General features: G+C 45.0%; 1 protein-coding gene across 2 annotated transcripts; it reads right to left on the reverse strand.

Annotated features, from left to right (window-relative positions):
• Positions 1-11,465: 11,465 nt before the first annotated feature.
• Positions 11,466-41,161, reverse strand: NICOL1 (NELL2 interacting cell ontogeny regulator 1). Of its 2 annotated transcripts, XM_008169689.4 has the most exons (5): positions 41,028-41,161; positions 40,181-40,289; positions 37,921-38,065; positions 34,512-34,600; positions 21,965-24,810 (listed from the first exon to the last, which is right to left on the reverse strand). In XM_008169689.4, the coding sequence occupies exons 2-5, from the start codon at positions 40,262-40,264 to the stop codon at positions 24,739-24,741; spliced, it is 390 nt and encodes a 129-aa protein (XP_008167911.2). In that variant the 5' UTR covers positions 40,265-40,289; positions 41,028-41,161; the 3' UTR covers positions 21,965-24,738. The 2 variants fall into 2 exon arrangements, 1 of the variants encoding a protein (XP_008167911.2); XR_006175713.2 differs by lacking the exons at positions 21,965-24,810; positions 34,512-34,600; positions 37,921-38,065; positions 40,181-40,289; positions 41,028-41,161 and adding exons at positions 11,466-11,623; positions 11,781-11,919.
• Between the last annotated feature and the right edge of the window lie 22,151 nt (positions 41,162-63,312).

The raw sequence follows: 63,312 nt of genomic DNA on the forward strand, positions 1-63,312 counted from the left end.
TCTCCCCCTCCCTCCCAGCGCTTGCGCTGCAAAACACCTGTTTTGCAGGGAGGAGGAGTAACGCAGCAAGGTTGGGGAAGAGACAGGGCCAGGGTGGGGATTTGGGGAGGGATCCAATGGGTGCAGGGCGGGGACGGGGGGTGTGCGAGCACCCACCAGCTCCAACAAAAGTTGATGCCTGTGCCTGACAGGTGTTTGTCCAACCTATCCTTAGAAACCTTCAGTGATAGGGATTCCACAACCTCCAATGGTTCCTGTACTTAACTTATTCCTGTACTTAACTATCCTTATAGTTAGAAAGATTTTCCTAATATCTAACCTAAATCTCCCTTGTGGCAGATTAAGCCCATTACTTCTTGTGTCCTACCGTCAGCAGACATGGAGAACACTGGTCACTTATGCTTTCAAGGGCACAGTCTAATCCAGACCCACTAGTAGGGACATCCTGTGGAGGATTTCAGCTAGATCTGCCTCGCTTAGAGGGACCGATCCTGTGTAAATCAAAGGCAAAAGTTCTCGTTAACTTCAATGGCGAAAGATCAGACACAAGAGGGTCAGTAAGACTCATTCATATCTTTGGCAGCCTTTCTTCTTTCCTGGTAATGGTGATATCCTCCTTTCTTGCCAGGCAGAGAGTAGTAAAACTGCACTGCTGAAAGTCTCGTTGTACATGCAAGAGCTCTATCAACGTCCTGTTGAGATTTATCTCGTCAAAACTCAATGGGAATCTGTCAGTTGTAACTTAGATAGCGCTTGGTTATCTCTTCCTATTCTTCCCCATAAGGCCCTGTCTGCATTAAGGCAATTTGCGCTAGTGTCACTACATCATTGCAGTGGAAACCCCTAATGCAGGCATACTGCATCGGTGCAAAGCAGGGCTTGCAGCAGTGCAGCCTCACCCCAAGTAAAATACATATTGGTCATACCTGCGTTACTCCTCCTCCCCCCTCCATCCCTCTGGCATAAGCTCCATAGGGGTTTGCACTGGAATAACCATATTCATTGTTACACCACTAGTAAGTGGTAAGGTATTATTATTTTAGTGCCTATGTCGGAGCTGAAATGTAGCCCGTAATGTACAAAGAATCCAGACATGATCAGTTTGCTGATCAATGGGAGCTGAGGGCACTCAGGACTTTCCAGGCTACAACCAGTACCTCACAGATTTGGGCCTTCTGTGACTGCCCAGGGTCACAGAAAGCAGTGGCAGAGCAAGGCAATAGTCTTGTTTGATATGTTTACAGTTCTTCAGATTGACCAGCTGTGAATGATGATTTCAGCAGACCATGACCTTAAAGAAACAGGTGGCTATAATCTCTAATTGGCCAAAGGCACCGCAATGATCAAAAGTACTGAATAGCTTTGGACAGTGGAAGCTGTGTAAAACTCATGCTTGGCCGTGGCTATTGAGCTCATAGGTAAACAGAAGAAATTTCAGATAATGCACACAGAGAGGTGCTTTAGTACATAATAATGACTTTTCCCTTCTGACAGCATGTGCAGAGTGTTGTGCATTTTAAATTCATAAATTCCATCTTGTTCAGATGTGTCCATTCATGCTTCTGGATTAATATCCATATTCATTGTTAACAATGGTAAATCGATCATGCATTGATTTTCTGTATTCTAGGGCTTTGTATTCTGGTTCTGCAGGAACCCAAACCAAGCCCAATTCCCTGGCATTGGGCTCTATGTTTATATTTTGAATAGCGCTGTTTTGTTTTTGTTGTTTACTTCATGGAGCCATTTATAATGACAAAATAATATGAGTTTGGGTCTCCTGGCCATCCGAGACATGAAACACTACGCGAAGGATATATCTCATGTTATTATTTTATCCCCATAAATGGCTCCCAAAAAGACTGAAATAAAACAAACACAAATTCTGGTCCACATTAGAAAACCTGCACCAGTTCAGCTAGATCAGTTTTAAATTGATCTAGTTAAACTGGCGCAAACCCCTAAGGTAGACAGACATACTTAAAATGGTTTAACCCTTGTTTAAATCAATTTAGCTTAATTTGACACAGGCTAAACCAGTTTAACAGTTAATACAATCTAAGGCTTTGTCTACACAGGAAAGTGGCACCAATTTAATTTAAAATCAGTTTTTACACCAATATAGTTATACCCAGTGCAAACTCCTGTATAGATGCTCTTAGTTCAGATTAATTTAAACCTGTTCCCAAACAATTTAAGCTAAACCGAGAAGACCACTCTGATGTGGAAATGAGAGCATCTGCACAGGGAGTTGCTATGGTTCTATGATATCTGTTTAAATTCATGCCTTAGGTTATATCAGTGCACATTTCCCTAAGTGCATCTATGTTTGGGTTTTGCACCAAATTTAACTAACCTGATTGCGTTAAACCAGTTCAAAGTTCTAATGTGAACCAACCCGAACACGAAAACCCACGCATGTCATAAATTGTACCTGACCATGCCATCAGCAAAGCAATCAGAATGCTTTTGCACCCATGTGAGCTGTTTAAGCTGGTTTATTATGAGCTGGCACCAATGATGGGTGCAAATGTGACAGCACGTAAGCTTTTCCTCCTCCTTTGTGCTCCCATTCCCTTTTGTCAGTGCTGCTATACTGTCTCTCTCCACTTTCCACTTTCTGCTGCTGTCCTGGTAACAGCCGTTGCTGAGTGGTGACTGACAATCAAAAAGGAATCCTACAAAAAATTGCTAAGGAGGAGGACAAAAGAATAACACAAGCATGTAGGGACAAAATCAGAAAGGCTAAGGCACAAAATGAGTTACACCTAGCAAGGGACATAAAAGGCAACAAGAAAAGGTTCTATAAATACATTAGGAAGAAGAGACAGATGAAGGGAAGTGTAGGTCCTCTGCTTAGAAGGGAAGGAGAGCTAATAATGGGTGACATCAAGAAGGCTAAGTTGTTCAGTGCCTGTTTTGTTTCAGTCTTCACTAAAAAGGTTAATTATAACGTGGGAAGGAATGCAAACCAAAATAGGGAAAGAACAGGTTAAATAATAGTTAGATGTTTTCAAGTCAGCAGGGCCTTTTGAAATTCATTCTAGGTACTTAAGGAACTAGCTGAAGCAATCTCAGAACTGTTAGAAATTATCTTTGAAAACTCGCGGAGGAATGGTGAGGTCCCAGAGGACTGGAAAATGGAAAACAAAGAACCTAGTTTTAAAAAGGGGAACGGAGCGGATGCAGGGAATTATAGATCAATCAGTCTAACTTCAATACCTGGACAGATACTGGACAAATGATTAAGCAATCAGTTTGTAAACATCTATAGGATAATAGGGCGATAAGTAATAGCCAACATGAATTTGACAACAAATCATATCAAATCAACCTAATTTCCTCTGGTTCTTGCTCTAGTAGATAAACTAGGGAAATGTGGTCTAGATGAAATTATTATAAGGGGATGTAAAACTAGTTGAAAAATCATACTCAGAGTAGTTATCAATGGTTCACTGTCAAACTGGGAGAACATATCTACTGGGATCCCGGAAGAGTCTGTCCTGGCTCCAGTACTACTCAATATTTTCATTAATGACTTGGATAATGGAGTGGAGACTATGCTTATAAAATCTGGAGATGACACCAAGCTGGGAGGGGTTGCTAGCACTTTGGAGGACAGGATTAGAATTCAAACAGCCTTGACAAATTAGTCCAAAATCAACAAGATGAAATTCAATAAAGACAAGTGCAAAATACTTCATCTAGGAAGGAAACATCAAACGCACAACTTCAAAATGGGGAATAACTGGCTAGGTGGTAGTACTGCTGAAAAGGATCTGGGGATTATAGTTGATCATAAATTGAATATGAGCCAATAATGTGAGGCAGATACATACAGACCCCAGAATGTGTAAGATATGGGAGGTAATTGTCCCCCTCTACTCGGCATTGGTGAGGCCTCAGCTGGAGCACTGTGTCCAGTTCCGGGCACCACCCTTTAAGGAAAATTTGGACAAATTGTGGTGAGTCAAGAGGAGAGCAACAGAAAAGGTCAGAAAACCAGCCCTATGAGGAAAACCTAGACAAACACCGCTCAGCAATGGTCTAGGTCAGGGGTGGCCAAACCATGGCTCGCGGCTCTTTTACAGTTGAAAGTGCAGCTCACGGAGCCCCCCACGCTTCCCCATTCTCCACCTACCAGACATGGGGGGGGAGGGGCAAGCTCAGGGGGTCAAGTTCTGCCAGAGACAACTGGTGCCTGCTGAGAGTTGGGGGGCACAATTTAAAGGTCTGGCCCCCCAATAGCTTGTCATGCCCCCCAGGCATGCCCCCCTTATCCTCGGCGGCCCCTCCCTGCAGCTCCCAGATGTTAACTCCAGGTGGAGAGGCAGTGGCAGAGAGCTGCAGGGAGGGGCTGCTGCTATAGTTCCAGGGAAGAGGCATCAGCAAAAGCAGCGGCTCTACCTGCAGCTCCCAGCTGTTTGCCGCTGCCTCTCCCCATGGCCGCAGCCCCCAGCTTGCTGGCTCCGGCAACTGCCGTGCATGGAGGGGGCACAGCGGCACCATGTGACCGAACGGGGCCAGCAAACCCAGGCAAAAAGCTGGGGGGGGCCACCTGACCCAACCTGCCTCCCCCATGCGTTACCAGTGGGGAGGGGAGTGTTGGGGCTTTAGCCGCATGGGGCGCACCTGCCGGGGCTCTGGGCTTCAGCAGAGCAGGGCTGAAGCCCCAAGCTCAGCAGGTGCACCCCAGCTCTCGAATGTCTGAAGAGTGTCATATGCGGCTTGGAGTACATTTGGCCACCCCTGGTTTAGGTATACTTGGTCCTGCCTCAGCACAGGGGGATAGCCTCTCAAGGTTCCTTGCAGCCCTACATTTCTATGATTGTGATGGGAAAGGAAAGTCACCCTTCTTACGCTTCTCCTCTCCTCTTCTCCTTCTCCCTATGTGGGCTAGATGCAGGAACCAGTTGCTGTCGTTTTCTAGCCTGTGTAATGCAGAAAATCAGACTAGATGGTCATAATGGTCCCTTCTGGCCTTAAAATCTACTAATCTCTGCTTAACCCCAGTACAGTCCTATTTGTTTGAAATGAAAATCAGTCAGCAAAAGATGTTATGTCAGCTTTGCTCAGTCAGGGCGAGTTGGTACATTAAGCCTAAGTATCATTTCTAAGGTAACACCTACCCGTGTGTCTAGATTGTACGCAGTCTTCTTTAAATCCTGCAGGGCCCTCTGCATGAATTCAAACGCATGGCAGTCGACGCAGGGACGACCTGGGAAAGGTTGCAGTAGAAAGACATCATTGAAATGGCACGGAATTGATATCATGGCAATTCCAAGAGAAAATATGATCTTGTATTTCCGAGAAAAGTGCATTTAATAAAGTGAATGTGCCTGGGTTGCACACACAAAATGCCTGTGTGCATGTACAGGATGGGGCTGTGCCTATACAAAAGTATATGCCTGTATGTGCAAATCCCCTGTTCGCATGTCATTGCAAAAGTACATGCACGTTTTTGCACACCTGCTTTTTAAAACCTGGACCGTGCTCTTGAAGAACCTGACCCTGGTGTCACGTGCTGTCAACTCCCATTCACTTCTCTGGAGTGAAAGCACTCAGACCCTCACATGAACGGGTCAGCGCCCTGCAGGACAAGACGCTATGGAGACATTTTCAGTGGTTCCAGAAATGATACGGACAAGTTATTTGTTCAGAAGCCCCCATGCATGTCTTGGCGAGGGAGAATGCCAAATCTGGGTTTTCCTCCTTTCTCCTGCAGTCATGTTGTGGGCGGAGCGGGCAAAAATATTCCTGCTTAGGGCCCCTGATGGACTACCACCGACACTGCCCACCCAACACTGATCTAGGTCTCAGTCTCCTGCATTTGATCAATGAATTAAGAAAGCCTGCCCTCTGAGGGAAATACACCATATAAAACTGCAACCCCTGGATAAACAGGAAATAAGGAGATTGTGATGTACAGTGATAACAGAGCATCCACTCCCAGAGAAAGGGGACCAGATCCTGGCCCATACAGCCCCTTTGTGCTGCTCTGACAATGCAAAGTGGTCAGAAAGCTGCCTTAGCCATACAGCTGACAAGAACCTCAGGTGGGGGAGTCCCTGGGTGGTGCAGGGCAGGTGTAGCTGTCACCCAGTTGTGGCCTCCTGGTGTAGGAGGGATGAAGAGAGGGATGTAGCCAAAGCACTTCTGTGCTCCGTCAATCCACAGCAGGCATAACAGCCCTTTGGAGAAGTTCCAGCAGCCCTGAGACTCCCCTAACTTGCAGCAGAAGCCAAACGAGTGCCTTGGTTGTGTGGATGAGGTGAGCAAGCACACCTCACGTTGTTACACACTGATCCTCCTGTCTGGCTTTGAATTGGGGAGACTCAGATAGCGGGAAACTGCCTTTACCCCATCCCCATTCTGGACCCAGCAAGACACTTCTATGACATTTTTTTTCTTCCCTCTTCCACCTAATCAGGAAGGATATCATTGTGTCTCAAGCATTTCTGATAGTTGAATATCTTCTGTAGTGTTAAAGAAAGGCTACCACTAAAGCTTTTCAATACCTTGGCAATTTATAACTCTATCTACTGCAATATGAATATTTTTCTAAATTAACACATTTTATTGTCTGTAATTTATAGTTGTATTCTTATTGATTAAGGTGGATAATTGTGATGAGAATGAATTGTTCTCTTTATAGCACATCTGTACATATGTGGACATCAGCCTAGAGCGAGACTAAGGCAAGACATCAACAGTGCATATTCTTTTAACCTTTCCTCAGAGATCCTATTTTTCTAAACCTCCGTTGTTGCTGTCCTATGATATGAACTCAAATTTCTAACTCTTCTCCATTTTTCTCGATCCTTTTTGCAGAGAACGACTACTTGCATTTGAAACATGCCAGGCATAGACATTACTGCATTAAGAGGCATTCCCCTATAAATGACAAGCAGCAAAGGCATTGTTCTCCAGGGCGGGGTTGAGTGGTGGAGAAGGGCTGGCTATGAGCCAGCCTTTAAATTAACTCAGATTTGGAATGGTTTAAACAAATGGGATTTTTAAAAAGATTTCTGGTCTAATCATTTTAACTGCTGAGCACCGAATGAGAACCAGCAGAAAGAAGACTGGCTTTTCTCATCTTTTATCAGTGAACATATCATTAGCTTGGCATTGCAGCCTACTTTCTTAAATTACTGCATGTCTTTTGTAAGAGAGTCTTGTGATGACTCGGTACGGTAAGGAGCTGCCCAAGCTGAAGTTATGGTCACTAAAACATTTACATCATCAGAACTTGGTGGTGCAAAAATGAAAGTAGGAAATGCTCATCTCAAGATGAGACACCTGTCTGTCTGCATAAGGAAGTGACACTGCAATCTGCACTCAAATGCTGACTACGCCCCTCACAAAAACCATCAGCGTGCAGGGCGGAAACTGATGGGCATTAGTTTGCAGAACCTCACTCTGAAGACTGGGAGACAGTGAAGATTCCCCAAAGATGTGTGCTAGAGTGAGGCTGAAATTCACCTCTGAAGAGGGTCAGCTCAAGGTCTATGTGCCACTTAACCCCCAGTTACACCCTGAACGTGGAGCATCAGCCTTGTGTTGTCTCTCAGCACAGAGGCAAATTTCACCCTAAGCAAACAAACAAGGGCAGGGCTGTTTTAATTGTGTGTAATGATTTGTAGGATGCACTTAGGCATACTGTAGTATATTTTGCCAGAGCGATGACCTCTAAGTCACACGAGAGCTCAGTACAACATTCTGAATCTGCTATTCAATCTTTTCTGAGGAGTGGGGACCAGCTGGCATTTTGGGGGGAAGATTTAATGGGTTTGTGGATTAGCAGAACAACAACACTCAAGATTCTAGTATAAATTTAAATTGATCCTGTCTGCATGGAAATTGTACAATGCCTTGCTTGTGTTCCTGCCGTCCTCCTAGTAAACGACCGAAACTGAAATAATTTCAGAAGTCTAATTTACTTTCCGTTACATGTGCAATTTATTTACTCTTTGCATTTTATGCAGCTTGGACTGTGAAACTAGACTGGCTGGTTCCCATTTTCAAGCTCTCCTGCACAAGCACAAGATTGCTGTGTTGGGGTTATAAACACAACAGGAGAGGTTTACATTTTAAAAAAAAATTGGTTTTCATTGACATTTAAAGAAAACTATTCTAAAAACATTGATATTGTTTAATGTTTGCATAGTCCTTTGCAGACGTTAAGCATTAAGTACAAGGTACTGATTATTCATTGCTAATTACTATTCATAACCAGCTAGGTCCTGCTCTCTGCTTCATTTGTGAGCAAAGTGGGAAACAGGATCGAGCATCTATAGCCTCCTTCCACCCCAAACAGCAGGGCAAGGTATAGCGAGAGAAGGTCAAGAGAACTCTAGGCAGGACCAGTAAATTCACTTGCCCAAGAGGGTGTAGTCTGCCAGCTAGGGAGTGCCTGGTATTCGCTAGAGCTACGTGGTGCTCCTGCTCATAGCAATAGCAAACTGCACTCCATCATGCATCTCCCAGGCCTGCCCTGAAGCATGAGGTCTTGGCTGGCAGGATTCCCACACTGCAGGAACTATCTGCCAGTGTCCTTGTTCTCACTTGCAGCAGCAAGGAGTGCAAATGCTCTCCTGCACTGAGTTTATTAAGTTTGGTAAGCCTCCCATCCCGGCCGCCCTCTTCTTTAACAAAACGTAAAGATAGGGCCCATACTAATTTAACACCTCCACCATCACACCCCTCACTTGTGGGGTTCCTCAAGGGTCAACACTCTCTTCAGGCCTATTCAACATCTACATGCAGCCACCAGGTGAAGTGGTCAGATGACATGCACTTAGGTGCTAACAATACGCAGGTGGCACATGCCTCTACCTATCCTTCATCCAGGGCCGGCTTTAGGCCAATTCCACCAATTCCCCCGAATCGGGCCCTGCGCCTAAGAGGGCCCCACGCCCAGTGGCAGGGCCGCCGGGGTGGGGGAAAGTGGCCGAAAATCCCTTTCCTGGCTAGAGGCTCCTTTTTAATTTTTACTCACCTGGCGGCGCTCCGGGTCTTCGGCGGCACTTCGGCGGCGGGTCCTTCACTCGCTCCGGGTCTTCGGCGGCAGGTCCTTCAGTGCCGTCGAAGACCCGGAGCAAGTGAAGGACCACTGCTGAAGACTAGGAGCGCCACCCTGTGAGTACAACCCCCACTTTTTTTTACGTGGTTTTTTTTTTTTTAGTTTAGACGGGGCCCCGTCAAAACTGTTCGAATCGGGCCCCGCACTTCCTAAAGCCAGCCCTGCCTTCATCCCATACAGCCATGCCACTACTGTCAAGATTGGGCAAGCTCAGCTCACGGATGTAGAACAGCTGGTTGAAGATGAACCCAGGCAAGACAGAACTTAAGGAAGTGGGCAAAAGAAAGCACTCTGAGTAGTTTGCAGCCACAGTGCAGTCTCCTTTGGTTAAAGATATTCACCAACAATTCGCTCAGGGATGCCCCTGGATTCCTCGCTGGCATTAAGTTCTGACATTACAGCATCACAAGCAAAGCATTCTACCTTTTATAGCTGTCCTGACAGACAATGACCTGCCCTCAGTTATACGCACCCTTCTCAATCCCCAGCTGGGCTGGGGCAAGCAATGCCGTCTACCTGGGAAAAATGTCGCGAGCCCTCAGGAAACGCCAGCTAGAACCTATATAGCAGTTCCTCTCCTCAGCAGCACCAGCTACAGGAGCACATCATACCTGTCTTCCACTCACTGCACTGGCTTCTTCCCATACCATATTATGTCAAAGGCAAAGGCCTCGTTCTGAATCTTCAAGATACTCAACAGCCTGGGCCTAGAGTATCTAAAAGCTCAGGGTTGAGGAGCGTGGTTGACAGTGCTGTTGAATAGAACTCTCTACCACACAGGGGGAGAGCACCTGTGAAGGAGTCAGGAGCCCTCAACTGGGGAATGAACTGCCACGAACAAAGAACCACTACAACACTTCACTACCTTCCATTCAATGTGCAAAGCACACTTGTTTGCCCCACCTTTGCTAATATAAACACATAGCACAGGGCACATTTAATTTAAAAACCCCTACAATTTTCCCTCTGGTCAGAGGGTGATAGAAAGAATGAACCATGTTTGTCAGATGTTAGTCAAGTCGATTAATGCGCTACTGGAAGGCACTCGGATACTACGATGATGAGGGCAGTAGAAGAGTCTGACTAGAACAAGAAAAATAGAATTTAACACTCTCTCTCTAATAAAGATGAGACTAGAACAGAAAAGAACAGAACTGGGACATTACCCTCTAGTCCTGTGTAGGTACCAAGGGTTCATCTGAAAAGCAGCTATGTTATCCTAGGAAAATAAAATGCAGTGACCAAATGGACTTCTGAATTAAAAGCTTTGGTGTCAGGAGAATGGACGGAGATGGCTGTGATAAAATCTAACATTGATTTATGTTCAGGGACCAGTTTTATTTATGCAGTCACCTTCCACTCTTTTTAAAACTCTGGGTGAGAGCTACTTCATATTTTTATCGCTCTAGGGAGTGGCCATTCTGTGCTTCCGGAGCACTTTTCATTGTCAGACCACTTTACAACACTATCTTCTCAAAACATCCTCACATCATCTCTGTTACAATTATCCTCCTCATTTCACTGGGGAAAACTGAACCAGTGACTGGCCCAAAGCAGTCAGTGCTAAAGCTGGGATTAGAATTTGGGAGTTCCTGGCTCCCAGACCTGTGCTCAGACCACTACCTCACATTTTAATATTTTGCGCTGATGTACAGCAGTGCAATTCCAGAATTCCACATGCATTTCAGGGTTAAACTCTGTGGGTCAAATTCCTTTGTGTAAATCCACTGGGGTTACACCAAAGATGAATCCAGCTGAATATACTGGTTTGAGCATTGGCCTGTTAAACCCAGGGTTGTGAGTTCAATCCTTGAGGGGGCTACTTAGGGATTTGGGACAAAATCAGTGCTTGGTCCTGCTAGTGAAGGCAGGGGGCTGGACTCGATGACCTTTCAAGGTCCCTTCCAGTTCTAGGAGATAGGATATCTCCATTAATTAATTAAAAATTAATTAAAATACCTTGTTCCAACCAAATAACAAAAGACATAAAAAACATGCCTGCAACACCCTAGCAGAACTAAGCAACAGTTTGCCTGTAACAGTAACCAGTAAGGATTTCATGTGTACAATTGCACACCTAGAGTATCTTCTTGCAGACCTGGAAGAAAACAAAAATGACCTAAGACTATACAGGTATAAGATAACGTCACATAAATATTTAGTAGTTAATTTGTTTTCAAATAAGTGCTAATGAAATAATAATAATGCAAACATTTCATTTACTTTCCTGGTGTGTTACAAACCAGTTTGCACTTCCTAGCAGAAGGGCAGCCTACAGATGGAGCTCATGAAATTTGAGCGTTCACTGGATGAAGTGATGTACATAAACAATGCAGATTCGGCTTCTGAAGCCGAGCCACCATAGCGTGGCAGGGGTACATACTTTCTGCTGGAATGACACTCCCAGATTCTTGACTGGCCCCGACCAGCTTCACACTCAATAGGCCAACCACTGAAATTAACTGGATTGCCATCCACATCGCTCTCCAGACAGAAGGAGACGCCATTATTATCATCAAGAATTAAAGCTTCCTTCCCAGCCTGAAACAAGAAGAAATAGGAAAGATCAATTGTTCGCTCCCAGCACATTCAGCCTCATGAAGCAGATGTGAAATGACAGCCTTAGGTACACATGCACACACACACACACACACACCCAATTGCAGCCACGGGCCATGCACTTGGAAATGAAACTCACCCAAACTACTATTTTGCTAAGTGCCTGATCTTCCTCTGTCTTTTGTGACAGAACCTTGGAAATGGCAGTAGCAAGCAGCTAAGGGAACCACTGCAGCCATACTGAGCATGCGTCCCCTGCATTCCCCCTCTCACTGATTAGGGTCATTGCCATGGAGATTCACTATAGCAACATATAAGAACTGAGCTGCCAAGGCGAGGAGAAGATTTAAAGGAGCAGCGACAGGACATATGGTAGCTGCTTTGTTTACTAATTGCCTCCATTCTTGGATGGTCACTTACTCCCATGGGCATACATTGGCACACTTCAGCAACTGCTGCAACCACGTACTATAACAAAGATATTTATGAATTTTTGGATTGTTGCCTTTATTCCAAAATGTGACTATGCTGAAATGGGCAGCTCCTAACCCATGCTTAGCTGCGAGACATTTACAGCAGGATTTCAGCTGGAGCAGAATCAGGCACCTGGTATCCAACTCTTGCTCTTTGTGGCAAAGACTCTGTTCTGTGTCTAGTAATAGGCAGGGCATGTCATCAGTGCTTAACAAGCAACACTAGTCATAAACCCACCCCTTATGGCCAGCAGAAGTGAATGTGAGTCAACCAGATGAATCACGCCTTCCAACCAGTTTCCATGGATCGGACATAGAATCACAGAAGGTCACATGGATGGCCCCAAGCCAATATCCCAGAGGTAAACACCCTGAGTTTTGGGGGAGTTCATAATCCAAAGCCAACTCTGGATCTGAGTTTCTGTTAATGGACCTGTGTAGAAGGTGCGCAACCATCAACAATGCTGCCTTATGGTCAGACAGTGGTTAGCAGGATGTCTCCCCCTTGAAGTATAGTCCAGTCTTGTCCTGTCCGTCAGCACCTCCACCCCAGGGGTTTCCAGTCCTCCCCTTTAGCACAGGGGCTTTGAGGACTGGGCCCGTGAACAATCAGTCTTTTCCAGCTGGTCTCTCACCAGAGGTGAAAGCTACTGTTGTAGTATTGTCCTCTTGGAGTGGGTAGGGGAGGCCAGGCCCACCCTCTCCTCTGGGCTCAAGTCCAGGGACCAAAGGTGGACAGCTACATTCAACATCTTGTGGTTCTAAGCTGCTGCACTGGACCACTTCCTACTCTTGTCTCCTTCAGCTTCCCAGAGTAAATCACTCCAATCAAGTCTCTGACCCACACACTCCGACCCCTGCTTCTCCTTTGTGCGTTTGCACAGGTCTTGCTGTCGGTACTCCTGGGCAGTCATTTCCCCTCAGAGCAGCCGTCTGCTCCCTTCCACTGCCCGTCTCTGAACTGCTCTATCCCCCTTTTTACAGCCCTGCCTCAAGCTTGTGCAGGCTTTGGGGCTGCCTTTGCCCAGAGCTGTTCCTTAATCCCTTACTCTCCAGTGTGGAGTTTGTACACCCAATCAGAGGGCCTATCCATAGAATAACCCAAACAAAGAACCCAGATCTGAACTCCCCTGAACTCAGGAGTGCTTGAGAGCCTGACCCAGAGCTGGCTGACGCTAAACCCTAGCAAGATAGAGGTAATGCTTGTTGGCAGCTGGAAACACTTTGAAAAGCAGGTAGCCAGGGTGCAGGTGCCACTGATTAAGGACGCAAACCCACAACTCATCACGTCAGTCTGAATTTTAAGAGTTCTTCTAGACTGACACCTAGCACGCACTGTGACTGAGGAAAGTATTCTGCCACCTCCAGCTGGCTAGGAGACTGCATCCACCTGGACTACAGCAATGTAATGTACTTGGGTTTGAAAGCACCAATCCTGAGAAAATGGCAGTTGGGAAAACAACACAGACTGCCACCTGCACCTGCACTCTGCTCACTCCACTGGTTTCCTCCAGAATTCCAAGATCAGCATCTGTCCTCACAGTCTGGGGCTAGGACACCTTAAAGACCACCTCACACTCTGTCTGGGACCTTGACGGCCAGTCACAGTCCTAATGCCCTAGCAAAATGGAAATGTTTATTGGAAGGATGAAGCTCACCTGTGCAGAAAGACAGGGCTTTTCGGGGCTGACCAAAGGCTGTGGAACTCATTCCTGTAGGAACCACAAGCCACATCACTTTTTGGTTCAAATGCAAAGTGCATTCCTTAGCCCTTGCCTTAAAAATACCCATTGCATGTGAGCACATCAACTGAAATACCACCCTCACCCCAACCCCAACCACAGAGCAACTCAGATCCAATTTTCTCCCTGAGGAGGGGATCAGAAAGGGATCCATATTTGACAGATTCTACTCACTTTGTGTCATTTATCTTTTGAAAGGTACTCAGATACCTGATACAGTTACCGGTGTGGTGTAGCAACCTGGAAAAAACAGTAACATTTTGCAGTTTGTGCTCATCTTCACTCTGGTTATCTAGCCTACCTCATGGTGCAGGAATATTCCCTGTGGGGGGCATTTGTGAGTGTTTTGTCCAGTCTAGTTTTAAATAACTCCAAATGGAAATTCTGGCAAAAAATCAGAACTTCACACACCCATTCTCCCTGGCATTCAGCTATGTTCTTGACACACAGAACATTGGTACTCTTATACCATCCTTGGGGCCATACTATTTATTCCATTAATATATTAGGTTATAGCAGAGTTCACCAGAAAGTTATGTAGAGATAGAGTCTGATAGTTTTTGGAAGGATGGAAGGCGATGTCCATTTAAATACTTTTTCCAGAGAGCAATGCAAATGGTTCTGAGCCAGTAAGACATTTGCGAGTTTCCCCTTTATAATTGCTTGACCTTAGCACTTTGCAGTAGGCAGGTAGGGACAGGAGCGCAACAATAATAATTTCTGGGTCTCTAGGGCTAGAAATTTAGTTCCTGTGGTACTCACTTAGGTGCTCCAACTTTTTTAAGGGAAAAGAAAGAAGAATCTGTCTCCTATCAGCATCTTGGGATGGCCTCAGAGTTGTCTGCAGTCCAGAGGTAAGTGATTTAGCTGCTGTCAGAGATGAAGAATAAGGCAAACATCTGGAGAGGCAAAAAAGAAATAGAAGATATGAAGCAAACCATTACATCTTGTGACAGAGCTGTACAGAGGCAAACCCATACCAGGCATATCACGGGGGAGTAATGGGGAGGAAAGGAGTGGAATAACACCTCCCCAAGACTGCAGACTGGCAGAGGCTGCTTAATGGCTAGAATAGCCACCTTGCCATCTCTGTCCACAGGAGAGAAAGACATGGGGATCCATTCAGTGGTGGATCCTCTGAGCCCACCCCCAAGCACCTTGTGTGCACTGCTACAGAAGGTACACCTGCAGAGTTGGAGCCTTGCCATGCAGGGAGTGTTTAATGTGTTGTGTAACTCCCACCACATCCTGCCGCCAAATTGTATAGCGGAATGGCTGTCAGGGGCCCTCCACACTTGCCAAGGTGGGACCAGGGCTTGACCCTTATTAATGAAAATCTAAACCAGGTTACAACAAAGCTGAATTCAGCCCAGTTTCCTGAGCATTCACGTGGCCGGAAGCGCTGCTTCTGGACACATACCAATGGCAAAGTTTTATCTGGAAACAAATTTTTTAAGCTTTTTAAATTTAAAAAAAATCAGCATTTTGCAGCCCTTCTGTGACTGTGTGGTGTTACTCACTGTACTGCCAAGATGTGACACTGGCAGGATGTGAGCTCACTGGACAAGACTGTAGAGTAATTTCTGTCCAGTTTTAATCATGCTGACGATCAGAAGCCTCATCCTGTATTCTTTGCCCTCCCAGAGCTCCCACTGAGGCAGCTTAGGTAGTACAAGTCATGCAGGATCAGGTCCAAGAAGCAGAAATATAGAGCCAAATTCAGAGCTGCTATAAGCAGCAGTTCTGCTCCACTCCACTGAGGTCAACGGAGTGGCTCTTGCTTACATCAGGTCAGAATTTGGCCAATAATGTTTAACCATTATCCATCTGCGATTTCAGTTGGATTCAATATTTCCTCTTCTTGCTTAAATGAATGTGTAATGTCACTGTGCAATATTAAACTGCTACCCCTTTTATACCATCAGTAGAGGATCAAGTCATTCCTGCAAGTAGCGAGGAAAGCACTTTGAACTACAACCTGGACCCCTTACTCAGACTGTGTAGCCCTTTAGTCCTCATGTAGTCCCAGTGACACCCGTGGAGTAAAGTATTATTCAGCATGGGTACAGGTATCAGATTTTGGCCCTTTCGGATCCTCGGGATGAAAGCCATTATATGTGTATATTAGATATTATGAATGAGTCTGTTTAAATTATACGAGAATATGCCTTTTCTAACTGCAGGTTGCTAAAATTAAGTAATACTAATACTTTGCACTTTTCATTTGAGGACCCCAAAGCACTTTGCAAAGGTGGCTAAGTATCATTATTCCCATTTTACAGATGGATAAAATGAAACACTGAGATTAAGCATCTTGCCCAATGTAGCAGAGTAAACCAAAGCTTTCTAATTCCCAGGGCCAAATTCTGTGCTGGTGTAAATTGGTGCAGCTCCACTTAAATCAGTGGAGATGTGCTGTGCTAATTTACAGCACCAATAGCTTGCTCTGAACTACAGGCTACACTGTTTACCCTCTGTCGACATTGGGATTTTTTTATTATTGTTTTATTTTCAAAACTAGTTAACAGTTTGTAGACAGCAAGATTCACTTTCCACTAGGAGAACTTTCAGAACAGAGCCTTGTACAATCACTTCAAATAAAGCTGAATAACAGGGAAGCATGAAAGGACACATATGCCTTGCTTTGGTATGATTTGTATTATAGATTCTGTGTCCATGGATAAAGGTGTCATCTGTCTAATTACCATCTATGCATCCGAAGAAGTGGGCTGTAGCCCACGAAAGCTTATGCTCTAATAAATTTGTTAGTCTCTAAGGTGCCACAAGTACTCCTGTTCTTTTTGCGGATACAGACTAACACGGCTGCTACTCTGAAACTTACCATCAAAGATGATCCAATTCCAAGCCATGCACTAGAGTCCATATGGTGTCTAAAGAAAAAAGTAGTGAAATCCCAAATGGCTGTCCAATCAGGTTTGCAGGGAGTTTAATCTTCCCTTTCTATAGAGATGGAAGAAGTTTCTATACTTAGTAGAAATCTGATCACGAAAGACCCGAGAACAGTCAGCCAGCCAAAAGAATTAAAGGCAGCTAACGACTTTCTGGGAAGACATTTAGTGAGGACTTTTAGTGTGGAGAGACCTCTGGGAGCACTGTAAAACATACTATTGATCTCGTAGTGCCCTTAATATCACAGGTGCTGACAGAATTATGGGAACTAAGGCAGATTTGTCTGTGCAGTAAATGAATAAAAAAAATTATACAGCTACTTCAAAAATCACTAACATTAAGGGCATAAGTTAAATACACAGACAGAATATTCAGAGGGAAGGCTGAGTGCTCCAGTTATAATGTATGCCCCTAAATATAAACGCTGATACCATGATCGTGGATATACATGGTTTTGGAGAGAATGGGTATTGGTTAAATAGATACATTAGCCAGCTATCTTGTCCCTCTATAACCTGATAAATCAGTGGCCCTGGATATGTTGCACCCTGCTCCCTGTCAGCCATGTTGTACCTCTCCTGCCTCTGGGCTCACTTGCTGCCAGGGCAGCTTCAAGGCTTCTCTGCTTCCCCAGTTTCTTTCTGAGTGGCAGAGGGTTTTGGAGGTTGTAGCTGGGGAGTGATTTGTTCACATTGTTCATGCCAGCTTATTAACTCTCATTTATATTATTGTTTTTTAATTTTGCAGCTGGGCTGAGATGACTGGTTAGTGCATTATAAACATCGAATCATAGAAATGTAGTGCTGGAAAGGATCTTGGGAGGTCATTTAGTCCAGCCCCCTGGGCGGAGACAGAGCCAAATATACCTAGACCATCCCTGACAGATATTTGTCTAACCTGTTCTTAAAAACTCTGATCATATAGATTCCATAACCTCCCTTGGAATCCTAGTCCTGAGCTTAACTACCCTTGTAGGTCAAAAAAATTTCCCTTACTAACTAACCTAAATCTCTCTTGTTGCATTTTGAGCACATTACTTCTTGTCCTACCTTCAGTGGACATAGAGAACAATTGATTGCCACCCTCTTTATAACAGCCCTTAACATATATGAAGACTGTTACCAGGTCCCGCCTCAGTCTTCTTTTCTCAAGACTAAACATGTCCATTTTTTTTTAACTTTCAGTCATAGGTCAGCTTTTCTAAACCTTTTATCACTTGTGTTGCTTTCCACTGGACTCCCTCCAATTTCTCCACATCTTTCTTAAAGTGTGGTGCCTAGACCTGGGCACAGCGCTCCAACCGAGTCCTCACAGTGCCCATAGAGCAGGACAATTACCACCTGTGTCCATAGGTGCTGGGGGTGCTGCTGCACCCCCTGGCTTAAAGTGGTTTCCATCATATAGTTTGGTTCAATGGCTCTCAGCACCCCCACTATACAAATTGTTCCAGCACCCCTGCCCATGTCTGACATACGACTATTCCTGTTAACACGCCCCAGAACAACATTCATCTTTTTCACAACTGCATCACGTTGTTGGCTCGTATTCAATTTGTGATCCACTCTAACCCCCAGATCCTTTTCAGCAGTACTATCACCTACTCAGTTATTCCCTATTTTGTACTTGTGCATTTGATTTTTCCTTCCTAAGTGAAGTACTTTGCACTTGTCTTTAATGAATTTCATCTTGTTGATTTCAGGTCAATTCTCTAGATTGTCAAGGCTGTTTTGAATTCTAATCCTGTCCTCCAAAGTGCTTGCAATCCCTCCCAGCCTGTTGTCATCTGCAAATTTAATAAGCATACCTCCAATCCACTATCCAAGTCATTAATGAAAATACTGAGTAGTACAGGACCAGGACAGACGCCTGTAGGACCCCACAAGATACGTTTTTTTACATATCAGAAAATAAATACTGCAGGCCACTTTGCTTCCTCTGAGAGCCAGGGAACCAGTGAATCCAGGAGAAGGGCCAAAAGTCAAGTAGCCCAGGGGTTGTCTGTTTCCTCTGTCCCACCAGATACTGGTTCAATCTTGCTCCGTGCCTAGGAAATGGTTCAGTGTCTTTTTCAAACATGAAGTCACAGGCTTGGTGAGGAAAAGAATCACCTGTCATGTCTGCACATGGAATGAACTCCTCCTCATTGGCAGTCTGACACTCAGAACTTTCCCCCCTTAAAGTTCCATGGAAGACACCACAAGAATCGAAACCACAGGGATACTACAAAACCTTTCTGACCCTCGGGGACTTGGGATGTTGATACTGTCCTTAGTACCTCAATGCAACACAGGAAAAATGAGGTGTTGATACAGAAGTGGGTACAATAGTAACAAAATGAAGAGAAAGTTTCCCCTTGTAGAGAAACTACAAATTATACTTTGCATCACTATGTATGATGGAGGAAAGGATCAAGTCAGAAAAACACTTTTGCAGTTCATGCAAGAAGTGGTTCTCAACCTATTTACCATTGTGGGCCACATATGCAGCTCTCTGTGTGTTATGTGGGCCGCATCCACACAATATATATTCTATCTGTATGGCTCTGAGGATGTCACAGGAGCCGCAGCTGTGTGCTGATGGCTGCAAGTGGCCAGTAGGCTGTGGGTTGAGAACCACTGATCTAGATACAACAGTGACAGGCATATTAGAAATGCAAATGTTCTTAATAGTTTATAGTTTTCTCTTTTCTATTGCCCAAGGAAGGTCACTGTAAGATTACTGTGAAATGAAGCTCTGTTTTAGGTTCTAGGTTTCAAGCAAGGATAAAATCCATCAGGGTAAATCATGGCTTTTCTAGTCTACACTTTGGGCTTGCACTGGACTTGTATAGCTCCAGCCACTGCTTGCTGGAAACTGGACAAGTTCCCAATGGAGACAAAGCTTTTGTGTTCTGTGTGCATGCTGATTCTTCTGGAAAGCCAGGGCTAACAGCAGCTGGAAGCAATATCAAAGCTTGGACCTGCTGCTGCCGGGCTTAAATTATATTCACTGCTGACAATTTTTCAAAGTGAATTTTTAGTCATTGGCACCATTGGGGTCTTCGTCTGAGAAGACTCAAGCAAGCAATATTTGCTTGCTCTTTTTTTTTTTTTCTTCCCAGTGGGAATCAGCCTGTAAAATCTCTTCTGACTTGTTTGTTTGGCCCAAGAAAAGTTAGAAATTCTTGTGTTCTGAGAACATTTTTTCCCATGGGGCTTCTTTTGTTAGTTTGGATTTTTAAGAAGGGAAAGCTTTGCCAGATTAGCTATTCTGCAGCTGCCAGCAACAAACTATCAGGAGCTCAAGATGAGGAAGATGCAGCAGTTTTCCTTCACAGGGGCTCATTCGAACATTTTTTTCAGCTTCAATTCACCTGAGTTCATATCTTCTGAGCTTTGCTTGGAAAAGTTACCATGATGCAGAATATGGTTGCAAATCAAAATGGTTAAAATACTGTTTGGTCTTACATTACAGATAAGACTACCGTGTTTTAACAGAATCATGCTACAGTCACTGAGAACACGGAACTGAACAATGTTTTGACTATCTACAGTGCAAGACTGAATTGTTCATTAGCTGCGTGTTGTGCTACCATGTTGGATGCTCCAGCATGGAAACTTTTCACAATGTATGCAGGCCCTTATAGCCAAGGATGAGCATACCACGGTTACTTTTATCTTAGGGAGGCAAGAAATCATGCCTTTCAGATTTACTACATGGATAACTTGGGGGCTTGTCATTTAATTGAGGGGGGGAAATATCAAACCTCAAAACTTAAAGATGTGAAAATTAACTTTTACCAGTCAAGACTGGTCCCAACTAAAGTCTTGTGTCTGAACACTCATGCTTTGGGAAATTTTGAATCTGGTTCCATATTTTGTGGATGTTTCCAGATCTCTATAATGGACCAAAGTCTTAGATTTAAACAACCCTAAACTTTGGAGAAGTTTGCCTTAGGATCTGGATCCAAAGTATATAGTTTAGGCCTGTCTCTATCTGCTAGCATTTTACTGCTGTTGTCGATCAATAGACAACATTTTCTCGATAAACTTGTCTGATTTCATTAAAAACTTTAAACTCAGCAAAGGTTTACTCAAAGCAAAATGACAAGTTTCCCCCGGCTTTGTGCAGAAACCTCATGGAATTATAAACTTCATCTGATTTTGTTACACAGCCATAAATCAACACTGGTTCACTTAAAACTTGGCACAGATTTGATCAAAAATGTCAAGAACCTTAGCAAATTTTTCAGTGAACATGGACAAGATACAGTCTTGATACATAAATGCACTCCAACATTTTCTGCTAAATTTTTGTATCAGCTCCTTATATGTATAATAGGGTTACCATATTTTGAGTGTCCAGAAAGAGGACACTCCACGGGGCCCCGCCCCCAGCCCAATTCCACCCCTTCCCCAAAGTCCCCGCCCCAACTCCACCCCCTCCCCTGCTTCCCGCGAACATTTGATTCGCGGGAAGCCTGAAGCAGGTAAGGGGGGGTGGGGGGAGGAGGCGCGGCCCAGTCTGGCCCCCCCAGCGTCTCCAGCTTGGGTCGGCTCGGGCCCTGGGGTGCTGGCCCTGGGCCAGCCCCCGGCCGAGCACCCCCGGGCCCGGCCCCCGGCCCAGCCCCCAGCTCAGCACCGCCGGCCCTGCATGTCCCGATTTTCCCGGACACGTCCGGCTTTTTGGGATTTCCCCCCGGACGGGGATTTGAAGTCCAAAAAGCCGGACATGTCCGGGAAAATCCGGACGTATGGTAACCCTAATGTATAACTTTCAGTACCTCAGATTAAAATATACTAGAGATGCTTTAGTCTTGTAGCTAAAATGGAAGCTGTGTTTTCTGTGATCCTTCAGCTAACAATCAAAATAAGAGCCAATTCCTGTGATGCAACAACTGGCACTTTATGAATATGGGAGAGAAAAAACAGCAGGTTACCGCTTCACAGTCACTGTATGATTCCAGTGGGCCAGAAGGCATAACACATGGCCAAACAATTCGTGGAGTTGAGGAATAAAACACAGGATGAAGTATAAAAATAATGTTCAGCTACTGTATTCAATTTTACAGGTTGAAGTTATTATATTAAAAATAACATGAACTATAATGCTTAGACATCAAATGATCATTAATAGAGTACAGCCCTAGCTGCAATAGTCTTTGTCAGTGCAGAGACAATCAGTGTAATGTACAGGCAAGAACACACACACACACAACATTCAGGTCCTTCAAAGAAAAGAACTTTAATGCAGGCCTCTCTTGAAATGCATGTCCTGCTAACCCTACGCAACAGCAAAAGTCAGCACTCCTGCAAGCTGATTTTGTAACTCGAAAAACAGCAGCTATATTAACTGTGAGTTTTCAGCACAGTTCCATTTTCAGACTTTATTGACAAAGCAGTAAGAATGTAACATGGTTTTAACCACCGACTGGCTACTTAAGTGAGACTCAGAGGGTGGTATCATGTGCCTTGATTCAAAGAGCAGCTTGCACGCAAGGCTCATAAAGACATACTGACGTGGTGGAAGATCTTCATTGTTCACAGCAGAAATCAGAGAGTGACATCAGGAAATATTGGACCAGTTGCTGGAAACAATCCTTTGCCTGGGTGGGGGTCCTGTTTATTACATTTACTGCAGTCCCTGCTCCACAGTTCAGAATGCATAATAGTTTTAAAATAACATTTTTATGGTGGGATGTTTCCTTACCCCACTATGGCTGCATGTCATTGACCACTAGTAAATACTTGCAAAGAGGGACGGATTACATAAAGAAGTGACGTGCCTGCAGATCTTTGTGTCTTTTTCTTCTTCATGGCCCCCGACATTTGAAATTCCTCTGACCTGGTCTGATATGCCTCCACCCTCACCTCCTTCAAGTCACGTCTTAAAATTCAATTCTTTCATAAGACCTCTGAGCCCCTATCTCCGCTGTTCCCCACTCCCATGGAGTGACTGTGAGAAAGACAGAGTCGTAAAGATACTGAGCATCTCCATGGATGAGGGGGAAAGAGTATGACTTTAGGTGGGTTATGTTATATTAAATTGCAGACATGGGCCCATTTATTTGTGTATGTATGTTATCAAATAAATGTTGTACATGAAACTAGAGCAACGGATAAACACATTTTAAATGGCGATGCTTAGTTTATATGTTTACAGCACCAGAAAGTGTACTGGGTACTTTCAGTGGGGGAGGGATCGCTCAGTGGTTTGAGCATTGACCTGCTAAACCCAGGGTTGTGAGTTCAATCCTTGAGGGGGCCATGTAGGGAACTGGGGCAAAAAACAGTACTTGGTCTTGCTAGTGAAGGCAGGGGGCTGGACTCAGTGACCTTTGGTCCCTTCCAGTTCTAGGAGATAGGATATCTCCATTAATTAATTTATTTTTTATTTTAAATAAGACAAAAGCTCTGCCTCACAGATCTTCTAATTTAATTTTATAGTGACACAGCGAGGGGTTAACACACAATGCAGGGAAGGGGTGAGGAAGGACAAAGCTTATAGTAATAAGATTATATGCATGCCCTGATGGTGCTGTTAAATGTACTAAAAAGGGGGGCTGGGGGTTTAGTTGTTTGGGGCGTTTTAGATTAATTAACTTACTTCTTGTAGGAGGCCTGGCAGCAGGAGTGACTTTTAAGAAGGGACTGAAAGAAAAGAAGCTAAATAAATAAAGCTTGCTTCTAGTGATGGGCTTGGAGAGGTTGGGGGGTTATTTGGGGGCCAGAAAAGGGGATTCGGGTAAGATTTCTTTCAGGAGGGGTTTAAACAGGCCTTGAATGGTCCCTTAGACCATGTGCTAACTACTTATGCTCAACTAGCTGTTGGATCTTGTATTTAGATGTGACACTCTTGACTACCTTTCCCAGATCTGAAGAAGAGCTCTGTGTAGCTCAAAAGCATGTCTCTTTCACCAACAAAAGTTGGTCCAATAAAAGATATTACCTCACCCTCCTGGTCTCTCTACATCTTGTCTCTCTTAATCTGCATAACTCAGTAATTTCTAATGCTTTCACTTCTTCCCCTTTTCATACTTACAATATACACACAAGGTTTGCAGAGGGCAAAGAAAACAGAGCTCCCATAGTGCATGAGCACTCACCCCGGGGAGAACATAGAAGACATTTTTGATGTGTACAAAAGTTGACTTGTTCAATAGTGTGTTGCTTTGTGACACCACTAACTAGCTCAGTGACAACATCTGAGTGCCATGTACATTCATATGGTGAACGTACTTGCTCAGAGAAAAGCTACACTGCACTGTGACAGTGAATGAAAATTTGATTCCTCCTTCCCCCATTCACACTGAGCTTTTAGCTTAGCCTATTGTCAAGATCTCATTCAAAAGGAAACAAGGTACATTTGGGTGTGGGGTTACCTGTTTTTCTAGTAGTTTTATTCTCCTTTTCCCTTTGTATAGAACATGCATTTAGATTGTTAAAATAATAGCTATTTCTACATGTGCTGGCATACAGTGGGAGCACTAAGTGGGTAGTGACAGTGTATGATTTAATTCAGGGATACCTATATTTTCTCCAATCAAGTAGACTCCCAGGAGACCCAGGAGTCCTGTTTAGGGCCAAATTCAGTCCAGATATAAGCAGGTGTAGCACCATTGAAATCCACAGAGTTACAAACTGGCTGAATCTGGTCCAAATTTACATTATAAATAAACAGAATGGGTTGCAGCTACCATTACCTTTAATATGGAGATAGAGCCTGCAGAGACTACAGATTCCAGCATGCAATGCTCTGTCTTGATATGATCAATCAGTCAAGCCACAATAGTAGCACCTTCATACTGGAGAAAACAAGCATAAGACAGACCATCCCACCCCACCATCTCATACAGAAACTCCCCACCTGCTTTCCTCACTACACTGGGGCTTACGTGCTTGCAATATGTACTCCACACAGCTGTCCGTATTACATACAGCAGCACTTTAAAAAACAGCTGAACCGGTGACACTTTTTGGCTGTTCTCCAGCATTCAGTTCAGCGTGTCTGCAGTTACACAGTCACACAGAGTTCTCTTTTCCACTTGAAGAAGCAGTGTTTCTGTCTGCAAGGAAGGGAGAAAGAAAAAAAACATCATCAAAAAATGAGCGTCAGAATTCTAAAACTAATTAGCTCCTAAAGAAAAGTCTGTTTTATTTTTGTCACAAGAGATATCAGTTTGGTTCTACATGATGAGGCTTGAGAATAACCACCAGACATATTGTTTAGTTATAGATGGTAATTAAGCCTTTGGCTATTAAATTAGCATAATTGTATGGCAACACTTCCTGTGATGATCTGAAAAATATAGGAACCTGGTACACTCTAGGTTTTATTTATTTAGTTTCACATTAAAAACACTAACGTACATGAGAGATTTTAAATAATTATTGTGCATTTTAAAAATAATTTGTATTTATAATGACCCCATTTAATGTAGTGTCCTGAGTGTCATAGCAGGTTCAGGGGAGGTGTGTGGGGACACGACAGTGTTTTTGTATAAATATTATTTAACAGAAGTGATGGATTTGGGGATGGTGAAATATTTTATGTATCCAAGATGCAGCATATGGGAGGACTTTAAAATCAGAATTTTGTGTTTATTTCAGAGGGGAAACAGACAATGAAAAGAATCAGGAGTAGAGCTGGGCAAATAACTGAATTTTCAGTGACCATTTCTGGTGACCATTCCAGGCCCTGGAGTGGAGTATGCGCTACAGAGTTTCTCAAACTGGGATCCACAGACCCCTGGGGGTCTGCGAGAGTACTCCAGGGGCTCCGCGAGCCCTGCTGATCAACTCCTCCCCTCCCACCCTCAACTCCTGCACGCCGGGGACCAAATGATCCCCGGCATGCAGGAGGTGCTCTGGGGGAGAAGGAGGAGGGGGCCGAAATAGGCGGGGAAGAGGAGGGGCAGGGGTGGAGTGGGGATGGGGCCTGGGGCTGAGCAGGGAGGCTTGGTAAAATTTTAAATCAAAATGGGGGTCCTTGGGTTACTAAAGTTTGAGAACCACTACTCTAGTGGGCACAGATTTTTCTGCCCATTCCTCCCAAGTGTCCTTCTGCCCTATCCCTATCTAGTCTCTTTCCCCACCCCTGGCTCCTTCTTCCAGTCACAGTTTCCACTCCTCAGGCTTCTCATCCCAGTCCTGTCTCCTTGACCAGCAAGTCCTAAACTCCCAATCCCAGACTCCCCAACTCCCAGTCTCTCCTCCTCCCCACATCCAGTCCTGCTCTCCTTGCCCAGCCAGTCCCAGTTTCCCTCTCCCCACACCCCAACTCCTTGGCTCCAGTCTCTTTGTACAACCATTCTAAGTTCTCCCCTCCAGGCTCCTCCTCCTATCTGTCTCTCCCCTCCCCTTTCACCCTGGCTCCCAATTCCAGTCTCCTTGCCTAGCCAGTGACAAAGTCACTCCAAAGCCCCAGCTCTCAGTCCCAGTCTCCTTACCCTCTCCTTACCCTCTCCCTATTCCAGTCCTCCTCTCCCCTACCTCTGGTTCCCAGTCCCAGCTTTTTTTTAAAAAAAAATTAATAGAGATAGTCCGCTCTCATAGAACTGGAAGGGACCTTGAAAGGTCATCAAGTCCAGTCCCCTGCCTTTACTAGCAGGACCAAGTATTGATTTTGCCCCAGATCCCTAAGTGGCCCCCTCAAGGATTGAACTCAGAACCCTGGGTTTAGGAGGCCAATGCTCAAACCACTGAGCTATCCCTTCCCCCCATTCACCTAGTCCCAGCATCACAGGCACTGCCAGAAAGGGATGGAGCATGCTCCGCAAGCACAGATTCTTTGGAGATTTTAGCTGTTAAAATAAAAGGAGTGAGCATGTGTGAATTGTGATTTTCTAAGGCTTCTAAGGTGGCTAAATTTGGGAGGATTTTCATTGACTTCGGTGAATTTCCCATGTTACGAGGGGCAGCAGGTTTGTATAATTTTTGGTGGTGCCCAGAATGGGTCCAATTCCCCCCACACACACACACACCTGCCTAAGGCTCTGGGAGGGAGTTTGGGTGCGGGAGGGATGTGGGCTCTGGGTCAGAGTTTGGGTGCTGGGTGCAGGCTCTGGGCTGGGTCAGGAGGTTGGGGTGCAGGAGGGGGTTTGGGCACTGGGTGCAGGCTCTGAGCTGGGGCAGGGGGTTGGGGTGCAGGAAGGGGTGCGGGCTCTGGGAGGGAGTTTGAGTGCTGGGTGTGGGCTCTGGGCTGGGACAGGGGGTTGGGGTGCAGAAGACGGTGTGGGAGGGGATTTGGGATGCTGGCTGCGGGCTCTGGGAGGGGGTTTGGGTGCTGGGTGCAGGGTCTGGGCTGGGACAGAGTAGGGGTGCGGGAGGGGGTGCAGGGTCTGGGCCGGGGATGAGGCGTTTGGGGTGCAGTAGGCAGGCTGGGCTGGGGTGGGGGGAACCAGAGAGGAGGACTCCCCCCAGCCCTCTCCCTGCAGGCAGCAGCGAGCTCAGGGGGAGGGAGCGGCCCCTGGCACAACACTCAGGGAGATCCAGCCAGGATAAGGCCCCCGGAGTCAACTCGGAGTCACCTGCAGGGGGGGGGCTGTTTGTTTTTGTTTCAGCAGCGCGGCACTGGGGGGAGCTGGGGCTGGCGCGGCGCTCGGGGGGACGGGGGCTTCGGTGGCGTGGCACTGTGGGGGGGCGGGGGTTGGCGTGGCGCGGTGCTCGGGGTTTGGGCGGCGTGGTGCTTGGGGTGGGGCGGGGGTTTCGGTGGCGCAGTGCTTGGGGTGGGGCGGGGGTTTCAGTGGCACGGTGCTCAGAGGGGGTGTTACGGCGGGGCAGCACTTTTTTTTTTGCCTGGGGTGGCAAAAAAGTTAGAGCCGGCCCTGAGCACAGCGTGGAGCTGCAGGGGGAAGCCGCCCACTGACCAGGGCAGGCAGGGATGCTTGGGGGAAGCGCCCAGGGGGCGGCAGGAGAGCTAGGATTAGAACCAAAGTGTCCAGAGCGCCTACCCTCTTCTCTAAGCAATAAAGATCTTCTATATTAATCTTTTGCCTGTTGTTAAACCATTAAAATACAATTGTATCGTATCTAATTCAGGGAATCACTAATATTGAGCCCTTCAGTTATTCTGAGTGGGAAAGTCTAAGCAGACTTTTGCTAATCACTTAAAAGCACTCAATCATCTGCCTTTTAAATATCACCTTCACATTACTCATAAAGGCTTGAATATGATAACCCAACAGCTTGCCAGTGGTTTCTGAGCTAAGTCTCAAGGCTACTTACCAACTTTTATATTTCTAGTGAAAATTTACAAACTCAGTCATGACTAATGTTTTATTTTTATTTGCATGAGCATATCTAATTTGCTATGCTTTGCATACACTAATTTACCATGAACAGTGTAGAAATTAATAAAGAACAAATAGAGGTTTTGGTAGCTGTTACTTGGGCATGATCATAAAACTGTTTACACACAAAATTAAAATATCCCTAAAATTACACCTAAAAATTAGAGATGGGTCCCAGCTGCTAAATTAAGACCTGGATTTTGAGTCCATCAAAATTTAGGGCTATTCAGAGCTGAGGTTTTGGTTAGGCCCATTGTAGAGAGAAGAACACACTACAAACTTTGGATCTGGATCCAGGTTCAGATTCTGAACCCAGCCAAATGTTCATGGTTGTCTGGAACCTGGTTTTTGGTTCATTTATCCTAAATATGCACGGTCTCAGACCTCTTAACTTTTTAGAATAATGATAACACGTCCAACATCTCATGGCTAGCTTTAAAAAACACCCATTAGAATTCTGAACAAGTGAATATCTGTTTTGCCAGTATTTACACAGATAAACATAGCCATCAATGCCAAGTTCATTGCAAAGCATCCATCAAGTTCAGTTAGTAATAAAAGAGTATGGTCCATTCTCACAATATTTTCTCCTGTGGAGAACTTTAGATTAAGGGTTTTAAAAAGCAGCTAAAGGAGATGGGAGCTCAACTCCTTTCAATGGAAATTGGGCATTTAGCTCCCTGAGGAGCTTTTGAAAATCCCACCCTACAACAGAAGGTTATGAGAAGAGCTAATCAGGAATTCTTAAATGAAATGGGATTTCATCAGAAAATGTCATAAGAACATGAAAATGGCCATACTAGGTCAAACCAATGGTCCATTTAGCCCAGTATCCGGTCTTCTGACTGTGGCAAGTGCCAGATGCTTCAGAGGCAATGAACAGAACATGGAGTGATCCATCCCTTATCATCCAGTCCCAACTTCTGGCAGTCAGAGGGTTAAGGACACCCAGAGCATGGGTTGCATCCCTGACCATCTTGGTTAGTAGGAATTGATGGACCTATCCTCTATGAACTTATCTAATTTGTTTTTGAACCCAGGTATACTTCTGGCCTTCACAACATCCCCTGGCAACAAATTCCACAGGTTGACTACGTGGTGTGTGAAGAAGTTCTTCCTTTTGTTTATTTTAAACCCACTGCCTATTAATTTCATTTGGTGACCCCTAGTTCTTGTGTTATGTGAAGGGGTAAATAACCCTTGCCTATTCACTTTCTTCATACTACTCATGATTTTATAGACCTCTATCATATCCCCCCTTAATCATCTTTTTTCTAAGATGAACAGGCCCAATCTTTTTAACCTTTCCTCACATGGAAGCAAGCTGTTCCATATTTGGACACAGACTGACTAACCTAGTGAGGAGGGCTTTAAACTAGGTTCGACGGGGACAGGTGAGCAAAGCCCACAGGTAAGTGGGGAACATGGAGACCTGGGAGATGGGTCGGAAATAGGAGGGAGCGTGGGCCATAATGGCAGAGAGAAAGGAGGGTCAGGGCAAAACTGGGAGGCAAGATCAAATCAGTATCTTAGATGCCCATATATGAATGCGAGAAGTATGGGTAATAAGCCGGAAGAACTGGAAGTGCTAATAAATAAAGGGGTAAAAAACAAGGGTGATGTCATGCTAGGAGTCTATTACAGGCCACCTAACCAGGTGGAAGAGGTGGATGAGTCTTTTTTTAAACAACTAACAAAATCATCCCAAGCCCAAGATTTGGTGGCGATGGGGGACTTCAACTATCCAGATATAAGTTTGGGAAATAACACAGCGGGGCACAGACCATCCAATAAATTCTTGGACTGCATTGCAGACAGGACCCAATACTGTCTAGACCATCCCTGATAGACATTTATCTAACCTACTCTTAAATATCTCCAGAGATGGAGATTCCACAACCTCCCTAGGCAGTTTATTCCCGTGTTTAACCACCCTGACAGTTAGGAACTTTTTCCTAATGTCCAACCTAAACCTCCCTTGCTGCAGTTTAAGCCCATTGCTTCTTGTTCTATCCTTAGAAGCTAAGATGAACAAGTTTTCTCCCTCCTCCTTATGACACCCTTTTAGATACCTGAAAACTGCTATCATGTCCCCTCTCAGTCTTCTCTTTTCCAAACTAAACAAACCCAATTCTTTCAGCCTTCCTTCATAGGTCATGTTATCTAGACCTTTAATCATTCTTATTGCTCTTCTCTGGACCCTCTCCAATTTCTCCACATCTTTCTTGAAATGCCATGCCCAGAACTGGACACAATACTCCAGTTGAGGCCTAACCAGCGCAGAGTAGAGTGGAAGAATGACTTCTCGTGTCTTGCTCACAACACACCTGTTAATGCATCCCAGAATCATGTTTGCTTTTTTTGCAACAGCATCACACTGTTGACTCACATTTAGCTTATGGTCCACTATAACCCCTAGATCCCTTTCTGCCGTACTCCTTTCTAGACAGTCTCTTCCCATTCTGTATGTGTGAAACTGATTGTTCCTTCCTAAGTGGAGCACTTTGCATTTGTCTTTGTTAAACTTCATCCTATTTACCTCAGACCATTTCTCCAATTTGTCCAGATCATTTTGAATCATGACCCTGTCCTCCAAAGCAGTTGCAATCCCTCCCAGTTTGGTATCATCTGCAAACTTAATAAGCGTACTTTCTATGCCAGTGTCTAAGTCGTTGATGAAGATATTGAACAGAGCCAGTCCCAAAACAGACCCTTGCGGAACCCCATTTGTTATACCTTTCCAGCAGGATTGGGAACCATTAATAACTACTTGTGAATATGAAAACTGCTTAGGCAAAGATTATAATTTGCTAATCTTAAATTTTAGTCTCTAGAAAGACGGTTTTATTTTGGTTTATTTGTAACCACTGCTGTCTCTTTTTCTCTTGCTTAGTATCACCTAAATCTCTGTTCTTTGTTAACAAATTTATTCTTGTTTTATTACAAAACCATCTCAGTGTTGCATATTAAACTGACGTGTGAATCTTCAGCTCACCTAACAGGCTGATGTGTCTGTTTTTTTGGAGGCAGGGAATCGAATAATTTCTGCGACCATCCAGCAAGAGGGACTAGACACTGCAGGAAGACTGGGGTTCCCTGATCATTACCTGCAAAGCAAGGTATAGATAGGCAGAGTTTTGAAGAGTTTGCTGGCAAGGCAAACAGGCTGGTGTGTCAGGGAGCTGACACACAGCATAGCAGCAGCAAAGCTCTCACTCTTGCTAAGGCAGAGGCGTAGCACACTGGCTCACAGTTCTGGGTGTCCTCAGTAGGACATCACAATACCAGTAAGGGTATCAATGGTTTATGGGATGGCATGGCAGCAATAGGAACTAGATTAAGACAACCAAGCACATTATACATAGTCTGCCAAATATACATAATATATTAAGACAACCGGACATATTGATGCATAAACTATCACATTGAAACTTTTGGTAAGCACTAACTCAAGCTAGAGTGAACTAGTGAGCAGAGAGTTGAAAAGCTCCATAACCCATTAGCAATCTCCTGAGCCATCCAGTTAAACGCTTTAATGTTTTTTGAGAACATATAGAGAGAATTCCTAGTGGACATTCCTAGTCCAGACACATTCAAGGATTCAGTCATTTAGATTTAAACAGACTCCTAAATTAAGATGGAGAAAGACAGAGGGTCTGGTTTTGTAAGAATATTTCACAAAGTAATGTTCTCAAACTCAGCTGTCATACCTACAATCGGGAAATACTGTACATAATCATAAGCCAGTTAGTTTATAAGCTGACCTCCCCAAGGTAAAATGGAAATTTTTTATGACCCATTCATAAGCCAACCCTATACTTCAGGGATCGGCAAACTTTGGCTCCCGGGCCATTAGGATAAGCCGCTGGTGGGCCAAGATGATTTGTTTACCTCGAGCATCTGCAGGCACAGAGGTAAACCTAAGAAAACAAAGTGTCCCAGTGCATCAGCTGCTTACCCTGATGGGCCAGGACAGCAACCAGTGGGGAAATTTTTGGGGGGGAGAAGCTGGGGGGTCAGTGGAGTAACCCCTGTGACTACCCCCCACATGATCCCACCCCTAGCCCAGGATCCCCACACTCTCCCCATCCCATCCCTTTCCTACCTTAGCTGGGACGGGCCAGGGGAGATGTCTCCGGCCTGGCTGGAGCTGCTCCGGCAGGCTGGGCGGCATGGCTGCAGCCTGCTTTGGAGGGCCAGACCGGGCGGCGTGGCCGCAGCGTGCTCCAGCAGGCCAGATCAGGTGGCGCGGCCGCAGCGTGCTCTGGCAGGCAGGGCCGAGCAGCATGGCTGCAACATGCTCCGGCAGGCAGGGCCGAGTGATGTGGCCGCAGCCTGCTCTGGGAGCTGGGGCCGGGCAGCGCGCCTGCAGCCTGCCAGCCCCGGAGCTGCAGCTGCTTCAGGGGCTGTGAGGAGAGCAGCATGGCCAGAAGCGGAGAGACTCTGGCCCCACCTCTTCCCTTCTGGCTCTGCTGGTTGTGCTGCCTCTCCTTGCTCCCTCTGTTGAGGGGAGGGGCTGGGTCCTACCTCTCCCTCTCTATACCCGTTCATAAGCCGACCCCCTTCTCTGGTGTGTCCCTTTTTTTACTAAAAAAATTCAGCTTATGAACGAGTATATACGGTACATGTCCTTGGCATTCATCTCAGCTGATCCCCTTCCCCTCCCTCCTAATTTTTTCTCTGCCATTCAGGTAAATATAGCTTCAAGTAACTTTAATTTTTTTTAAATAGGAAAAGAATACATCCCCCCAACATCAAGTGAATTTAGAGACCCGAGGGGCTCAAGAATTCAGTCTTCTCTGCAGTCTCTCTCTCTCTCCTTTATTCAGCCTCACTTTTCTTTGCTGTAGTACCTGTCGCCATGACAGTGTAGAACCCATCAGGGAAACTGCTGAGAATCTTTATTCACTATGGAGGTTTTTGAAGCAGTCCTGAGAAATCGCTGCAAAAAAACGGAGTTTGAAACCAGTTGGCCAGGTCAGATCTACTTTTTATTCCTCTTTCAGAAATCTGAGTATCAGGGAATAATCAACTGATGCTGAGCGCTCTGCTTGCTGAAGAGGTTCAACTATACTTGTAACAGAAGAAAAGATGTACTGGTACATTTCAGCATGGCATGAATATGTAGTTTTAGGTTTAGTGATACTCAGCAGATGTATTCATTAAGCAAATTTATTCATGGAGGAGTCTGACATACATTTGACTTGTATTCTTATAAACAAACCTGCTTAATAAATACATCTGCTGTGCACCAGTTTGGCCCCGCTGAAACACATTTTTCCATAGTAAAATCTTCAGGGTATCTTCAGCCCTGCAGCTGCCTTTTTCTGTAAACATTATGGCTCAACTTTCAAAGGATCCTCAGACCAATCTCTAAAAATGCCAATGTGCTTTTGTGTTTCCAAACCTGTAAAATACATTTGCTTATATAAATCAGATGGCAGACAATATAATGATCAAATTTTTAGAAGCTTCTTTTGAAAAATTTGCATGAATGAAAAACACAGAAAATTAAGATCTTACTATGGTCTATGTACATTTTGATGTTGCATATGCAACAGTGGGGTATTTTATGTCTGCTAGACAATAAACCATGCATATTCACTGGGTTTAGGTAATTTAAATATCTTATATTTACATAGTGTCTTTCATCCCCCAGTATTTAAATTGCACAACACAGGAATCATTTCACCTACCACTGAAAAGCAGCCACCTCTAGGGAGGAACATGGCAGATATTTACCAGCAGATACCAACACTGCACTACAGTTTAAGATAGGACTTGAAGAAGCTTCCGAGTTGCTTAAGGTGCAGCCCTAAGTGGAGTGAATTTCAATAGTGCAATATCAAGGTGAAAAACGTATAACTCACAGTAGTAAGGTTTGCATCTGAAAGAAACACTTTCAACATCCTAGCTAGGCAAAGACTAAAAAATCCCTTCCTAGACACTGCTACTGTTTAACAGTAGTTGGAGACAACAGTATCCACAGATTGCAAGCTCTAGTGACAACAGGTAGACACACACTCTCAATAAGAGGGGAAAGTACAATCCTTGGAATATTTTTTGATAATTTTTCCCCAGCCTACCAGCATCACTTCAGTCTTAACCAGAATGAGCTTCAGCCAACTAGCTCTCATCCCTGCCCCAACCCCAACCAGCTACTGGACCAAGGGCTGGTAGCACTGACGGAGTTGGGTGAGATAGAGATAGGGATGGAGCGGGATGTCATCAAAATACTGAAAGCTGCGCAGACCACAGCTCCTAATCCTCTCAATGGTCTTATACATTGAATAAGAGGGAGCTAGGTAACCCATGCTATTATCCTGAGCAATGAACAGATATTGCCCAACACCCTCCCTCGAGAACAGCTGTGTACAGCAGATTGATATTGCCCAAACAAAAAAAAACTATCAGTTTTACCCACTTCTAAGCAAAACAACTTTGTCATATCACAAAAAAGTCCAATGCCTCCTTACCCGTGTGTCTAGATTATACGCAGTCTTCTTTAAATCCTGCAAGGCCCTCTGCATGAATTCAAATGCATGGCAGTCAACGCAGGGGCGACCTAGGGAAGAGTTTTAGTAGAGAGACATTCCTAAATGGCATGAAATAGTAATCAAAGGGAATGATTATGACTTTTTACTGAATCAGGCCCTTCCAAGAGAGACAAACAAGGCAGCAACAGGAACATCCACTACCAGTATTGGGTAGCTAGCTTAGAAAAGCAGAGAACGAATGCTGTGATTTAAGAGTAGTGAAAAGCTGCAAGTGAAAGTCCAGGAAGCAAATCAATCTATCCATTCATGTTTTTATACCATGCCTATGATCCTAGTATCTGAGTTCCTCAAAAAGAATTCATAATAAAAAATAAAGTTAGGACGTCTAATTTTCTTCTCACTTCTGCCTGAGGCAGTTTGGACTATGTTTTAGTAAGTCATTTATTTATTTAAGATTATTTTTCCTCTTTCCCCCTGTTCTTTCCTTTTCTTCCTCTTATTAATTAGTTACTATTTGTATGGAGGTAATTCCTGGCAGAGCCAGTCATAGATCAGGACCCCGTTGTGCTAGGTGCTGTACAAACTATTGCCATGTCTCCCTTTCCTTCCTCTCTTCTTTGTTACTATTTTAGTTGCTGTGGGATTGCTAAATTGAAGTAGTGAGTTTTCTGCTTCCCCTTTACTCTGAAAGGTTTCAGAGTGGTAGCCATGTTAGTCTGTATTTCCTATCTTTTAACCAGTTACTGATCCATGAGAGGACCTTCCCTCTTATCCCATGACTGCTTACTTTGCTTAAGAGCCTTTGGTGGGGGACCTTGCTAAAGTCTTTCTGAAAATCTAAGTACACTATATCCACTGGATCCCCCTTGTCCACATGCTTGTTGACCCCTTCAAATAATTCTAGAAGATGGTGAGGCATGATTTCCCTTTACAAAAACCATGTTGACTTTTCCCCCAACAAATGATGTTCATCTATGTGTCTGACAATTCTGTTTTTTACTATAGTTTCAAGCAGTTTGCCCAGTACTGAAGTCAGGCTTACCGGCCTGTAATTGCTGGGATCACCTCTGGAGCCCTTTTTAAAAATTGGCATCATATTAGCTGTCCTCCAGTCATTTGGTACAGATTCTGATTTAAATGATGGTTACAAACCTCAGACCTCCAAAGCCTTGGACCTGTTCCCAAGAAAGTCCTGTTTCCAGCTGTCATAAGCTTGAAATGGACAGTTTAATGGAATGCATCTGAGATCATCATCACACAGAGTTTGGGTCAATGTGAAGACCTGAGACTTTGAATTTGACGCATTATTGCACGGGGATCCATTGTAGTGAGCAGTGTACCGAGGTGCTCCTAGTGGCTGGGGTCGCTGAGAATGTGGACTGCTGCCTGCTGGACTCATTGCAGCATTTTTAAGGTTTGTGTTCTCTGGTCTAAGTAATCCAAGCTGCAGGTCACAAGAATGTGGCTGACCATGTCCAGATCTTCATCCAACTAGAAACTATATCCTATAAACATTAGCAATTCAGAGACAGGACAGATAAAGCAATGATACTAATATGCTCTAAAATCAACTATTATTGGCATTCCATATGCCCTCACTTGCCTCTTAACTTCTATGCATCTTTGATTACTTCACTGGGAGATTTGCTCAAATTAGAAGTTCAGGACTTGGGGCCAGTCAGCACTCTGAAGTTGAGTAGAGACAAGGAAAGAACTACAGTGAGGCTGCAATGACCTTCAGCCTGTTGTGCAAACACTGACTGATTTCCACACACTTTTGGTGAACTGGAGCGGGATCGTACAACATGAAGTCTGCCTAATAATAAGGAAAGATGAATTTTCAGAGTCCTTTAAAAGTCTGCCTGCCTGAGAAAAGAAACACTCCAAACTATTCAGCTGTAGCTGAATAAAAGGAGAAATGTATAAAAATATATTTAAAAAGCTAATCTCTGAATGTTCTAGTACAGGGGTGGGCAAACGTTTTGGGCCAAGGGCCACATCTGGTTGAGGACATAGTATGCAGGGCCGGGGTTGGGGTGCGGGAGGGAGCGCCGGGTGTGGGAGGGGGTGCGGTGTGCAGGAAGGGGCTCAGGGCAAGGGATTGGGGCAAAGAAGGGGTGCAGAGTGCAGGAGGGGCTCAGGGCAGGGGTGCAGGAGGGGTGCGGATTGCGGGAGAGGGCTCAGGGCAGGGGGTTGGGGTGCAGCAGGGCTGCGAGGTGCAGGCAGGGAGTTGTGGGGTGGGGTACAGGAGGGGTTCGGGCTCCAGCCCCACTAACCTCAAGCGGCTTCAGGGTGGCAGCGGGGTAGGCTCCCTGCACACCTGCTCTGTCCCCGACCCCGCGTGGCTTTAGGAAGCGCTGCAGCCCCGGCGGGGGGGAGGGGGGAACGAAAGGCTCTGCGTGTGCTGCCTTTGCCGCGCCTCCAGGTACCTCCCCCAAAGCTCCCATTGGCCACGGTTCCCCGTTCCCAGCCAATGGGGGCTGTGGGGGGCGGTGCCTGAAGGCAAAGGCAACGCATGGAGCTTGTGCCCCCCCATCCGGGGGCCGCAGGGACATGGTGCCGGCAGCACCATGGGTCGGATCCAAAGCCCTGAGGGGCCGGATCCAGCCCGCAGGCCGTAGTTTGCCCACCCCTGTTCTAGTATATTTCTTAGTCTAATTTTGTTATTATTATTTATTATATACATAGAACCATAGGTGAGGATGGCACTTTCCAGACAAATAAAATGATAGGTCCTTGTTCCAAGTAATTTATAATGTAAACTAGATTCATTACAGCTCAACGGATGTCTATACACAAAGAGAGGGGAATGGGAGGATGGAGATTGTGATCATGAAAGATTATGAGATGTGCTTATTATTATTTCGGTATCCTGTTCATTCGTTTTTTTAATTTAAGAAAATTTTTACTATATTAGGTTGGGAGATAATGCCCGGCATGAAGGCAGCAGTGAGGGCATTGTTGGCGGAAAGTAGTGATCCTTGAGGATCCATATAAAGGTGGAGACTATAACTGCATGGAACATAGGACCGGAGAGGATGCTCCAAATGTAGGGGGTGGGGAATGGAGCGTCAAGGTGTGCCACTCTGGCAGAGTACAGCAGGTAAGCAGGGTAGGGATAGGGCTGAAGAAGTACAGGAAGGTGCAGAGCAGTGAGGTGCCCTGGATGAGCGAATGGGGAGGACGAATGTGATCCAGAAGCCACTGTGGGACTGAGGAAGGGGGTACACAGTATGTTATGAAGATTTTCTCTAGTGCAATGAAAACATGAAGTTTCCAGGACTGGTTGAATTAAGATGATCTTTAAACACCTGTAAATGCTGCAGCATTAAATCTGTGTTACACTCATGTATAGTTATGAGATAACCATATACAGGGCAGTACATACTTTCAGCTGGGATTGTTGTTCCTGCTTCTTGGTCGGCTTTAATGAGCTCCATGGTGAGCAGCACAACTACAAAAATTAAAGGAACCAGGAAGACCACTCTTCTTAGGAGGCAAGGTGTCAGCATCCTGCTAATTGGCGCTTCCTTCTTTATTAGGGGCAATAAACAAATTAGTGAGAAACATTAAGTTCTGTAAAATAAACCCTTTGTCTGTAATGTTCATGATTATTACAAGACTGACCGTCCTGAAGATTAAATTCCTCTCTTTAGCTACAGAATAGGTACAGCATGGACAGTGGCAGAGCAATATTCTTCACCCCACTCCACCCATGTGCCTCAAACCTGGCCTAGAGGGACTTCTTGTAGGAATGAGATGGAAATTCAGTTGCCATGGCTCAGTCAGTCTCTGGCCTCTCTGCTGAGATTGGTAACGATGGTGCCAGCTTTGTGATGCTGATACTTGTCCTATTTTAACACCAACCCAAACCAGCAATGGTTGGGTCATTGCTAACCCCTGGGAATTTGTGCAGCTCTGCTACCAAGCTGCATTTGAACCTAGAGATGAAAAGTGCTCTCTCCCTCGCATTTTTAAGGTACCATCTTTTCACATATACCTGCAAAACTAAAACTAATTTTATAATTATTTTGCAACTAAACAAATCACAAAAGCTGGTGTCACACAGCTTTCTTTATGCAGAAGAAGAGGCTTTTCTTAAACCCCAACCCATAGAACCATAGGCATAGTCACTGGTCACAACTAAAACAAAGCCAGCAGTTTGTTTCTTGAAATGAATTATTCCCCCTTGTCTCTCCTCTGATTCCTGCTTGGTTTTCAGACCTTTACTTATTGTCATCCATTTGTTCCTGTACACCAGAGATGGCGAAAGCATGGTCGGAAGTGTTGGACAGCCTGACCCAAGGCTACCTCATCTGAATACAAAGATGAAGCCTGTGAACACTATCAGCTCTTGTATGCAGTGTTTCATCTTGACCCAAGCAGGTAAGTTGCTTAGCTCAAGATGGAGCACTGTATACTGGGACCAGTTGCTGTACATTCAAACACAGGCAAAGAGAAAAACTTACTCAGTTCTAAGCAGTAACAAGACTAAAATAAATTCCATATGCAGAGAGTGCAGATTCTCATTAGCAGAGCACAGGAAGGCAAGAGGATGAGTTGTCTGTTCTTTTTCTAATTTTTAAATATTAACACTGAGCAAGAATGTTGCATAAGAATGTTTAATCCTTGTGCTCGGAATGTGATGCTGGAATACAGCATTATGCAGTACAGTCTACATTTCCCAGTCAGAAGAGGTGGTTTTCCTCATATTGCAAGAGAAACATAAGGGAATAAACCTGCTGTTTAGACAACTGAGATGTTGCAAACCCTGGCAACTGGGTTTGCAAACCCTGGCAACTGAGATGAATCTGCAAATTTTGCATGAACACCTGCTGCATATGCAAATTGGCAGCTGGGCCAGCAAAGGAGTACTGTTATGTGCAATCATCTGTGCTCCATGCACAAATCCCTGGTTGTAGTGTAAGTTTACAGTGGACAGACTTGCACATTTTGCAGCCACAAACTCAGGAGGCCAGTTTTAGGGAAAAAATGGGTCCCTTCTGTAATTCTTTCAACAAAAGAACTGAGACACTGCGTGCATTTATTGATTCCCTTTGCCTGTCTTCATTATCTTTACTAACAAAGTAAACTTTAGTAAGAGCATTAACAGCACACACAAAAGTGGTGGGTTTTTTTTATCAGTAGTGATCCAAGTGAAAACAAGTCCAGTCAAATCCTAGTCCTTGCAATGAGATACAGCAAAAGCAGAGTGTCCTCCTGAAACCGCAAATTAGGATAGTGCCATTTACATCCAAAGTGCCTTTAGCTGCACTGGAGCTTCATGAACAAGAAGCTAATTCCTATAATCTCATGCTGAAGCTTCAGCACCAGTGAGGCAAATGAAGCAGATGCTCGGCTAAACTTTTTCAGGGCACCTGAGACATCTTCAGTCCCAGCCCCAGCTCAGCTTTTTAATGAGCCCCTCTGTAAAAGAAACATTCCCTTGGGGCATCAGTTGTCTCACACCACATCTAAGTGACTGTTAGGTTTTTGAACAGAAATAGCATAATCACAACATGCTTTCAAGTGTTGTCTGCCTCTGCCTCTGCAACCGACAGCCGATAAAAATGTGAGCATGGCCTGTTTGGAGTTTTATGAAACAAAAAAGTCACCCCATCCCACAAATGAAATATATATATTAGTACCTGATTTCTCTTGTCTTTGTGATGGTCTCTTTGACATGGCCGCTGCAAACAGCCAACAGAACAAGAAAAAGCATCTCCGAGCATGTGCACTGCTTCTTTTTAATCTTCCCTGAAAGAGGTTATTACTATGGTGAAGCATCTTCCATAGCAACAGTGCAGAGCAATGCAGTACAGAGGCACGATTTAAAGAGGAACAGGCTATGGCTCAGTCTTATGTGGGAAGTTTCTGTTTAAAGTTGTTAAGATTAGCTACACCTCCCCACTCAAGAGGGTTTGTCTAGCACGGCCAGTTAAAGGGTCTGTAATCACCCAAGAATTAGCAAGACTGGAGGCACTGGAGCCATACATGGTGGTGCGTTGCTTGATTTAGAACATATACTTACGGAATGTATCATGGTGATAGAAAGTTGTGGATTAAACTCTTTTTTCAGAAGTAAAATTAAGTTTCCTGGATTTCATCTTTGCCCTTTGTGCACATTTGCCCCATCATGAGACATCCACACGATGCGGCATGTTTGACAGTCCCTGTTTCAAAAGGATGGTGTGAGGGTTCACGCCCCTTGTTGCAAGGTAGCACGGCCTAAGGGCCAGACTCCATAGAATCGCCCCTGGTTACAGGGCAGTACGGCCTAAGGGCCAGAGTCCATAGAATCGCCCCTGGTTACAGGGCGGCACGGCCTAAGGGCCAGAGTCCATAGAATCACCCCTGGTTACAGGGCGGCACGGCCTAAGGGCCAGAGTCCATAGAATCGCCCCTGGTTACAGCGCCATAGGGCCTTGACACTGGCTCAGCGGGGAGATCCTACCGAAACACGCTGAGGTTTACCGGGGGCAAGTAGCTTCCTACCGTCTGGAGAGTTGGAACCTCCCACGAATCTCCTTGTTCTCCGCGGGTCTCCGGGTCCGTCGCCTCCTCGGGCTCCTCCCGCAGCAGGGCTTCATGCCGGCCAGGGGAAGCTTCAGATCCCAGCGAGTTCAAGGGTGGTGGCTGGTCCTCCGCAGGAGCTTCCCCGGTAGGTCTTTCCCCTGCGGCCACCAACCCAGACTGAGCTGAATTCCCTCCTTTTATACTCCCCAAGCACTTGGAGCATGCCCAGTACAAACGGGGCGGGACTTCCTCCGTCAGATCTACTGGTCTGACACTGCTGGGGCTAGTGCGGGGCGGGGCTGCCCCATCACACACCCTCCCCCTTAAGAGAGATCCCCTGGGTTGGTCCGCCCCCTCCTCCCCTGTCTGGAAAAGCCAGTGAGTGGACTCGGGGCGGGGGCCACCAGGTGGGGTGGGGAGGGCTCGCGGGGGCGCTGTGCACCCTCAAGGGGAGTTCAGGGGGTGGAGGGGGAACCTGGTTTGGGGAGCAGCCCCTGGGCACGGCTGGCCCCTGGGGTCTATAAAGGCTCGTTGGGATTTGCCCCTCAATGAACCCATGTGCAGGGGGGGGGTGGAAGTTTCGCCTAGGGAGTAAAATATCCTTGCACTGGCCCTGCCCCAGGGGGTGCGTGCACTCCAGGTTAAGAACCACTGCACTAAACTGGTAAGATCTGAATTTTAATTTAATTTTAAATGAAGCTTCTTAAACATTTTACAAAACTTGTTTACTTTACATACAACAATAGTTTATAGACTTATAGAGAGAGACCTTCTAAAAACGGTCAAATGTATTACTGGCACGCAAAACCTTAAATTAGAGTGAATAAATGAAGACTCGGCACACCACTTCTGAAAGGTTGCCAACCCCTGCTCTAACGTTTTCCTCTGCCAGGACGACTCCAAAATACTGTTCTCTGGAAGTGGCTGGGGAAATGGCTGGGTGGAACTACTGATTTTTATGCAAATAGGCTCGGCACACAGGTATCTCACCCTTCCACACCCTTCTCTGCATTCCGACCCCATGTTGTAATCCCAGAGTGTGAACGCTCTAGGGCAGAGACTAAATTTTCACTTGGGACCGGATCGCACACAGCACAATGAGGCCCTGAGCACTGACTGGGGACTTCAGGTGCTACGGATTCACAAATACTGAATAATAATATCAAACGGCTTAATGGTCATTACATTGTCCTAGAGATTGATATTTGAACTCCTCATGAAGCAAACTTCTAATCTCCCCCTCCCCAGTTTAATGCTCAGGAGAAGCATCAGAGTAACCAGACCGAGAAACGAAGCCCTCTGTTTATTCCCAGAACAGGCCCAACTTGGCTGGACAGCACTTAAATAACCAAAACCTTTCCTCAAGGTGTTTCTCATTAATAATTTTAGAAATGATTCTCCTGTTAGTGACACAGGCGCTCTGGTTTCCGCATTCAGTGTCACGGAGAGTACAGCTCATCTGGAACCATTCGAGGCCTGAAATGTCCTGGGTTCAAGTACCATATTAAGAATGGGCTCACATCCAATGCAGATCTCATTGACTTCAAAGGGAACTGCAGGTACTCTACACCTCTGGCAGCAAATCACTTTCCTTTTGGGGACCTAAGTATGGATTTAAGTACCTAGATTTATACACTCAAGTTGGAATACATTGTCCTTGACCTCTATGTGATTCCCTATCCCTTCCACAGCGGAGAGAGGGATAATGATATTTACTTAGCTCACAGAGGGATTATGGCAATTAAGCAGTTAATGCTTGTGAAGTGCTATTGTGATGGCCACCATCTTGGCCAACACACCAGGGCCTGAACCACAGCTAAAAGCATGAGCTGCTACTACTGGAGCTGAAGACTCAAAGCTGTCGAACCAGGACTGTAAGAGACTCGTTTCCTCTGCAGATTGGGAGCGGAGGAAGACCTGTGACACATACTCACCTGCCTGATACATGATACAAGTCCTAAAACTCAGCTGACAACAGCAGCCTCCACAGCTTCAGCTTATTTGGACAACTGTCCCTTGTAAAACTTATCTTACTTTTGGAAAATATGCATAGACCCCATCACCAGGCTCCACTTCTCCCCCAGCAAGATCCCATGGTGGGCTGTGACTTAAGAACTCCCTCACCTCCAAATCACACATGGACATGTAGTAGTAGTAGTAATTCTTATTGGCATTATGAAATCATCCAGACTGTGCTAGGCACTGTCCAAACAAACAGTGACATGCAATCTCTGCTCTAAAAGTTGACTCCTCACCAGGATGACCAGATAGCATGAGTTTTCAAAAATGCTTTATTTCATCTTCAGCTTCATGGGAAACTTTGTCCCTTCCTCCTGGGTGAGGACCTGGCCACAGTGATCCAGGCATTTGTCCTCTCCAGGCTGGATTACTGTAACTCATTGCACTTTACTGTAACTCACCTAAAATGTGGAGACGATACACAGGCTACAACTGGTACTGAATGCGACTGCCTATCTACTCCATGGCTTGGGCTGCCATGAGCCCATCAGATCTGTGCTTAAGTTCCTCCACAGGCTCTCAGTCCTAATTTTCAAAGCAAGTAACAGGTCAAGCCCCAGCTGCATAAGACCGAATTTTGATCGATGACACATTGTGATAGCTACACTCCTCTGGAGCAATGGAGACGACAAAGCCCAGGGCAAAGTGCATGAGAACTGAGGATAGAGCATTCACGGTTGAGGGGATCCAACTAGGGAACAAACTTCCAGAGGAGATCGGGCAAATGCAGAATTTGACAGTCTTTAGGAAGTGTCACAAAGTCTTCTCTTTTAGAGAGCCTCTCACCATAAGTAACGCTCACTATACTAACACCCCCTTTTATTCCCAAGCCCCCGGGTTTTGATTTATGTCGGAAAGACTGGTGCAGATTGAATCGCATCAGGACATCTCATGGAAGATGTGGACAAACACTTTTTAAATGGAAAATGAGGCAAACACCTGTATGTGACTGTGGTCACTAGGCACAAATGATAGAGCACATCATATCTGCAGGGCCGGCTCCAGGCACCAGCATAGCAAGCTGGTGCTTGGGGAGGCACATGGAAGAGGGCGGCACGTCCGGCTCTTTGGTGGCGGGACCCTCACTCCCTCTCGGAGGGAAGGACCTGCCGCCGAATTGCCGCCGAAGAATGAAGTGGCGGCGGTAGAGCTGCTGCCGATCCTGATTGCGGCTTTTTTTTTTTTTTTTTTTTTTTTTTTTTTTGGCTGCTGGGGCGGCAAAATGCTGGAGCCGGCCCTGCATATCTGAATGTCCCCTTTGTTCCTTTGTCGGGGGCCTGAAGGACATTGCTGCAGCAGTGAGCTGGTGAATTGCTGGCTATCAAACTTAGATATAAATTTGTAATTGTTGCTACCTAAAAAAGCCATACGAAAGAAGAAGAAGATTCCCAAGCCCCTAGCACAGGGATGGGCAAACTTTTTGGGCTGAGGGCCACATCTGGGTGGGGAAATTGTATGCAGGGCCAGGGCAGGGGGTTGGGGTGCGTGAGGGAGTGCGGTGTGCAGGAGGGGGTGTGGTGTGCAGGAAGGGGCTCAGAGCAAGGGATTGGGGCGGAGGAGGGGTGCGGGGTGTATGAGGGGGCTCAGGGCAGGGGTGCAGGAGGGGTGCGGACTGCGGGAGGAGGCTCAGGGCAGGAAGTTGGGGTGCAAAGGGGTGCAGGGTGCAGCGAGGAGCTCAGGGCAGGGGGTTGGGGTGCAGGGTATACAGGGGGGCTCAAGACAGGGATTTGGGGTGCAGGAGGGGTGCGAGGTGCAGGCAGGGAGTTGCGGGGTGGGGTACAGGAGGGGTTCGGGATCCAGCCCGGCGCCACTTACCTTAAGTGCCTCTGGGGTGGCAGCGGTGTGCACCGGGACCAGGGCAGGCTCCCTGCACGCCTGCCCTGTCCCTGTCCCCACGCTGCAACCCCTGGGGGAGGGCAGAAGGCTCCTTGCATTGCCCTTGCCTCCAGGCACCACCCCCCGCAGCTCCCATTGGCCAGGAACGGGGAACCGCAGCCAATGGGAGCTTCGGGGGAGGTACCTGGAGGCACGGCAAGGGCAGTGCATGCAGAGCCCTCCGTCCCTCCCTGGGCCGCAGGGACGTGGTGCCGGCAGCGCCGCGGGCTGGATCCAAAGCCCTGAGGGTCTGGATCCGGTCTGTGGGCTGTAGTTTGCCCACCCCTGCCCTCCACAAAAAACTTATCCTACAGAGTTTTGACCCTGCAAAAGGGAGAAGAGCTAGAGATCCCATGAAGCCTACTAGGAACTAAACTATTAATTTTATGTGGAAGGCGCTCAGATACTATGGGCAGCAGTATAAAACCCTAAAATAGATAAAGAGTTTACAGTCTTAGACAAGCAACAAGCCAAACATAGAGGGTGAGGAACAAAACATACAATAAACTTTTTTCTTTAATCATCATCTATCCCAATTGGCCGATAAGCCACTGTTAGTACAGTAAATTCATTTTATGTGAGCATCATGGTAAAGCTGGGTCTTGCAGAGGGATTTGAAGGAGGGGGGAGTTGCTTTACAGCTTGCAGAGGGCGTTCTACCAGTCAGGAGTGGTTGTGAGAGAAATAGACAAAAGGGGAGGCTGGAGCTGGCATAACTGCAGGGCAGAGATGGCAGGAGACAAGACCAGATAAGCAAGGAGGGGTAGAGAAGTGAAGGGCATGTTGAGTTTGGGGTACAGGCCAAAGAATCATCCCATTAACCTTTATCCCAAAGCCTTCAGGCCAGCCCTGTGCATAGTAATATATTTGTAGTGGATGGGGTCTTTAGAGGTTAGACAGCAAAATATTGTTTTCCAGGCCCACTCAAAAACTATGGAGGCTGGCATGCAATTCTCAGAGAAACAATAATCATTCTGACTTTGATGATTAAAACCTGACAAATAAGCTACAAAGTGTTGCTGAAATGATACAGGCTACACCTTCATCATTCTAGAAAACATTTTGTTATCAAGAGCAGACTGCAGGAGATGCACTCCACCCCATTGTCGTGCTGTGCATTGCCCTATTATTGTGATTTCTGCAGAATACTGTTTTTAGATACTTAAACTTCAGTGAACCAAGAAAAATTCTCAGGATTTGCACTGTTATCACTGGAACCCAGAACTGTCCAAAAGCCTTAAGCCCGGCAGTCTGATGGGTGAATCTGCATACCAAAACATCAGAACGATCCCTCAGAAACTCAAAGTTGCCTGAGCCGGTGTTGCACAGATACTTACAACAGTTTAATAGCTTGAGACAGGATTTATGTTTCAAAATAAAAGCAGGTAATTTAGAGGACAGACAGATTTTCAAGGTGAAAAGCCAGGACACTTGTTCCACTGAAAGAATTTACAGACACTTTTTAGGGAGGCTGAGATGTGCACAGGAGGGTTTTGTGACGGGTTGGATCACAGAAACCCCCTTGGGAGCTGCCACCCGATGTGCAAAGACTACCCCTGCTTCTGTTTTCCCTGCCAGCTCAGGACTCCAGCACCCTGTCTTGCTGAGCCAGACACTCCTGTTTGGCTCCACACACAGATCCAGGGTCTGAATCTCCTGTCCCAAAGCTGCAAGTTTACCCGAAAACAGCTCACAGTAGTGCGCTTGTCTTTAGCACTCAGATGCCCAACTCCCAATGGGGTCTAAACCCAAATAAATCCGTTTTGCCCTGTATAAAGCTTATGCAGGGCAAACTCATAAATTGTTCGCCCTCTATAACACTGATAGAGAGATATGCACAGTTGTTTGCTCCCCCAGGTATTAATACATACTCTGAGTAAATTACTAAATAAAAAGTGATTTTATTAAATACAGACAGTAGGATTTAAGTGGTTCAAAGTAGTAACAGACAGAACAAAGTAAGTCACCAAGCAAAATAAAATAAAATGCGCAAATCTATGCCTAATCAAACTGAATACAGATAATTTCCTCACCAGTTCCAGAGTGCTCCCTTTTACAGGCTAATCTCCTTTTAGCCTGGGTCCAGCAATCACTCACACCCCCTGTAGTTACTGTCCTTTGTTTCAGTCTCCTTCAAGTATCCTGGGGGGGGTGGAGAGGCTCCTTCTTTAGCCAGCTGAAGACAAAATGGAGGGGTCTTCCACAGGTTTAAGTAGACTCTCTCTTGTGGGTGGAGACCTCCCTCCTCTGCAAAGCCCAGCTCCAAGATGGAGTTTTGGAGTCACCTGGGCAAGTCACATGCCCCTGCATGACTCAGTCTTTGCATTGTCCACATGGCATCTTGCATGTCTCCAGGAAGACTTCTCATGTGGATTGGAGCATTCCAAGATGCATTGTTCCCTAAGTGTCTCCTGATCAGGTACTTAACCTGGCAAATTCCTTCCTAAAGAAGCTGACCAAATGCCTCACAAAGCTTACTTAGAAATCAGGCAAGCATACAGCCCATATTCTTAAGCTCGAGTAGAAAATGATATATACGTACAAATAGGATGAATAGATATAGTAGATCACAACCCTTACGGAGATATGTTACATGGCACAGGCAGCACAAAACATATTCCAGTTATGTCATACATACATTTATAAGCACCCCCTCCCCATAAAGCCTTATGGGGTACACTGTCACACCCTCCCCCTGAACTTACTGCCAGAGACTTGGACACTGTCCATGGCGGAGGCAGTACCTGTAAAATTTCTGTTTGTTTCTGGTCACACTTCCTTTCAGTACCTTGAAACCATATGGTGTCACTCCTGGGGATTCTAGCCCGTTTTGGGGTCCCTGGTCCCCAGATGCTTGCAAACAGGTAGGGATGTAGTATTGCTAACAGAATGCAGGCAGCAATACTCATTAACGTGGAGGTATCTTGGCATTTAGCCACCAATGCCATGAGGTGGTGTGCCTCAGTTTCCCCTTCTACACAGCAGCATAGGCCTGTTATGCTTTTGCTGCTTTTTACAGGTATGGGCTGTAAAGTAACACGCTGGTGGGGCTGTCCTGTCACCATCCCCAGCATGTATAACAGCTTATCCCACAAATCAAATATGTTCCACATCTTTAAAGGGTTTACCACTAGTGTGAATTCTTTTGTTTTATCCCATAGGTGAATTAGCAAAAGACACAAGGTTAACAGCAAATCTACAGTGGACAGGCTTCGTTCACTCAATTTGACTTGTTTAGCACCCATTGCATTTTCCCAGTTCTCTGTGCCCTCTGGTAGACCCTCTGATGCAGATTCCTCTGCCTCTTTGGGGAAGACTTCTAGTTCGGGCATGTGCTTGGGTCTTTGGCCAGGAAAGGGTGTACTACAACCATACTTGTCCTCGGCCCCTCCCTTTGGAGTTTCTCTGGGCTGGGCCCCACTCCCTTGTGAAGTTCCTCCCATGAAGAGATTTCCCCCCCCCTGTCTTGGAGAGAGAGTTTTATCTCTTGCAAGTGTAGCAAGAACAGCAGCTTTCCCTGGGGTGCTCTGGACCCCTTTGGGCACCCCACTTTCTGTTTCCAATGGGTCAGCTGGATAGACCCCCTCATCCTGGAGACCTGACCCCCAGGTTTCCCTTAAAACCTGATCCACAGGAGAGGGGGCTGGCATTTCGAATGCAGACTTTTCACCCTCCTCCTGGGAAAGCCCCTCCCCACAAAAGGTGGGTGGACTCTCTGGCCCCCCCTGCCCTTCCATCTGGGCTTCCCTCTTTGATCTCCCCTCTGGGTCCGACACTCTTGTGTCCCCTGAAAGGGAAGGTGATCCTGCCCCAGCTGTGGACTCACAGCTACCAGCTACGACAGACCTCTCGCTGGCCAGCAAAATCCCTCCCCTTCCACTCGGGTTGGGCTGGCACTCAGCTATAGAGTCCTTGGGGCCTGTTCCCACCACAGCGGTCCCCAGGACCCCAACTTCCACCTTTGGGACACACGCCTCTGTGCACCCCAGGGCAGGCCCCGCCCCCTGCTGACCTGCAACTTCCTGGCAGTCAGCAGCTGTGGTGGCCTCCTTGCTACAAGGTGGTACATCCCCCTCCCCAGGGGAGATGATTACGGGACAGGAGCTGGCTTCATCCAGCTCCTCCCTCTGGAACTTCCCTTGAGCCCCAGGGCTACAGGAACTGGCCACAACCAGCCCTGCCCCCGAAGCTGCATCCTTTACTGCTGCAGAGGAACCTAAGAGACATTCTCCTATTCCCCCAGCAGTCCGTGTGACTTCACCCCCCCCTTTGGGGCTTTTAGCACAAGATTCCGTCTCACTGCTAACCAACCCTGGGACCGATTCTGCCACACTAAAGAAATCATTCCCCAGTAGAAATGGTGCAAAATTGTTTGCCACCGTTGCAACAGTCAGCTCAGCCTGCAAATCCCGAGTTTGCATGTGTACTTTAGCTAAAGGTGCAAGGACTTTGTAACCCCCTACCAGCTCTAATTCTGCCAGTTTACCTGGCAACAGATCCTTCTCCTGGATTAGGTCCCTCCTGACCACAGAAATCTCAGCACCCGTGTCCCTTAATCCAAGAAGCATCTGACCATTCAATTTAACAGCATGCATATGCTCATTGCTTGGTTGTGTGGAAGCAAGCTTTACAAACCCTGTGTGGAAAGAGGCCACAACCTGGCTCTGAGAAGCCGCAGCTTCACTCAGTAAGGGACACTTATTCCTCAGGTGCTCAGTGGACTTACAATGATAGCACCTCTTGGGCTCCTCTGCTTGCACAGGAAATTTGGGTCGAGTACCAGGGGAATGGGGAGGTGACCGCCCAGCCTCTTTTTTCCCAGACCCAGGGGTAAAACGGTGATTCTGCTTTCCCCCAACCTTATACCCTTCTGCCAGTGGTTTGTGTTTGATTGCAGCTTGGGCTTGTTCATAAGAGTCAGCATACTCAGCTAATTCACCCACTGCATTTACCTTTTTGTCCCACAAATACTGTTTTACCTCATCACTGCACATATTCAGGAAATGTTCCTGAGTAACTAGATCACACATCCCTTCAAAGCTGGTAATGCCTCTCCCCCGCACCCATTTATCTACCAAATCTCTCATTTCATTGGCATAAGCCACATTACTTAATCCAGATCCCCTCTTAAGGCTCCTGAATTTAACCCTGTAGGTTTCAGGTGTAACCTGAAACTGTTTCAAAACCAGTTCCTTAAATTTACCATAGTTTGAAGCATCATCAATAGGCATCTTATTGAATATGTCCAGAGCTCTGCCAGTCAATTTTGCTATCAATGTGGTCATCTTCTGATCCTCAGGGATGGCATGGAGGGTGCACAGTCTCTCAAAGGTGATGAAATATTCGGCGATATCGCTGGACTCATCATACTGTGGACATAGCCGCTCCCATTTGTGGATTTTTGGGGAAGTGGAGCCAGCAGGGGGAGGGTTTCGTCTCTTTGCCTCCATAATAGCCAGTTCATGCTTCCGGGCCTCCCTCTGGGCCTCCATAGCCCTCTCGTGGGCAGCTGCCTCTGCCTCCACTCTCGCTGCCGCCCTCACTGCCTCCCTTGCTGCCTCTGCCTCCGCTCTCGCTGCCTCTCTCGCTGCCTCTGCCTCCGCCCTCGCTGCCTCGACCTCCATAGCTCTCTTGTGGGCAGCCTCTTCCCTTGCATGTTCTGCCTCCATGGCACTAATTTCTAATTGTCTTAGTTCCAGCCGTCTCTTATGTTCACTTTCTCTCTCTTTTGCTTCCAACCTGGCCAGCTTTAGTTTAATAGCAGCGTCACTGGTACTCATTGTCCTGCTTTCTTGTGCTGGGCTACAACCACTCTGCAGTTCACTGGAATTGAGATCACTAGTACTCATTGTCCTGCTTTCTTGTGCTGGGCCACAACCCCTCTGCAGTTCACTGAAACTGAGATGCACTCAGCTCAGGGGATTCTTAATTAACAGAGAGCTTCCTTTTCTGTCCCTACTTCCCTTGCCCGAAATAAGCAAACAGAAAATAACAAACCAGTAACCACTTTGTCTGTTCTCCAGCCACCACACTTAAAACTCACTTAAAATCACTACCAGTATCTCAAAGCAATCAGCTGTGCACAGATCCTGCCGACTACGCCACTGTGACGGGTTGGATCACAGAAACCCCCTTGGGAGCTGCCACCCGATGTGCAAAGACTACCCCTGCTTCTGTTTTCCCTGCCAGCTCAGGACTCCAGCACCCTGTCTTGCTGAGCCAGACACTCCTGTTTGGCTCCACACACAGATCCAGGGTCTGAATCTCCTGTCCCAAAGCTGCAAGTTTACCCGAAAACAGCTCACAGTAGTGCGCTTGTCTTTAGCACTCAGATGCCCAACTCCCAATGGGGTCTAAACCCAAATAAATCCGTTTTGCCCTGTATAAAGCTTATGCAGGGCAAACTCATAAATTGTTCGCCCTCTATAACACTGATAGAGAGATATGCACAGTTGTTTGCTCCCCCAGGTATTAATACATACTCTGAGTAAATTACTAAATAAAAAGTGATTTTATTAAATACAGACAGTAGGATTTAAGTGGTTCAAAGTAGTAACAGACAGAACAAAGTAAGTCACCAAGCAAAATAAAATAAAATGCGCAAATCTATGCCTAATCAAACTGAATACAGATAATTTCCTCACCAGTTCCAGAGTGCTCCCTTTTACAGGCTAATCTCCTTTTAGCCTGGGTCCAGCAATCACTCACACCCCCTGTAGTTACTGTCCTTTGTTTCAGTCTCCTTCAAGTATCCTGGGGGGGGTGGAGAGGCTCCTTCTTTAGCCAGCTGAAGACAAAATGGAGGGGTCTTCCACAGGTTTAAGTAGACTCTCTCTTGTGGGTGGAGACCTCCCTCCTCTGCAAAGCCCAGCTCCAAGATGGAGTTTTGGAGTCACCTGGGCAAGTCACATGCCCCTGCATGACTCAGTCTTTGCATTGTCCACATGGCATCTTGCATGTCTCCAGGAAGACTTCTCATGTGGATTGGAGCATTCCAAGATGCATTGTTCCCTAAGTGTCTCCTGATCAGGTACTTAACCTGGCAAATTCCTTCCTAAAGAAGCTGACCAAATGCCTCACAAAGCTTACTTAGAAATCAGGCAAGCATACAGCCCATATTCTTAAGCTCGAGTAGAAAATGATATATACGTACAAATAGGATGAATAGATATAGTAGATCACAACCCTTACGGAGATATGTTACATGGCACAGGCAGCACAAAACATATTCCAGTTATGTCATACATACATTTATAAGCACCCCCTCCCCATAAAGCCTTATGGGGTACACTGTCACAGGTTTGTCAGCTGTGTCATGACCAGGACATGGGCAGTCAGACCTAGTGGTTGGAGCAGGAGTCAGGCACCAGGAGGCCAGAGGGTGAACCAAGAGTCAGGTGCCAGGAGGCAGGCAGGAGGTCAGGGTTGGGCACCAGGTTACAGACAGCAATCTAAGAGTGAAGTCAAGGACAAACCATGGTCGATTGCAAACAGGGGTCTGGAGCAAAAATGGGCAGGTAGTCTGAGTTGTTGCTCAGACAGCTTCCCATCACGGCTTCCTGGTTTAAGTACTGTTATTGGCTAATCAGGGGGCTGTGAGAGGCTGCCACTCAGTTCCTGCTGGGTGGTACTTCCTGCCAAGCCCAGCCTCGCAGGGTCCTCCCATAAGAACCCAGCCTAAGCCTTCTATGGTGATGTGGAGGCATCAGCAGCCCAGAACCCCCCAGGTTCCAGCCCTGCAGGTTCTAGGAAGCTAAGAAAGACGGGAAAAGAAAAGGGTGTCTCATCTGTACCTCTGTCTTTTTTTGCTTTACCTCTGCTCCTTTCCTCTTGTCTTCCTAATTTTCTCTCTCCCTCTGCCACACGTTTTCATTCTCTCTCACACATTCACTCTTAGTCCTTTGTCTCCCACCTTGATCCCTTTCATTCCCCACTCTGGCCTTGACACCCTACCAAAATCTGGAGCTCATCTGCAGTGCATGCGTGCCTGTAGTGGCAGTGAGTATAGCTGAGCTGCCTGTAGGCTGTCATTCAGAGGTGTCAAGAATCTCAGCCTCCTCAGAGACCTGACTTCTTGTGGGGCAGGAGGAGAATCATGGGAGGTGCATAAGGGGCAGGGTGGGAACATTACTATATGGCAGATCTAGAAGTGGTCCCTAAGGTTAGTATGTGCTCACTCAGCCAGCTGTCAGTTTCACCAGCTCAGCTGCCTGGCAGCTCCTTCATGCAGCCAGTCTACTGGGGTTTGTAATACACTGCTTCTGTAAAACAGACAGACATGGAGAAGGACTCAGAAAAAAAGGGACATCCCTGATTTTCAAAGCCACATGATTACCCTGAGGACTTCACTATTGCTATCAGTTTTACATGGAAGGCACTCAGACAGTGACGGGAGGCACTGAGATAGATAGACATTTATACAAATTGGGATTGTAGCCTTTTATTTTATTTTAAATATATTTAGTAATGTTGTATTACAACATGGTGAGTTCGGCGCTGGTGGCTACGGTTTCAAGCTCAACAGAGTGAAAGTCACCTCTGCTACTTGCTTCAGATTTAGAGTCTCTAGGAACACATAGAGACCAAGGATTATGACCACACATACACTTCACAAGTACAAGGTCTAGTCTGTTTTACAAGTTTTATTGAAGTCACAATTCAAGTTATTACCCAAGCATATAGAAATTCTATAAAGACCTATGTACAAGTTACACATATAGTCATACTCACATCCTTAGCAATATTCTTAAGGTCTGATAGCTGCCTTGCCAATTGATCTTCAGTAGAGCAATGGTTCCTGCTGGAGTTTCCCATAGGGAGCTCCGTTTTCCTAATCTGGGCACCCTCTTTTTATAATGTAATTCTGACTATACCTCATTAGCATTTATGCATATAGTGCACCCTACCGTTAGGGCATGTGTTCGAAAAATGTGACTACCGGGTATCTTGTAAGCAAAAAATTCTCTTACTGTTAATTTTTCGCAATTGGTGCATCTTTTCCCGTAATCTTGTGGTACAAGGTCATTCTTTGATCACTTACTTGTGTCAAGCATTTCTTAAGCCTATGGCCTAGTATGACTAAGCTAAAATCTTACAGGCCTCAGCCCGTAGGCCTTGCATTTCAGCATTACTTACTTAGGACTGGTCTACATTGGGGGGGGATCAATCTAAGTTACGCAACTTCAGCTACGTGAATAATGTAGCTGAAGTCAACAGAGGGTCCTGTGGCACCTTTGAGACTAACAGAAGTATTGGGAGCATAAGCTTTCGTGGGTAAGAACCTCACTTCTTCAGATGCAGTAGCTGAAGTCGACGTACTTAGATCGACTTACCATGGTGTCTTCACCGAGGTGAGTCGACTGCTGCTGCTCCCCCGTCGACTCTGCCTGCACCTCTCGTGGCGGTGAAGTACAGGAGTCGACGGGAGAGTACTCCGGGATCGATTTATCGCATCTAGACTAGAAATGATAAATCGACCCCCGCTGGATCGACCGATACCCTTAGATATCTAATACATAATTATCCCTTCTAACGCCTGATCAATTTTATACTTCTATAATCTGACCATTTAAATCTATTTAGCATGCAATGATGATATATGAAATAGCATATGAGTTAGTTATAACATTACACAACAAATGAATAATAAACTAAAATCATTGGCTACAGGATTGTGTTGTTAATTCACATTAACACACAGTGCGGGAGGATGGGGGTGATCATGATGAGTAAATATCAGTTAAAATTTACTTTTTGCAGGGAGCGTGGGGCAAGAGTAACTTTTATTTTTAAGGGAATCTGAAGACAGGAGAGCTGGTTGCAAAATATTTTGCAGGCTGGCAAAAAACAAACAAAAAATGCCTATGGCTGGCCTTGACCAAGGCCCTTGTTCATCCTGGGGACGCCCTAAGAAAGGCACCTGTGCCATAGAGAAAATTTTTCTCCAACTTTCCCATACTAAAGACCTGCCTTTTCTACCCCAGGAACACCCATCCAGGATGGGCAAGGTGATCACAACCAGTGCCGGGCAAAAATTTTCCCCTGAAAGTTTTTTCAGAAAAAAAAATGAAGATTTGGTTATACTGAAACATTTCACAAATTTGTGTTGATGTTGCCAAATTATTTTTGTCAAAAAAAATAATAATACAAAAACAATTCAGAAAAGGTAAAACTGTTTCAGTTTTTCAGTTCAAAACAATTTTGTTTAGAAATTTCATTCAATTTAATTTAAAAAACCCAACATCCTTTAAAAATGGTCAAAACTGAAACAAAACATTTTGTTCACCCTGAAACAACTTTTTTGTCTCTGACTTTTTGATTCACTAAAAATTCTGGAAAGTGTCAATATTATCTTGATCCAAACAAATTTTTTTCAGTATTTTGAAATTGCTAGTGAAAAATCTGTTACTCACACAGCTCTATTATTATTAATATAATTATGTATTTGTATTACCATACTGCCTAGGAGCCCTAGACATGGGCCAGATAGACACTGAGTCCAGTTCACAACCTGTAAGTTGAAAAGCCATGCACTGGAATAGAGTTCCCAACAAACACATATGCTGGGATTCCACAGTACATTTCATTATTATTTTTAGGGCACACTTAAATCCCCTCGATCGTGCAAAGCTGTAGTCCTAATGGCCACTCACTGTGTCAAAGAAAAGAAGACAAAAATACAAAGCTTTCTGTTTCTCAGATGTTTTTCTAATGCCAAAGAACCTGTCCTGTGCAAACATCTTTGGGTTTTCATTCCCTCAGAACAATCTCATCTCAGAAGGGAGATTTCTTTTAACTAGCTTTCTGACCGCGCCTTGGAAATTGCATCAGGGTAAAGAGGAAACGGGTTGTGGGGGGTTAAAAGCTCTTATTTTTCAAAGCACATATTCTTGCCATGTCTGTGCTAATGGAACACTTGTGATATGCTAATTTTGCTGTCACAATACTGCCACCTTTGAAGAGTTACAGTACAGTCCAATACTGCTCTGAATCATGGAGGGGAAAATGTGTTCACACTTAGGGCATGTGGTTTTCATATTGTTGGGTTTTTTTAACTGTGCAAGTTGAAGTGAGAATTTTTCAAGATTCAAAATAGAAAAAGAAAAAAACCACAAGTCCCAGTGGATTTATGGCAGCTTTACAACATGGTTCAGGCAAACAAAGGTTTTTAAGTAACAATAATAAGAAAAATCTCTTTTTAACACAAACAAGACCACGGCTGCATTCGGTATCTGAAAAATACACATTGCACATGACAGATAAATTAGCATGTGCTACTGCTCACTCTGCAGTTAAAGTTGAATTCCAACTTCCATTATAACCCCCCACTTAATCTCTTCAATTGCTCATGGCTCTTGCAAACAAATGCATTTGAGTCTGTAATTTTCCATACTTAGTCTCATCACAGAAGTGAATCGGGGATGGGTGGGGGAGAGACACTTTGAAGAGAATTGATTCAGTTTGTGTGAAAACTAAACAAATGCACTATTCCTCACTTATTCCAGGAAAAAATATTGACCCTGCATCATTCACAGTTGGCTCAAACTTTTTTTATTTAAAGTTGGTTGTTTTGTAGCTGTGGTGCAAGCCACATTTGAAGAAAATCTGTTCAGTACTTTTAAAAAAGGAGATGAGCGTATAAATGTTTTTTTTCACATGCACAGTAGAATTTTTGGCTTGGGGTTGTTGCTGATTGTTTTGTTTGTTTTTAAGAGTGGCTTAGACAATGGAAGCCACTCACTGACTAATTGGGACTTAGGCCCTTTTGAAAACTTTTCTACCTGCCTTTTTCTAAATATTCAAAACTTAGGCTTTGTCTACACTGGAACGTGAAGGACAAAACTTTTGTCATTCAGAGGTGTGAAAAAAAACACACACGCCCTCGAACGACAAAAGTTTTGCCAATGAAAAGCACCGGTGTGAACAGCGCTTTGTCACTACTGCTGCTCATTGGGGTGGAAGTTTTTTGTTGGCAGGAGAGCTCTCTCCGGCTAACAAACAGTGACAAAACTGTGCACCTTTTAGCAGCATGGCTGTAGCGGTGTAGCTGTGTCGCTAAAAGCTGCATAGTGTAGACATAGCCTTAATTTAAAAAGGAAAATACTAAATTGTCACTTTTTCCTAAGAGTGAAGTCAGGGAACCAGGTGGCTCAAAAGCTTGGTAACGACATGAAAAACCTTTTAACTCAAGGTTAGTGATTTAAATCTGGCCCAGAGTAGTAATGACTAGCACCCAGTATCTTAATGGACAGGTGCACCTCTGAGTGTTTTATTGATAGAATGACATTCTTGAAGGAGTATTAATTCTGACCTACCTTCCCAACCCAAAAAGAGAGAGAAAAATTGTACATGTCAGTGGAGAGAATGAGAAAAATATAAAAAGGACTAGGGAGCAGAAATAACTCTTCAGAGTAAAGAAAAGGCAGCCTTAAGATCCCAATTAAGCCATCTTCATTTAGATCAGACACAAGGACAGCAACTTCAAAAAGTACCTTCATCTCCACAACAAATGTAATAGAGCAGTATTGGGACACTGCCCATGCTATCCCAAATTGCATTGGCATTCTCATTCTCACATGCAGACTTGTAAGTTTTGTGTGTTTTGTGAATAACTTTGTGCTGCAGATGCTTTTGAAGTAAAGGATAAAGGAAAATAGAATTTCTGTTCACAGTGGCTCAGCTAATTAAAGGTCAAAGACAGACTGAGTTGAACACATGACTCTGGGTCCATGAAGGCATTAAATTAGTCAGTGATACAAAGACAATTCCCAAATTGGAGTGTTTTAATAGTGCAGGGAGGGAAAGAGTGAGGGGAGAGAACATATTGACATACCCTCTGTCCCTTTTCTTTCAAGCTGGCTTTGAAATCTCCCAATGGAAACATTTCCTCTGTTTCTAGAGACCAGCTGTTCAGCAAGAGACGGGAAATAGAGAAAGCAACAGTCAAGCAGCTTTGAAATCTGCTCATGCTGGCACAGTGAAATTTGTATTAACTCAGACCTATGACAGCAATTAAATAAATAAGACACTTCATGAAGTAATTCTCATCTCGCCTACTCCCCCAATATATTTGCATGCACAAAAAAAGCAGGGGAAGATTTATTTGTTCAGTATAATATTTTGAGGGATTTTTTTTTTTAATACATGCACCCATCGCTCTGTGGTTATGTAAGAGAAGGCAGGTCGAAGGAGTGCACCTGGCACTTAGTACAGAAAGGGGTAATGTTTATGATGGTTCTTGGTTCCTGTGGGAGTTTGTTCCATAGTCTGTGAACCTCACCTGAGAAAACTGTCTCTTGCACAGACAAGCTTTACCCCAGTGTTAGAAAGCTCCATTGTGTCTGGGGAGTAGAGTTATCAACAATGGTCCTCATCCAGGGCCGGCGCTTCCACTAGGCGACCCTAGGCAGTCCGAAGACACGGAGTGGAAGGACCCCCGCCGCCGAATGCTCTGAGGATGAGCGCTGCCGCCTACAGCGGCAAAAACCCTGGCACCACTCCTGTCCTCATCCCAGAGCATTAGGTGATATTTTAAATATCCTAGGCCCAGGCCACTGAGAGCCTTGAAGGCAAAGAGCCTTGAAGGCTGAGACCTGGAACTGAACTCAATAGTCTGTGGGAAGCCAGCAGAGGACATGAAAGACAAGGCTCCTGTGCTCTCGCTGGCCCGTGTTGCTGAGGAGTCATGCTGCAGTGTTCTGTACTAGTTGGAGTTCCTAAGGGCTACTGGCTTCATGCCCAGATACATTGCATTGCTGTAGTCCAAAGAGCAAGTGATGTCCAGAACACATACACACACGCCCCTTACCACTGAAGTTGGAACTGGATATTTGCATCTCTTTCAGGAGCATAGGAAGCCTTTAAACAGATGCAGTCATTCAGCAAAACCTTGACTGGTATATTCATACCGTTTCACTCTTGAATACTTCTCCATGAAAACTCCTCCTCCCCTCCCTGGTCCTGGAGAGGTCACCAGCACCCAGCCCAGTTATCCAAGGTGGGCACTAGGGACAACATTCGGCACAAGTCTCACAGCTCAATAACACACCTAGGGCTTTTCAAATAGTCTGCTTAGGATGCCTAGATTAATTAACAAGCAGTAAAGGTCATGTTCTTCCTGAAGCTACCTCAGCAGACTAACAGTGAGCTAAAATGTAACCTTTCTTCAGAGGTGTTTCCTATCTTGTGCCAAAAGCCTAACAAATGAGGTGCAAACCATTGAACCAACTGAGATAACAGGCCTGTATTCCATGGGAATGCATTCCATTCCCACCTTTCTTTTAAACAAACAGCTGAGTTTACATTAGTCATCACCTACATGCCTTAGTCAGCATGATTATGCCTGTCTTCCTGGCATCTCTGCAGACTGATGGAGTAAAGTTGAGTTGCTCATTGCTAGTGTTTCCATAAAGTGAGAGAAAAGGAATAGCAAACAATATGCTGCCACCTTTTGGTTACAGTTATGGGACCAGGTATTGCCTGGAAAGGTTTCTTTAGTGGAAATTAAAATAAAGCTGCACCCATTTGGCACAGTGAAACATTCTGAAATTTCACAGGCTGGAGGAAAGCATCCCTTCACGTTCTAACCACTCTACTCAAAATTATCACACACGCTTCCTGGCTGTTTGGTCATTGGACAAAACTTAAAAAATAACTTCCTGTATGTTAACAATCTACTTATTACAAAATGTATCCCTACATCAAGTTTGGTATTGAGAGGGACCTGAGGACATAAATATGTGTAGCTTTAAAAAAACAAAAAAACTGTATTGCACTGATGTTGGGCAAAAAATAACTGCCAGAATGGAAGAGCACACGTTCTCCTGCAACAAGAGCTTGGAAAAATAAATTACTGAATGTGATAACATTTAAAATACTATTTATAGCAAACACAGACTTCAAAATGTTTTCCAAAATTTCAGCTAGACCATCTCATCAAACAACAGAAGAGGCCGAGTCCTACAGTTTCTTTTGCTGTAGAGGTGGATGAATAATGGATTTTTTGGTTCACTAGCAATTCTGAAAATATCGGGGGGGAGGGATAGGGGAGGAGTTTCAGGTTGAACCAAAACCAAAATATTTTGGCACATCAAAAAATTTTAAAAAATTGGTTTGGGTTGAGCAAGACATTTTGTTTAACCCAAAACAAAATGTTTCATTTTAATTTTGAGGGGTTTTGTAAATTATTAAATAAAATTAAAGGAAATTTCTAAACAAAGTCATTTCAAACTGAAAAATCAAAAATGTTCCAAAAATGTTGAAACATTTAGATTTTTTTTTTTTAATTTTCTTTTAAGATTTTTTTACTTAAACAATTTGGTGAAATTGATACAAATTCTGTTTGCCAAACCTGCATTTTTTACTAAAAAAAAAAAGTTTTGGTTGAAAAAGTGCACCCAGCTCTACTTTTCCTGGCCTTTATGGGTGAGAAGTTTAAGTTGAGACTTGGTTCTCCCTGCTCCCCTTTTCTGCTTCCTTCATTTCTTGCAATCATTCTAATGCATATGAACAGCTGTATGGACCATTGGAAAAACTCATTTAAAACAACAAATGCTGTATAGCATTTGAAATAAATTTTGAAGATTAATTTTACCAAGGTTCAATTTTATTGTTCATTATTGGTGGCACAGGTAGTGATGCTTATACTTAAGGTATCCTGACACTTTCCAGCATAAGATCTGTTATTAGGCTCTTATAACTTTGCCAGTCTTTAACCATTTGGGCTGAAATTTTCCATGTCAGCTGTCTGCCTCCGGCTGAATTTAGTTAGACTATTTTTGCTGGAACCGTGTGCTTCTGAGAACCAACCTAGGGTAAAATGTTTTGTTTTGTCCACGTTAGAAAAAATTCATACAACCATTTTGTTGAAATGCTCTTGCACCTCCATGCTTTGGAGAAGGGGTTTGAAATGTGGCCTTTGTATCAAGGATGTTTCCGTGAGAAACCCTGGCCAAGTTATAAGCCTTAGAAAAAAATCTCGTTTCACACATTCTCAGTCCAGACTTGTTAAAAGGTTGGCAGCTAAATTCTCTGAAGAATCGGTCTGTACTGAACCTGCTCCATCCCCTCACAGCTTCTATGTGCCAACAAAACTTTGCACATACCATCCCCACAGAGCAACTGAGCATACTCCAACTTGGGCACTGGGGCTGAGAAGGACTTCCTTTGCAATTGCTTCTTCCAGCTTGGGCAGGCCTCTGTGGTCCTGAGGGCAGGGAGACTCTCTCTCTTCTGGTACCCAGGGAACAAAGAGGAGAAACCAATCTAATGAATCCAGAAGGGAAAAGAACCATATGATGGGGTAGATTGGGACAAGGAGCCCAGGGTCCACGCTAGGATTGGGAATTAGGGGACGAAAGAGAGGTCAGGGACAGGGGCAAAGGGATCAGGCTTTTGGGGGGGAGAGAGAAAGGGACAGAAGGGTCTGTGACCACTAGAGGACACACCTTTCCAGAACCTGGAATGGAACCCAAGGCCCACTATATAGTTACAGTGGATCACAAACTAAATATGAGTTAATGTAATACTGTTGCCAAAAAAATTGCCAGACATAATTCTGGAATGTATAAGTGGGAGTGTTGGAACCAAGACATGAGAAGTAATTCTTCCACACTACTCAGCACTGATGAGGCCTCAGCTGGAGTACTGTGTCCAGTTCTGGGCACCACACTTCAGGAAAGATGTGGACAAATTGGAGAAAGTCCAGAGGAGAGCAACAAAATGACTAAAGATCTAGAAAATATGACCTATGAGGAAAGATTGAAAAAAAAAATGGGTTTGTTTAGTCTGCAGAAGAGAAGACTGGAGAGGTACATAATGATAGTCTTCTAGTACCTAAAAGACTGTTACAAAGAGGAGGGTGATAAATTGTTCTCCTTAGCCACCTGTGGAAAGGACAAGAAGTAATGGGCTTAAATTGCAGCAAGAGATTTCGATTAGACATAAGGAAAAACTTATTAACTGTGTGGATAGTTAAGCACTAGAACAAATTACCTTAGGGAGATTGTGGAACCTCTGTGATTGGAGGTTTTTAAGAACAGGTCAGAAAAACACCTGTCAGAGATCGTCCAGATAATACTTAGTCCTCTCTCGGTGCAAGGGACTGGATCAGTTGACCTATTGTGGTCCCTTCCAGTCCTACATTTCTATAATTCTATACCTGCAGCTTGCTATTCCTCTGCTATAACAAACGTCTGTGAAACCCACTGGCAAAGTGTGTGTCTCATCCTTGTTTAGTGGCCAGTCAGCCTGCAGGATGATAACCTACTACTGCTATCAGTTAGCTGAAATGTCAGAGGTCTGTGCTATGGAGGTAAAGGTTCCAACCCTGCTGATGGCCTGTGTTAATGTCTATGTTTCCACATGATGGATTTTTTTTCACTTTGCTGTTTTATAAACCTAAGAAATTACAAACAAAACATGTTTATGCAGTGTTGTTGTAGCCAAGTTCCTATCAGGATATTAGAGAGACAAGGTGGGTGAGGTAATATCTTTTATTGGACCAACTTCTGTTGGTGAGAGAGAGAAGCTTTCGAGCTACACAGTGACCTGAGGAAGAGCTCAGTGTAAGCTTGAAAGCAAGTCTCTCTCACCAACAGAAATTGGTCCAATGAAAGACATTACCTCACCCACCTTGTCTCGCTAACCAAAAACATGTTAAAAGAGCATTAAGGGGGCAAATCAAGCACTCAAAAGATAGGAAATGCCAAAATTAAGACTGCCTGTGTAATATAATTTAGGACCCTGTGTGTGCATGTATTCTAATAGTCTTTATTTACATGATCACATACTAATTTTTCCACAGATTCCCTTTCTCATTCAACGAAATAAAACATTTGTGGCACAGACACTCTTGGGGCAGGATAAAGTGTCAGTGAGCACAAAGCAGTTTCCATTCTGCTTATAACAACACAATATTCCCAGCTTGTAAGTGGGAACAGTGATTTCTGAATAATTCATAAATAATTACATACTAAATCCTGTAAGTTCATCTGAGAAACCACAACATTATAGGTTATTACTCTTCCCCTGGAGTATATCCAAACTCACAGTCTAAATCTGTGTTGAAAAATAAAAAGTATTTACAAGAAACACTTGGCTATGAATGCTGGAGATAAGAAATGGTACATTAGGTGGGATGTACTAAAGTGCATCCCTCTGTAGTCTAGCAAAATATTGTATCCTTCATAAGTAGAATTTAAGATTAGTCATAACTGGACGTGATGAGAAGAATATATAGCCATTTTCACTGTTCTTCACACACACACACCCCACCACCTAACAGGGTCAATCATTTTTCTCTGTTTGTGGGAATCTGTCTCACAGCAACAGGGGAGGGAAAACATTTAATATAATAGGAAAATGTGACTGT

The sequence above is a fragment of the Chrysemys picta genome, chromosome 5 (assembly GCF_011386835.1).
Source record: "Chrysemys picta bellii isolate R12L10 chromosome 5, ASM1138683v2, whole genome shotgun sequence".
In the NCBI taxonomy this organism is placed as follows: Eukaryota; Metazoa; Chordata; order Testudines; family Emydidae; genus Chrysemys; species Chrysemys picta.

What these genes read in the sequence shown, in the direction of transcription:
- NICOL1 (XM_008169689.4), bottom strand. Translation starts at nt 40,264, where the DNA reads ATGCTCGGAGATGCTTTTTCTTGTTCTGTTGGCTGTTTGCAGCGGCCA. An exon ending in AACAACAATCCCAGCTGAAA is followed by an intron (nt 34,601 to 37,920) that starts GTATGTACTGCC and finishes ACTCTTCCCTAG; the next exon opens with GTCGCCCCTGCGTTGACTGC. An exon ending in CGTATAATCTAGACACACGG is followed by an intron (nt 24,811 to 34,511) that starts GTAAGGAGGCAT and finishes CCTTCCTTGCAG; the next exon opens with ACAGAAACACTGCTTCTTCA.